The sequence below is a fragment of the Loxodonta africana genome, chromosome 11 (assembly GCF_030014295.1).
Source record: "Loxodonta africana isolate mLoxAfr1 chromosome 11, mLoxAfr1.hap2, whole genome shotgun sequence".
NCBI classification, from domain to species: domain Eukaryota; kingdom Metazoa; phylum Chordata; class Mammalia; order Proboscidea; family Elephantidae; genus Loxodonta; species Loxodonta africana.
Window position 1 is genome coordinate 13,071,210 of NC_087352.1, and position 70,773 is coordinate 13,141,982.

A 70,773-nucleotide genomic window follows, 5' to 3' on the forward strand; every position below is an offset into this window, starting at 1 on the left:
GTGAGACGAAGTATTGCCATCCTTCCTTCTAAGGAGCACTCTGACTGTACTTCCTCCAAGACAGATTTGTTGGTTCTTCTGGCAGTCAGTGGTGTGTTAAATAGTATACAGTAGGCATGGTTATTAGAAGGTGATCACTTGCCCAAGGTTACACAGCAGGGAAATGAATGAGCTGGACTCAAATCCAGGACTCAAATCCATTACTGCAGCCCTACCCCAACCCGGGCATCTAAAAAACAAACAAAAAAGCCCTTGAGTTGATTCTGATCATAGTGACCCTGTAGGATAGAGGAGAACTGCCTCATAGGGCTTCCAAGGAGCTACTGGTGGATTTGAACTGCTGAGGTTTCGGTTAGCAGCAGACCTCTTAACTACTGCGCCACAGGGCTCTCCCCACCCCCAAACTATTAACCCACTAAGCTGACTCTGGAGCTGATAGAGCCAGTACTGTAGGAACTTAGAACACAGGAATCAGGTACCTGTTGCAGTTGATGCCAACTTATAGCAACCCTATCAGTGTAGAGTTGTCCCACAGGGTTTCTAAGGCTATAATCTTTACAGAAACAGACTGCCACATCTTTCTCCCGAGGAGGAGTGGCTGATGAGTTCAAACTGCCACCCTCTCTGTTAACAGCGGAGCACTTAACTACCTTGCCACCAGGGCTGCTTCCAGGAATCAGGTGGGACAGATTAAATCCTGGATCTACCACTCCCTTGCTGTCTGACCTTGGGCAAGCATGTTGATCACTGTGAACCTCTGTGTCCTCATCTGTAAAATGTAGACGATATCATTATCTACCTTCTGGGATGTTTGCTGGGCTGGTGGGGGGTGGTGGGAGTAGTGGGGCCAGCTGAGAGGTCAGGAAAGTTTGGGATGGGACAAATTGTGCTTCCTGGAGGGGAATCAGAGGGGAGCTTTAAATGACTTAATGCTATTTGCCTTGAGTAGCAGCTTGGGGCTTGGAGGATGGACTGGATGGTGTGTATGTAGTGTGGGGGTGGGGGAGTGGGATCTGGAGATGTTGCCCCAGGGTAGACTATTCAGGGCCTCTTAGGTCATAAGAAAAAGTTTGGAGGGCACTGGAGAGCCATGGAAGGCTGCTGGTGGTGGGGTGACATACATCGTGTTTTAAAAAGATCTTACTCTCTGCCACGTGGATGGCAAACTGGAGGAGGAAGGCTGAATGCAAGCAGCAGACAAGGCTGAAGATGTGATCCAGGAGAGAAGATGCAGAGACAGACAAGAATCATTTTGAAGAGTCAACAGGAGATGGTGCAACAAACTTATGAGCCTTGCTCAGGGTTTGGGATCTAGGGCACCCTCAGTTAATAAAACATTGACCCTCAAGGTTGAACTTTATTTTGAGAAATCGCCCATTTTTTAGAGGGTAACTGAGGCTCTAGGGAAGAAGAAAGGATTTATTCAAGGTTACACAGGTAATTGGCAATAGGGATGACACCCAGCTCGGCTCCACGCTGGGCATGGTGCTGCCTAGCAGAGCAGCCACACCCGCCCATGGCATTTGCAACCCACCCACCAACCCAAGGGGACCCCCCAAATAACTTTTAGGTCGGAACGTAGTAACTTTGGAGGCAGGGGCCACACCGGGCCTTTTCTGCCCACGTGCCCCGTTAGCTTTTCCTGTTGGATCTTTCTAGGAAGGGCGCTGTCTCGGGACCCTCTGGTCACCTTGTCCTCCGCGCGCTCTATGGCGAGACGGCCCTGCGCAGGCGCGCGATGTGCGCCTTCGGGGCCCGCGCTTTACGACACTTGTGCGGCAGCGGCGGCGGCAACTCGGCGCTCCTTCGCGACGCTTCGGCCGGGTGCCGCTGGCTGCCGTTGCCAAGGTGGGGGTCGCTTTGCGGCATGGCGATGGCGGAGGGCGAGCGGACTGAGTGTGCTGAGCCCCCCCGGGACGAACCCCCGGCTGATGGCGCTCTGAAGCGGGCAGAGGAGCTCAAGACGCAAGCCAACGACTACTTCAAAGGTGCGCCTGCCTTGGAGGGGGCGAGTAAGGGTAGAGAGCGGCCCAGGGCTCGGGGTGCCGGGCCCGCGCGGAACCATGGCAACGCGGAGCGGCAGCCTGGGCGCGGGGCAGGCACTACCAAGTGGTCAGGCGTGGGGAGGCCCAGGATGGGCGCTACAAAGGGGGCAACACAGGGGACCTCTGAGAGAAGGGGATAGTACCAAGAAGTGGCGTGCGGGTGCTACTAAGTGAGGAGACTGAGAAGGGTGGGACCAAGGTGGGGCGGGGAGGGGGTCGGGAACGAAGACGCTACTAAATGGTGAGATTTAGGGAGGTGCTACTTGGTGATGAGGCCTGAAGAGGGCGCTACGAAGTGGTGACATGTGGCGGGGGAGTGATGGCACCATCAAGAGCCCTGGAGTGGGCGCCACCAAGTGGGAGGTGGGGGGAGACAGTCCCAATAGATTAGGGAAGTGTGGGGGTGGGGAAACAGTCATTAGATGTGGGGCAGAGAAGTAGGAGGTTTGGGGGGACCTGAGGGAAAGGGAGATATCTGGGGACCTGGGAGTAAAAATGGGGGAACCTTAAGAAGAGTGACTTAGGATCTTGGGAAGGATGTATGGGGGAACCCATTCATTCATTAACTCAAATATTTATCGAGCACCTGCTAAGTGCCAAGGATTGTGCAGGACTAGGGCTATACCAGCAAATGAGACAGACATCTTTGCCCTTATATATAAGTTGTAATTTGGTAGAAGAACCAAACATTGAGTAAACACAAATAAGCAGAATAGTTGTTCGTTGTGATGAGTGCTTTGAAAGAAAACCAACAGGGTGCTGATGTAGAAAATAAGGGTTGAGGGATGCTTTAGATAAGGGTGGTCAGGGAAGGCCTCACCGAGGAGGCAGCATTTAAGTTGAAACTCAGAGAAGGACAGTTGGGGAGGATTGTTCCAGGTAGATGGAGCAGCATGTGCAAAGGCCCTGAGGTGGCAAAGAAAAGGATGCTGGCATGGTTGGAGCTTCAGTAAGCTAGGGGGGAGGTTGATACAAGATGAGGTTAAGACAAAGGCCAGAACATGCAGGGTCTCGTAAGTCATTGCAAAGACTAGTCTGGATGTTGTTCACTTGTCCAGGAAGAGATGCTGAGTAGGTAGATGGGCCAGTCTGGACCTCAGAGATGAGGTTTGCGCTGGAGAGGAATTTGGGTGTGATCGCCTATGGTTGGAATAAGGCACACTGGGAATGAATGAGGTCACCTAGGAAGAGTTTCTAAAGAGAAGGGGCCTAGGATGGAACTCGTTATTTAGTGTGTAGGAGAAGGACCCCGAGGAGGGGTAGCCAGTGAAGTGAAAGGAAAACCAGGAAAGTTGAAAGAAGAGAATGCTTCTGGAAGGAGGAGAAAGTGCCCTGAGTCAGATGCTGCCAAAGCAAGGGCTGAGCGTTGACCCTCGAATTTGGCTCTACAGACACTGGCAGTGACCTTGACAAGCGTGTTTCTGGGGCATGGCGGGGGTGGTAGCCAGCTAGGAGGGTGCTGAAGAGTGAATGGGAGAGGAAGAAGTGGAGAGAGCAAATGCTGACACGTGTTTCGAGTATTTTCCTTTTGGTAGGTAGTAGAGAAATAGCGAATAGCAGGAAGGGAAAGTGGGGTCAAAGGCGGCTCCTTTTTTAAGGATGGAAGAGACTAGTCAGTAACCAGTCGCCATCGAGCTGATTCCCACTCACAGCAACCTCGTGTGTCAGAGTAGAACTGTGCTCCACAGGGTTTTCAATAGCAGATTTTTCAGAAGTAGATCACCAGGCCTTTGTTCTGAGGCACCTCTGGGTGGACTTGAACTCCCAACCTTTTGGTTAGTAGTTGAGCGTGTTAACCATTTGTGCCACCCAGGGGCTCCTGGGAGAGACTAGAGTGTGATCTAAGAGGAAAAATTGATTCTGCAGGAGAGGGGGAGACTTGCAGCAACAAAGCCCTGGATAGGTTTTGCAGGAGTGGGGTAGACCTAGAGCCTTAGTGGAGAGTTGGCCTCCAGTGGGAGCAGAAGTGGATTCCAAGTTTGGGGACATTTGGTCAGGCTGGAGCAGTGAGTAGGAGGTGAGACTGGTGAACGATGAGGCCGGAGGTTGAACTTTGGAGACCAGGTTGACAGTGTGGATGTTGTCTGAGGGCAGTGTGGTGCCATGGAGGGTTTTAAGCAGAGGAGTGACATGGTCTGAGCATTCAAAAAAGATCCCCAGGCTGGTGCACAGAGAGTGGACACAAGGACAAGAATAGACACCAGGAGACCAGGGAAACACTACCCTGGTAGACAGATGAGAGGTGGGGGTGCTATGGACTGAGACAGAAATTGACTCAAGAAGTGTTTCAGAGAGAAGATGAGAAGGGAAGGGGTATTCCAGGCAGAAGGAGCAGGGTGGCAGGGGCTCAAGGTGAGTGGAGCCTGGCACCAAGAAGGTGATGGTCACTGGAATGTAGGAGGCGGGCGTAGTTTATGATGAGGCTTCAGGGAGGAGGCTGAGCTTTCTGCTGAGGCCCCAGGGGAGCCATGGCTGGTGTCTGAGCAGGGGGGCACAGGGTCAGGTTTGTGCTTTAGAAAGACCCCCTACACTGCCATGTGGAGGGGGCAAGACCAGGGAGGAAGCCAGGGGACCGGGGAGGAGGCTGGGGTGTGAGGAGGAGGTCAGGAGACTGGGGTGGAGGCCACAGGACCAGGGAGGAGGCCAGGATGCTGGGTAGGAGGCTGGGGTGTAAGGAGGAGGCCAGAAGACTGGGGTGGAGGCCACGGGACTGGGGAGGAGGCCAGGTTGCCAGAGAGAAGGCTGGTGCAGGAACGTGGGCAGGAAAGGACAGAGGCCAGACCAGGGCACAGCCGCGAGCATGGAAGTGAATGAATGGATTTGAGAGATGTCGAGGGCTCTGATTTGACTGGACATGGTGACTGCTGGGCTTTGGGGGTTAAGGGATTGGGAGGCAAGCAGGGTGAGACCCAGTCTCCAGCTGGGTAATGAGGTGAAAGGTGGGGCTGTCCCTGGAGTGGGGCATGGGAGGAGGAGCAGGGAAGGGGCTTGATGCTGAGTTAGCGAAGAATTTTGGGAAGCAGTGCGCCGTCAGGAGGGACATCTTGTCCCCCAGGATCTGGGAGCCAAGCTTCGGGAGCCCTAGGGCTGTGTGGGCAGCCAGCGGTGCCTAGCATTGAGCTGGCACGGACGATGATGCTCGTCCAGGCCCAGCTCCCCGGCATCTGGCAGGCAGTGGCAGGCACAGGGCCCCAACCTCTGGGGCTGCTTGAATAACAGAAAGAATAATTACTGCTTGCCTTAATTGAGCCCCTGCAGCAGCCAGGTACACAGCTTTGTTTAATCCACCCTGAGGCGCTGGGAGGGGCTGGAACAGCCCTGTTTGTTTTACAGAGGAAGCCTAGGTGCAGAGAAGTGAAACCACTTGCTCAAGGTCAGAGTGTGTGAACAGCAGGGCCCGGATATCCCTCTTCTCACCACTTCTCACCACTTCTCACCACGTGCTCGCCTCCAGTATTCAGAGTCCTTACCCAGAGCCGTCCTGGCCCGGCAGGGAAGGGAGGAAAGGAGGGGTTGCAGGGGCTCAGAGGTGCCCCCTTCATGGCTGGGTCCCCTCTGTGAGCTTAGGCCCATTCTAGAGGCCCTGGGGGACAGAGCCTGGGCCATGACTCAGGTTGGTGTGGCTGATCTCTCTTCCCTTCCTTCTGGGCCTCAATGCCCGCCTCTGTAAAATGGGGTAGGCAGTGCTTAGCCTCAAGGAGGTCCCCGGGTCTGAGAGCTTATAGAAAGGAGGCATAACCTCTTAGAGAAGTGCCTAGGCTGCCTGAGTTCAAACCCTGTTTCATCCTCTTACCCGTTGTGACCCCTAGGACTTAACCTCTCTGTGCCTCAGTCTCTTAAGATGGGGAATGTCAGGAGGATCGCATGTGTTAATATTTGTAAAGCATGCAGAACAGGACCGGGATATAGTGTAACTTTCACGAGGTGCAGGCATGTGATTGATGTGAGGTCCTCTAGTTTCTGTCCCTCCCTTCTCTTCTTCCTTTCATGTAATCGTTTATTCCCGCGTTTTACAAGTTTTTGCTGATTGCTTCCACTGCTGAGGCTACTTTTCAGAGAGAGTCCACGGAACCCTCAACCTCCTGAGGAGAAACAGGCCCGGGGAGGGGAGGCTTCCTGCCTGAGGTCTCCTCAGCAGAGCTGGGTGTCAGGCTCCCTGCCCCATGCCGAAGAGCACCCAAATACCACTTTACCCATCCAGCCCGCTGGCCAGCCGGCCTCTGGAATGCTGCCAGAAAGCCGGACGGAGTCCTCGAAGGCTCTGGCATTCCAGGGAGGGAGGTCAGAGCCGGGCTCTCACCTTTGCTTTTCTCTGGGAAGTCCTGGGCCCTGCCCTCATGGGGGGCACACCCATCACTGTGACAGCCCAGAGTGGGCAGGGCTGGGATGGGGGAGCCCAGGGACTGGGGCAGGCCGGAAGGAGCACCTCACCCAGCCTGGAGGTCAGGGAGGGCTTCCTGGAGGAGGGGACATCTGAGCCATTTGAAGGATTGCCAGACGTTAGCCTGGCATAGAGGATTGTTATATTCTTCCTGGTCATGTCTCAGGGCCTGGCTGCTTCTCCCTTCTCTGGTGTCGATCACCGTGTCTCTCTCTCTCTCTCTCTTTCTTTCCTGCATTCATTCATTTAAGAACCACTCACAGAGCCCAGGACTCTCTTCTTCCATTCTCTACACCTGACTGACCCCTCACCATCTCAGTCTTGGGTCTGGTGTCCCCCTCTGGGCTGCCCCAGCCCTGCCCACCCTGGGTCATCACTCCTGGGGACAGATCTGTCTCCCCTACTGGACCGGGAGCTCCAGGAGGGCAGGACCCTTCCCAGACAGGAAGTTTGCCCAGTGAGTGAACTAATGAGCAAGTGCTGGGCTTTTGTGAGTCAGAACTCTCCTGAGAGTGCCAGGGAGCTTGGATCAGGGAAGGACATGGTTCCATCTATGCTGCCAGCCACTCCAGGCTCCCTATCACCTCTGGGCCTCTGCACATGATTTCCTCAGCCCGGAACCCTGCCGCCCACTGACCCCATCCTCTGATCCTTCAAGACTTGGCTCCAACGATCCTCCTGTGTTCGGGGAGCCTTCCATGATAGGCCCTATTCCTTGTTGTCCCCCCTCCTCCCCTGGCTGAGTCAGGGACCCCCCCAGACTCTCGCAGACACCACTGTCCCCAGCATCGGGCCCTGAGTGGAAGGCCAGTGAGTATGTGGCGAAGAATGAATGAATGAATGCATGTCACCTAGAGAAGAGGTAGAAGGGGTTGATCAGTGGGAGGAGGCCTGGCCTTTCAGCCCCTGCCAGCCCCAGTCTCTCTAACCCCAGCCCAGCTGAGTGCTTATGGATGTGGGGAGGCCAGGACAAAGCAGAGGCGATTGCATCGGGACTCTGGGAGGGGCAATGGACTTGAGAGGCAGCCCCTCCTGGGGCTCACAGTCCAGTGGGGGAAACAGACCCATCCTGAGACACCAAGATCAAACAGTAGGCAGGACTGGGACAGGGACCTCAGGGGGATGGAAAGCCTAGAGGGGGCACTGACCGCACCTGGAGGGCCCATGGGGCCTTCCTGGAGGAGGGGACAATGCCCAAGCAGAATCAGGTTGGAAGGCAGCCCCAGGAGTAAGGGAAGGAGGGTGCCGTGTGTGCAGCTGAGGCAGGGATACCCATGCCTGGATCACATAGAGTCACGAGCAGTGGCTCACAACGAGGATGGAGAGAAACAGGTCTGCTGCACGGAGTGGGAAATGTGGCCTTTGAAAGGAAGGGGCGCCTGCTGGCAGTCTCCTCTCTCATCACCTCCAGAGTCTGCCTCCCTCCTATTACCCCAAGCGTGTCCCTTCCGCCCCCACCACATCCGCCCAGACTCCTCTGTGCCCCACAAAGCCCACTTTCTTTCTGAGATGTGAGGAGGGAAAGAGAGTACCTCCATCTGGAGTTACAGTGGAGGGCGGTGCCTTCATCCTCTGCATCATTTTCATGTGCATACTTCTGAGCACCCGCTGAGGGCTTGGCTCCAGTACACCGGCTTCCTGCAGGTGTGAGCTGGTCTTTGACCCCAGCCTCAATCCCGGGATGCTGCCTGAGCGTCTGCTTGGGGCCAGCTGTGTGCTGGACCAACAGGGCCCCTCCCCTTGTGGGCTTCTCTTCACACTGGGGAGACAAATAATAAGCAAACAAGCAAAATCATGGTTTCTGCAATGGTGATACGTCCTCGGGAGAAAAATTAATAAGGGTGAGGGCAGAGATAACCCATTTCAACTGGTAGGAGAAGGACTCCATGAAACAGAAGTCCAGGGAGGGCATGGTTGTTTTCCGTGGACGCCAGTGAGTAAGGGGCAGAGCCGGGGATGGAGCCCAGGCCACCACCTGCGCGTCTACTCCTGCCTCTGGACAGAATCCCCACTGCCTCTGCCTCACTGCCTGCCCTGGGTCAGAATTCCTACTGCCCCTTCCCCTGGGTCGGAATCCTCACCACTCCTGCCTCTGTGCCTCCCCTGGGTCAGAATCCTCACCACTCCTGCCTCTGTGCCTCCCCTGGGTCAGAATCCTCACCACTCCTGCCTCTGTGCCTCCCCTGGGTCAGAATCCTCACCACTCCTGCCTCTGTGCCTCCCCTGGGTCAGAATCCTCCCTGCTCCTGCATCTGTCCCCAGGTTAGAATCTCCACTGCCCCTGCCTCTGCCCCTGCTCCTGACCCTGGTCAGAATCCTCACTGCCCCTGCTCCTGACCCTGGTCAGAATCCTCACTGCCCCTGCACCTGCATCTGGGTGGAATTCCCACCTGCCACTTGCCGTGTGGCCTTGAGCACAGGCTTTCCCTCTGTGAGCCTCAGTCTCCAGTGTGGAGAATGGGCTGATGCAGCCTCCTCAGGATTGCTGTGAGGGTTCGGTGAAGGGACTCAGGTGCTGAGAGCCCTACATGGCTCCTGGTATATCACAGTGCTCCAACTTGGACAAGCTCTGAGGGGGCTACCCAAGCCTTGGTTCTCCTGCCTGTTGGGTGGGTCCCAGCCTGGCTCTGCCACCTGCAGATCGAGTGTTTGCCGTTAAGCAAGACCTGAGTCTCGTTTGTAAAACGAGCGATTCCAGGGGTCGGGTTGTTGAGTGCAGGGTACCACGTGGCTTATTTCAAATGCAGTCTGACCTTTTCCCCTCAGCCACATGGCACATCCTGTCATTCAAAATCCTCTGCACTTAGGTATCAATTCCAGACCCCACCATGGTGCCAGGGCCTCTGGGGTCTGCCTGGTCAGCCTTTCTGCCCTCACCTCCCACCCTCCCCCAGCCACACCGGGTGGGCTCCCACCTCAGGGCCTTTGCACCTCCTGTTCCTCCTGTCAGCAACTCTGTTCCTTCCTTCTTGTGTGTCACTTCCTTCCTTGTGTGTCACTTCCTTCGGGCTCTGCTGTGTGATCCCTTCTCCTTGAGTCTAAGTAGGCCCCTCCTCTTTCTCACTTCCTATCCTCCACTTGCTCCCCTCTTCGGGCTTGTTGGCTTGTTTTAGAGGCTGGAAGGCCAAGGGGCTCAGGGCAGGAGCTCCCGACTCAGATGTGCCTGGTTCACATCTCAGCTCTGGCAACTTAACCCCCTCAGGGCCCAGGGAGGACTCGGTGAGACCCTCCTGAAGCCCTGAAAGGAGTGTTGCCCAGCTGGGGGCCTTAGATAGCTATTGATGGGTAGAGGGCAGGGTGGCAGATGTGGGGGAGTGACTTCAAGGCCTAGGATTTGGGTCCAGTCCTGAGCTCAGTTGGGGCAGTTGAGACAGGCAAAAGTGACAGACTGAAGTGTCATTTCTGAGCTCGGCTGTGGACCTCAGTTTCCCCATCTGTAGATGGGGAGTGCAGGCCAACACCCAGTTAGGGCCTGTGTTGGTGATGGCAGCCCTTCATCATGCTCTCTCTTCCTCCTCCTCAGCCAAGGACTATGAGAACGCCATCAAGTTCTACAGCCAGGCCATTGAGCTGAACCCCAGCAATGCCATCTACTATGGCAACCGCAGCCTGGCCTACCTGCGCACCGAGTGCTATGGCTACGCACTGGCTGATGCCACACGGGCCATTGAACTTGACAAGAAGTACATCAAGGGCTACTACCGCCGGGCCGCCAGCAACATGGCACTGGGCAAGTTTCGAGCTGCCCTGCGTGACTATGAGACGGTGAGTTGAGGGGAGGGGCAGGTGCCAGTGGGAGTGGGGATGCAAGGGAATGGTGGGGAGGTTGGGGAAGGGCAGTCTCTGAGCATGTGGGCTGGAGGGGGAGAGTGAGGAGGCCATTCGCGCTTTCACTCACCGCCCATTCATCCAGCTAGCGCCCTCAGGAGGCCACGTGGCCTGGAGCAGAGCGCCCGGGTCAACCCCTGGATGGCCCTCTTTTTCTGTGTGGCTCTGGACAAGTTGCCCAGCCTCTCCATGCCTCCTTTCCACAGCTGTGCCATGCAGGCAACAGTAGAACCTGCCTCTCAGGGTTGCTGGGAGGGATGAACAAGTATTCTGCCTTTAAAGTGCTCAGAACAGTGTCTGGGACTGGGTCATGTTTCTGTAAGGCTCGGCCATTATGGTTATTGTCGTTCTCGGTGAACAAGTGCGGCACGGTCCTTCGGTGGCACTCACACTTCAGGGGCAGGCAGAGAAGCTCGTCATTGGCACACACTTTGAAAAAAACAGCAACGTGGTGATGCGCTGTGGAGGGTAGCACGCGGGGGCACTGCAGTGTGGTGATGAGGGAGGGGACCTCGAGCTCAGCAAGAGCCCACCCGCTGCCTCGCTCCGCCACTGCCACCATTGTTGCTTTGATGACATCAGTTATGAGAGGGAGCATGTACAGAGTGCCACCCTTGTGCCAGGCATGTTCTTAGCCCTTCAAGTAAACTGGCTGGCTGAGTTGTCGCAGCAACCCCATGAGGCGGGCACAACCTCGTGAAGCAGACATAGCCCTGTGCCCATGAGGCAGGCATAACCCTGTGAGGTGAGCACGGCCCCGTGAGGCAGGCATGACCTCATGAGGTGGATATGACCTTATGAGGTGGGCACAGCCTTGTGAGGCAGGCACAACCCCGTGAGGCAAGTACGGCCCAATTAATTGGGTAAATACAACCCCATGAGGTGGGTATGACCCCATGAAGTGGGTGCTATTATCACCTCCATTATATAGATGTGAAAACTGAGGTACAGGGAGGTGAAGTCACCTGGCTGAGGACACCCAGCAAGTGCCTGGCAGAGCTGGGATTTGAGCCTGGGCAGCCTGCCCCAGGAGGCTGTATTCCTTCCCTTAGAAAGGAGGGTTTCTGTTTGCTGTGTTCACTGGCAGGTGCAGGAGCTCCATCAGTGTTTGCTGAGTAAGTTGTCTGCTGCCCTCCCTCAGGCCCTCCCTCCCCCCCATTTCATTTAGCATGAGCTCTGAGCAGTCGCTAGTGTGTCTGCGGGGGTGGGGGCCCAAGAGGGGCTGATGAGGCCTGGGCTGCAGTTGGAGGAGCCAGGTCAGACTGCCTGGGCTCTTGCTGCTGTGGCCTGGGGTGGGCCTCAGGCTGGTGCAGGGGGAGGCCTGTGCCAGGGAGGGTGGAGGTGTGGAGAGGTACTTGGAGACCCAGGGGCAAGATGGGGGGGGGCTGAGGTGACATCTGGGAGGATGGGGAAGGGAACAGAGCTGGGTCCTTAGGAGCTCAGGCTCCCATGCAGTTTCTCGGCCCCCCTTGGCATCCTCATCTGGGAAATGGTGATGGGGCAGTGGCTGCCACCTGGTATGGTCCTGAGGCTCTGATGAAGTGTGGGTGAAGGTCATGGGGCTGGAGGGCTCGGTAAAGAGTAGGTAATGAGTAACCTCGAAGGACGGTTCTGGACTGGAAGGACAGGGGCAGCAGAGTGGGAGCAGGGCCTTGGGGAAATGGAGGGCAGAAGGCAGAGGAACCCCAGGACGGCTGTAGGCAGGGTCTTCTCAGCCAGCTTGCAGAAAAGTTTCCCCAGGTAAGGCGCTGGCATTCCTTTCATGGCCCTGGGCCTGAGCCTGCAGCTTCGGAGGGGCACGGTATGAGGCTGGTCGTCCATCGCAGCCATCTTTTGGACGCACAGATGAGATTCCACAGCACTTTGCCAGGTGGACTCCTCCCCCTCACCCTACCCATTTACATTGTCATAAGTCATTGTCCTGTGGGTACCCTCCCAGCAGCACTGGGGAGTCCCCCCATGTGAGTCTGCGATCCTCACCTGGGTGTCTGTCCAGCCCATAACCCAGCCTGGCCACCGTCAGCAGCCATTGTATATCTATATGCCTGCCAACTACCAATTCTTCTCCGTTCTGACACATTTTATCTGGCTCCGTGGGCCAGGGCGAGGGGCCAGGTCCTAGGGTGGCTCCCCAGCAGGGTCTCTGCCTCCTGCCTCCATACACCATCTGCTGCTCTGGGGTTGGGGCCGTCTCATGGCAGATGCTGGAATTTCACGGGGGACATGCCCGACTCCTGTCCCCTGTGTCCAGGAGCTTGGCCTGTGGAGATAGAGCCAAGATAGGACCTTGGTTGAAGCAGATGAGCCCAGGGTGCTGCCTCTTAGCAGCCTAGACCGGGGTGAAGGCCTTCCCTCTCAGCCTTGGCATCCTCATGGTGCTCACTGTGTGGCCGGGTCTCCTGTTAGCCCTTTACCACATATTCATTCAACCTGTTTCACAGAGGAGAAACTGAGGTCTGGAGAGAGAAGACCCTCCTCAAGGTCACCCAGCTGGGACGGCAGAGCAGGGACTTGAACCCAGGCCGTCTGGCTCCAGAGTCCATGCTTTTAATCCCTAGTGGCCTGTGGGGAAAATTTAGTGGGTTGAGCCCAGCACTTTGATCTGCACTGAATAGACCATCTCTGAAAAACAAGGTTGTTGCGGAAAGTTCAGGCAGGACATTTGGTGGCAAAACCTGCCCTGAACAAATCACACATGGTGTGACTGTTGGGAGCCTTCGCAGCAGCAGTGGGAGTGTGTGTAACTCCCAGTTGCGGCCCCGGGCCTGCGGGCAGTGTTGTGGAACAGACAGTGCGTGCACTGCAGCGCCTGCTGAAATCCTGCAATTTCCCTCTTCCCAACGTGTCCGGCTGCTGCTCCACCAGTGCTTCAGGTGGACGTTGGGGATCTGTTACTGTGACGTCCACAGGCTTCCATTTGAACATTGTTATTGCCGTGAGCACACCCAGCTGTCTTTGTTCTTAGTTGCCGTCCAGTCGGCTCTGCCTCATGGAGATCCCACGTATGATAGAACGAAACGTTGTCCGATCCTGCGCCATCTTCATGATTGTTAGTGTGTTTGAGCCCAGTAGCCCTTTAAAAAAAAACAGAAAACACTTTCTATTTTGAGATCATTGTCAATTCACGTGCAGTTGTAAGAAATCATACAGAGAACCCATGGACTCTCCACCCAGTTCCCCCAGTGGTCACAGCTGGCATTCATTGTTATTGGGTACCCTCATATGACTACATGTGACAGAGTAGAGCGTCTCCATAGGTTTTTCTAGGCCGTATTCTTTACGGAAGGAGCCCTACTGGTGCAGTGGTTGAGCACTCGATTGCTAACCAGAAGGTTGGTGGTTTGAACCCATCAGCTGCTCCTCAGGAGAAGGACCTGGTGATCTGCTTCCATAAAGATTACAGCCTAGAAAACCCTGTGGGGTAGTTCTGCCGTGTCACATGGGGTCACTATGAGTCAGAATCGACTAAACGGCACCCAGCAACACCAACAATCTTTATGGGAGCAGATCACCAGGCCTCCCCCGCGCCCCCATCAGGAGCCACTGGGTGAGTCATAACCATGTGCAATATCCCAGGCAAGATGCTGGCACTGATAGAATTCAGATACCACTTTATAAAGACCAGTCCAGTGTTAAGGCTTGGTCAAGCTCCTGGAAGACTCAGCCAGGCCCTCCAAAATGGCATGAATATCCCCTCTCCCAGTCAGGCTTGGTAAGGACTGATCATAGCAGCAGCTGTAGGCCCTGTGGCAGGCCTGGTGCCGCATTCGCACACCAGCCCTTCATGGGGGTGCTGGCACCATTCCCGCTTTCTGGAAGCTGAGGGAGGGTGGAGAGCTGGGGCCACCTGCCCCAAAAGGCCTGGATTCACACCCACATAGCCTGGCCTCAGAGCTTGCTCTCGCAACCACTGCCCCATGTTGGGCCACAGAGCTGTTTCCTGTGGTCCCTGCGAGGAGATGAGGTGACGGAAGGGGAGCACACCCTAGCCTGCCTGGAGGAGTCAGGAGCCCTGGCTTTGGGGCGGGTTGACCAGGGAGAAAATGGAATCCTAGCTACTTCTTGGGTCATTGACGTCACTTCTCTGGGCCTCAGTGTCCTCATTTGTCAAATGGGAGTTTCTATATCACTACCTCATAGGGTGGATGGAGGATAAAGTGACCAAGTCAGTTGCTTACAAACAGTGTCGTAAAGGTAAATGCTCAAAAATCTAGCTGTGGCCTATTTTGTTGCTGCCATTGCCGTTCCTACCCCTGCAGTGTCATAGTTGGCCTTGTCTCCCACCCCAGCCTTCAGGTTACCCGAGAATGGGGCTGCCTCCAAGGAGATGTTAGTCCATTCACCCCTGGGGACGCAACATGGCTGAGCCCCCCTGCTCTCCAGGGGGACAGACCATCCCCAGCAGTCCTCAGGACTGGGGAGAGAGAGCCTAGAGGGCACACCTGAGTCATTTGGGGGGTGGGGTAGGGGCTTTCTGGAGGAGGGGCTGGCAGAGCTGAGACCCGGAGGAGGAGCTGGAGGTAGAAATAAGATGTTCTGGGCCTGGGGCAGCCTGTACAGAGGCCTGGGGGTGAGGGAGCTGACAAGTTTGGGGAACGTGAGTTCTGTCTGGCTGGACCGGACAGGGTAAACAGAAAGAGCGGCGGGTGTGGCCTGGTGGCCTGGGCCAAGTGGCAATTTGGACTTTATCCCCTAGTCCAGACTTGCCTCCCTGTTGGGAAGGACTCCAGGGGATGTCTGAGGCTCCTGCCTCCCCTGCCACCTCACCCCACCCTGGGTGCAGCTGCCTGGTGGGCTGGGTCTGGGCCTGCCCAGCCGGGCAGGAGGCTGGCCTGCAGCCACTCCACTTCCTCCGAGCTCCTGTTCCCAGAATGGGTGAGCTTTACCCCCTGCCTGGGTGCACCCACTGGGGTCAGCAGGTGTCTGCACAGGCTTCTGGCTTGCTCTGCCAGGCTTTCCACTAGAGACTCCCCCTACCCCTGGAGGGCCAGTCTTGGCATCCTCTCTGCCTGCTGGTACAGGAGCTGTGGGGCAGGTTGCAACAGGTACAGATAACTGAACCGAGGCTCAGAGAGGTGAGGTCACTTGTCCAAGGTCACACAGCAAATGGCAGAGCAGGGATCTGAATCCAGCCCAGTCTCAGAGGATCAGAGTTTGCAGGAAGCCCGATGGAAAGTGGGCAGAGGGAAGAGGAAGAACTCCTTCCTGAGAATGCACTTTGTCCCTGCCAGGATTTTTGTGTGTGATCTGGTTTGATTGGCACAGCAACCCCACGGAAGAGGTGGTGGTGCAGGGCAGCCAACACTGGGGTGGCCTCACTGCCATGCACATCACAAGTGCTCACTCATTTAACCCTCACAGCAACCCTCAGAGGGAGATACTGTCATAACTCCGGTTTTACAGAGGAGGAGACTGAGATGCAGAGAGGCGAACTCACTTGCCCTAGGTTACTCAACTACTAATTGGCGGAGCTGGGGTTTGAACCAGGTGGCCTGGCTCTGTGGCCCACAGTCTTCACTTCTCTTCAGAGGAAATGGAGGGAAGTCGTTTGTCCTGGGGTTCTCCGAGAGCTGGACGTTGAGTGAGGGTTGGGCCACCAGTCAGTGCTGGCTGCAGCCTGCCGAGCCCTACTGTGTGAATGCCAGGTCCTGCATTCTTTACCTGATCCTCCTAGCAGCGCTGGTGGGTGGGGCCGCTTACTGCTCCCATTTTATAGAAGGAGGAGGGTGGTGGTGGTTCAGTGGTAGAATTCTTGCCTTCCACGCCGGAGGTCCGGTTAGATTCCCAGCCAGTGCATCTCATGTGCAGCCACTACCCCTATGTCAGTGGAAGCTGGCGTGTTGCTGTGATGCTGAACAGGTTTTCAGCGGAGCTTCTAGACTAAGACTAGGAAGAAAGGCCTGGTGACCTCCTTTGGAAAATCAGCTGGTGAAATCCCTGTGGATCACAGCGGTCCGGTCAGCAACCAGTCACGGGATGGTGCAGAACTGGGCAGCGTTTTGTTCTGTTGTGCATGGGGTCGCCATGAGTCAGGGCTGACTGGACGGCAGCTACCAACAACACAGTAGATGAGGAAGCTGGGGCTCAGAGACTCCAGGTCAGCCAGCAAGTCCTGGGCCGACTGGATGAGTCTGAGCTGTTCATTGTGACTTTAGACCTGGCCCACTCTTTCCTCCGAGACTCCCACCTCCCTTGGTAATAACAGTGATAATGGTGAACAATAGTAATGTCAGGAAGGTGGGCTCCTGTTGACCACGCCTGAGCACACGCTCATTCTGACACCTGTTCTGGGTCCCAGAAGGCACCCAAAGCAGAGCCATGGTGCTCAGACGGTGGTTTTTATTCTAACGGTAGTCTGGGCTCTGAGTCATTAAGAAGCACTTGTGTGGACTGACTCATTTAGTCATCACAGCAGCTCTGTGTGGGCAGCTCTGTTGTCACGCCCAGTTTTGGGGTGCAGAAACGGAGGCTTGGAGATTAAACGTGCCCAGGGCTACAGCACTGGCACGTGGTGCCGGGGTGGCCTGGCCTCTGTGTCCCTACTCCTGGGCCGCCGCCTCCCTGCTCCTGACTGCTCCGTGCCACAGGTGGGCTGGCCCCTGGGCCCCTGGAACTGGAGATGGAGAGGGAGGGGAGATTGGGCCTGAGCACTGATGTCTCTCCACCCCACCCCCCCGCCACCTACCTGCCCAGGTGGTGAAGGTGAAGCCCCATGACAAAGATGCTAAAATGAAATACCAGGAGTGCAACAAGATCGTGAAGCAGAAGGCTTTCGAGCGGGCCATTGCGGGTGATGAGCACAAGCGCTCCGTCGTGGACTCGCTGGACATCGAGAGCATGAGTGAGTCAAGCCTGGGTGTCCTGCCATGCCCAGCACTCTGGCCCAGAACCTGCCGCCCCTGACCTGGGCCTCTCTGCTCCCCATGCACACTGGGTGGGGCATGCTCAGGGTGGCTCCTTCAGGTGCATTCCTGGGAGCTGCACGGGCCAGAGCTGGGCTCGAGTGCCCCTGATTGGGTGAGAGCCCTAACCCTGTCACCGCTCTGACCCCCCCTCAGGCCCAACCTCCCTACTGGCCTCTGTGCCCAGGCCTCCTGCAGCTGATTCACCCCTGGACGACCCTCAGTGGGTTATCCGGTCATTCGTTCTGCAAATAATTACTGAGCACCCACTGCATGCCAAGCACTGTTCCAGGCACTGGGGATGCAGCTGTGAGCCAAACAGCCCCTGCCCTCGTGGTGCTGATGTTCTAGTGGGGAGTGATCGAGTCAGCCAAGGAGTAAATAGTGCTACAGAATCAGACAGGGTGAGGGGAGAGGGGCGATGGAAGGGGAGGATACACTAGAAAGGGAGGGTCTCTCTGAGTCAGACCAGGAAAGGAGGGGCCACGAGAGGACCTAACTGGAGAGTGGACTCCTCACTCGCTCCGTCCCTCTCCTGACCTGTGTGTGTCCAGGACTGTCTGCCCAGTCCCTGGAAGCCGGTCCTGCCCTTCCCACCCTCACAATGGCTGTGGCCACTGACTCTTGTTCCCCCATTTACACACCAGCCATCGAGGACGAGTACAGTGGGCCCAAGCTCGAGGACGGCAGAGTGACAATCACCTTCATGAAAGAGCTCATGCAGTGGTACAAGGATCAGAAGAAACTGCACCGGAAGTGTGCCTACCAGGTAACATCAGCTAATAGGTACCGAACAGGTACTGCAAACGCCTGTAACCCCAGGACAGCATTGCAATGCTGGCAGAGCCTAGACTCAGCCCCAAGGGCAGATGCCCTCTGAGGCCGTGGGCACTGAGCCTCAGTTTCCCTGATAGCAAAATGGAAGAGAAAGGTGGCAACAATAGCTAACATTTGTTGAGTGTGTGGTGTGCCGGGCACCATGCAGAGGGGCTACTGCATGATCGCATCCAGTGCCCGCAGCAGTTTGATGAGGTGGCGGGTACTGCCATTTCACAGGTGCCGGGACGGAGAGCCAGAAGGGTTGGTTAACTTGACCAGGGTCAAAGGTGAGGAAACAGCAGTTCTGCAGGTTGTTTGGGACTTGGTGGCTGATACTTCCCCTGTGGCCCCCGTGAGGTGAGCTGGTTGAGACTTGGGTTCTAGTGTCCTGTCTGGATGAGACGCTCTGCTCTCTGCTGTCACATCTCAGAGCGGTGAGGAAACTGATGGGGTCCACCACCTCCTGTGAGTTGGCTGACAGGCAGGAGGCATCAAGGAGCATGGCAGGTGGTGGGGAGGATTTAGGGAGCAGTGGGGTCTGCTTTTATGAAGGAGCCAGATGGCCTGCCTTCAAATCTCAGCTCTTCTACTCACTACCTGTGCAACCATGGGCACGTGGCTTCACCTCTCTGTGCCTGGATTTTCTCCTCTGTATGCTGAGGATGCTCATAGTACCTCCACCTAGAGCTGTTGTGAGGATTGACTAGATTTAATCCATGTCAAGTACTTAGAACAGTATTTGGCATGTAGTTAGCACCCTTGACTGATGAGCTGTTATGGCGACCACATTGATGAGAAGACAGAGGAGGAGGAATATCCAGATTTCCTGGTTGTTTTTTAATTGAAGTATAATTCACATACTTTTATATACCCTTGTAACCACTGCCCAAAGAGAGTTACAGAACATTTCCGTCTTCCAGAAAATTCCCTCGTGTCCCTTTCCAGTCAGTCTCCACCCCAGAGGCAGCCATTGGTCTGATTTATTTGACCACCATATATTAATTTTGCCTGTTCTTCAGCTTCACATAAATGTTGTACAAGATTACATTCTTTTGTGTCTGGCTTCTTTCACTCAACATAATGTTTGAGAGATTCATGCATGTATGTTGCATGTATCAGGAGTTCATCCCTTTTCACTCCTGAGTAGTATTCCCTTGTGTGAATAGATCACGATTTATTTATGCAGTCCCTTGCCGATGGACATTTGGATTATTTTCAATTTTTAGCTTTTATAATAAAGCTGCTACAAACTTTTTTGTACAAGTCTTTTTGTGAACATTTCTCATGGGTCCATAAATACTTAGGCGTGAAATTGGTGGGTCATAGAGTAGATTTATGTTTATGAGAAATACAAACCAGCTCTCCAAAGTGGTTGTACCATCTTACAGTTCCAACAGCAGCGTATTAGAGTTCCAGTTGCTCCATATCCTTGCCAACATTTGTTGTTGTCAGTTTTCTATTTCAGTCATTTCAGTGGATATGAGATGGTATCTCACTGTGATTTTTTTTTTTAATAATTTTTGTTGTGCTTTAAGTGAAAGTTTACAAATCAAGTCAGTCTCTCACATATAAACTTATATACACCTTACTACGTACTCCCATTTACTCGCCCCCTAATGAGTCAGCCTGCTCCCTCATTCCAGTCTCTCCTTTTGTGACCGTTTTGCCAGTTTCTAACCCTCTCTACCCTCCTATCTCCCCTCCAGACAGGAGATGCCAACACAGTCTCAAGTGTCCACCTGATACAAGTAGCTCACTCCTCATCAGCATCTCTCTCCAACCCATTGTCCAGTCCCTTCCATGTCTGATAAGTTGTCTTCGGGGATGGTTCCTATCCTGGGTCAACAGAAGGTTTGGGGACCATGACCGCCGGGATTCTTCTAGTCTCAGTCAGACCATTAAGTCTGGTCTCTGTATGAGAATTTGGGGTCTGCATCCCACTGTTCTTCTCCCTTGGGGGATCTCTGTTGTGCTCCCTGTCAGGGCAGTCATCTATTGTGGTCGGGCACCAACTAGTTCTTCTGGTTTCAGGATGATGTAAGTCTCTAGTTCATGTGGCCCTTTCTGTCTTTTGGGCTCATACTTATCTTGTGACCTTGGTGTTCTTCATTCTCCTTTGATCCAGGTGGGTTGAGACAAATTGATGCATCTTAGATGGCCGCTCGTTAGCATTTAAGACCCCAGATGCCACACTTCAAAGTGGGATGCAGAATGTTTTTTAATAGAATTTATTTTGCCAATTGACTTAGATGTCCCCTGAAGCCATAGTCCCCAAACCCCCGCCCTTGCTCCGCTGACCTTCGAAGCATTCAGTTTATCCCAGAAACTGCTTTGCTTTTGTCCAGTCCAGTTGAGCTGACCTTCTGTGTATTGAGTATGGTCCTTCCCTTCACCTAAAGTGGTTCTTATCTACTAACTAATCAGCAAATAACCCTCTCCCACCCTCCCTCCCTACCCCCCTCGTAACCACAAAAGAATATGTTCTTCTCAGTTTAAACTATTTCTCAAGATCTTATAATAGTGATCTTATACAATATTTGTCCTTTTGCATCTGACTAATTTCACTCAGCATAATGCCTTCCAGGTTCCTCCATGTTATGAAATGTTTCACAAATTCCTCACTGTTCTTTATCGATGCGTAGTATTCCATTGTGTGAATATACCATAATTTATTTATCCATTCATCCGTTGATGGACACCTTGGTTGCTTCCATCTTTTTGCTATTGTAAACAGTGCTGCCATAAACATGGGTGTGCATATATCTCTTCATGTAAAGGCTCTTATTTCTCTAGGATATATTCCAAGGAGTGGGATTTCTGGGTTGTATGGTAGTTCTATATCTAACTTTTTAAGGAAGCGCCAGATAGATTTCCAAAGTGGTTGTACCATTTTACATTCCCACCAGCAGTGTATAAGAGTTCCAGTCTCTCCACAGCCTCTCCAACATTTATTATTTTGTGTTTTTTGGATTAATGCCAGCCTTGTTGGAGTGAGATGGAATTTCATTGTGGTTTTAATTTGCATTTCTCTAATGGCTAATGATCGAGAGCATTTTCTCATGTATCTGTTAGCCGCCTGAATATCTTCTTTAGTGAAGTGCGTGTTCATATCCTTTGCCCAATTTTTAATTGGGTTGTTTGTCTTTTTGTGGTTGAGTTTTAACAGAATCATATAGATTTTAGAGATCAGGCGCTGGTCGGAGATGTCATAGCTGAAAATTTTTTCCTAGTCTGTAGGTGGTCTTTTTACTCTTTTGGTGAAGTCTTTAGATGAGCATAGGTGTTTGATTTTTAGGAGCTCCCAGTTATCTAGTTTCTCTTCATCATTTTTAGTAATGTTTTGTATTCTGTTTATGCCTTGTGTTAGGGCTTCTAACATTGTCCCTATTTTATCTTCCATGATCTTTATCGTTTTAGTCTTTATGTTTAGGTCTTTGACCCACTTGGAGTTAGTTTTTGTGCATGGTGTGAGGTATGGGTCCTGTTTCATTTTTTTGCGAAAGGATATCCAGTTATGCCAGCACCATTTGTTAAAAAGACTCTCTTTTCCCCATTTAACTGACACTGGGCCTTTGTCAAATATCGGCTGCCCATATGTGGATGGATTTATATCTGGGTTCTCAATTCTGTTCCATTGGTCTATGTGTCTGTTGTACCAGTACCAGGCTGTTTTGACTACTGTGGCTGTATAATATGTTCTAAAATCAGGTAGAGTGAGGCCTGCCACTTTCTTCTTCTTTTTCAGTAATGCTTTACTTATCTGGGGCTTCTTTCCCTTCCATATGAAGTTGGTGATTTGTATCTCCATCACATTAAAAAATGTCGTTGGAATTTGGATCAGAAGTGCATTGTATATATAGATGGCTTTTGGTAGGATAGACATTTTTGCTTTGTTAAGCCTTTCTATCCAAGAGCAAGGTATGTTTTTCTACTTTATGTAGTTCCCTCTTAGTTTCTTGCAGTGGTACTTTGTAGTTTTCTTTGTATAGGTCTTTTACATCTTTGGTAAGATTTATTACAAAGTATTTATCTTCTTGGGGGCTACTGTGAATGGTATTGATTTGGTGATTTCCTCTTTGATGTTCTTTTTGTTGATGTAGAGGAATCCAAGTGATTTTTGTATGTTTATCTTATAACCTGAGACTCTGCCAAACTCTTCTATTAGTTTCAGTAGTTTTCTGGAGGATTCCTTAGGGTTTTCTGTGTATACGATCATGTCATCTGCAAATAGAGATAATTTTACTTCTTCCTTGCCAATCCGGATGCCCTTTATTTCTTTGTCTAGCCTAATTGCTCTGGCTAGGACCTCTAGCACAATGTTGAATAAGAGCGGTGATAAAGGGCATCCTTGTCTGGTTCCCCTTCTCAAGGGAAATGCTTTCAGGCTCTCTCCATTTAGAATGATGTTGGCTGTTGGCTTTGTATAGATGCCCTTTATTATGATGAGGAATTTTCCTTCAATTCCTATTTTGCTGAGAGTTTTTACCATAAATGGGTGTTGGACTTTGTCAAATGTCTTTTCTGCATCAATTGATAAGATCATGTGGTTTTTGTCTTTTGTTTTATTTATATGGTGGATTACATTAAAGGTTTCTCTAATATTGAACCAACCTTGCATACCTGGTATAAATCCCACTTGGTCGTGGTCAATTATTTTTTTGATATGTTGTTGAATTCTGTTGGCTAGAACTTTGTTGAGGATTTTTGCATCTATGTTCATGAGGAATATAGGTGTGTAATTCTTTTTTTGTGGTGTCTTTACCTGGTTTTGTTATCAGGGCTATGCTGGCTTCATAGAATGAGTTAGGTAGTATTCCGTCATTTTCTATGCTTTGAAATACCTTTAGTAGTAGTGGTGTTAACTCTTCTCTGAAAGTTTGGTAGAATTCTGCACTGAAGCTGTCCGGGCCAGGGCCTTTTTTTGGGGGGAGTGTTTTGATTACCGTTTCAATCTCTTTTTTTGTTATGGGTCTATTTAGTTGTTCTACTTCTGATTGTGTTAGTTTAGGTAGGTAGTGTTTTTCTAGGAATTCATCCATTTCTTCTAGGTTTGCAAATTTGTTAGAGTACAATTTTTCATAATAATCTGATATGATTCTTTTAATTTCATTTGGGTCTGTTGTGATATGGCCCATCTCGTTTCTTATTCGGGTTGTTTCCTTTCCTGTATTTCTTTAGTCAGTCTGGCCAGTGGTTTATCAATTTTGTTAATTTTTTCAAAGAACCAGCTTTTGGCTTTGTTAATTCTTTCAATTGTTTTTCTGCTCTCTAATTCATTTGGTTCAGCTCTAATTTTTATTATTCTCTTCTGGTGCTTGATGGATTCTTTTGTTGCTCGCTTTCTATTTGTTCAAGTTGTAGGGACAGTGCTCTGATTTTGGCTCTTTCTTCTTTTTGTATGTGTGCATTTATCGATATAAATTGACATCTGAGCACTGCTTTTGCTGTGTCCCAGAGGTTTTGATAGGAAGTGTTTTCATTCTCGTTGCATTCTATGAATTTCTTTATTCCCTCCTTAATGTCTTCTATAACCTAGTCTTTTTTGAGCAGGGTATTGTTCAGTTTCCAAGTATTTGATTTCTTTTCCCTGATTTTTCTGTTATTGATCTCTACATTTATGGTTTTGTGGTCTGAGAAGATGCTTTGTAATATTTCGATGTTGTGGATTCTGCAAAGGTTTGCTTTATGACCTAATATGTGATCTATTCTAAAGAATGTTCCATGTGTACTAGAAAAAAAAGTATACTTTGCAGCTGTTGGGTGGAGTGTTCTGTATAAGTCTATGAGGTCAAGTTGGGTGATCGTAGCACTTAGGTCTTCCGTGTCTCTATTGAGCTTCTTACTGGAAGTCCTATCCTTCTCCAAAAGTGGTGTGTTGAAGTCTCCTACTATAATTGTGGAGGTGTCTATCTCACTTTTCAGTTCTGTTGAAGTTTGTTTTATGTATCTTGCAGCCCTGTCATTGGGTGCATAAATATTTAATATGATTATATCTTCTTGGTAAATTGTTCCTTTAATCATTATGTAGTGTCCTTCTTTAACCTTTGTGGTAGATTTAACTTTAAAGTCTATTTTGTCAGAAATTAATATTGTCAGTCCTGCTCTTTTTTGATTGTTGTTTGCTTGATATATTTTTTTCCATCCTTTGAGTTTTAGTTTGTTTGTGTCTCTAAGCCTAAGGTGTGTCTCTTATAGGCAGTATATAGACGGACCTTGTTTCTTTATCCAGTCTGAGACACTCTGTCTCTTTATTGGTGCATTTAGTCAGTTTACATTCAGCGTAATTATAGAAAAGTATGAGTTTAGTGCTGTCGTTTTGATGCCTTTTTGTGTGTGTTGTTGACAATTTCATTTTTCCACTTACTTTTTTGTGCTGAGACGTTTTTCTTTGTAAATTGTGTGTTCCTCATTTTCATAGTAGTTCAATTTATGTTCGCTGAGTCATTATGTTTTTCTTGGTTTTTATTTTGAATTATGGAATTGTTAGACCTCTTTGTGGCTACCTTAATATTTACCCCTATTTTTCTAAGTAAAAACCTAACTTGTATCGTCCTATATCGCCTTGTTTTCCTCTCCATATGGAAGATCTATGCCTCCTGTATTTAGTCCCTCTTTTTGATCATTGTGATCTTTTACATAATGACTTCAATGATTCCCTGTTTTGAGCGTTTTTTTCTTTTTAAAATTAATCTTAATTTGTTTTTGTGATTTCCCTATTTGACTTGATATCAGGATGTTCTGTTCTATGACCTTGTGTTGTGTTGGTATCTGATATTATTGATTTTCTGACCAAACAATTTCCTTTAGTAATTCTTGTAGCTTTGGTTTGGTTTTTGCAAATTCTCTAAGCTTGTGTTTATCTGTAAATGTTTTAAAAATATGGAACGCTTCACGAATTTGCGTGTCATCCTTCCGCAGGGGCCATGCTAATCTTCTCTGTATTGTTCCAATTTTAGTATATGTGCTGCCGAAGAGAGCACTGATTTTTTTTTTTTTAATGATTGTGATTTTAATTTACATTTCCCTAATTACTAATAATGTTGAACTTTTTCACATGCTTGTTGACCATTCATGTATCTTTTGTGAAGTGTTCAAGTCTTTTGCTCATTTTTTAATTGGGTTATTTGTCTTTTTATTGTTGATTTGTAGGATTCTTTATGTGTTCTAGATGTGATCCTTTGTCGGGTATAAGTGTTTGCAAATATTTTCCTAGTCTCTGGTGTGTCTGTTCATTTTCATAATGGTGGTGTTTGATGAGTACATTGTTGAATAAAAGTAGTTCTGCTTACTCAGTATGATTCAATTTACTGCTATTTCTAGCTCTGTTTTGTGACTATGCAGTGAGCACTGGAAAATAATATATATTTTGCAGTTCATAGGTTCTGTATAGGGTTCTATAAATGTCAGTTAGGTCAGGTTGGTTGATACCACTGTTAAAAATCTTTTATATCCTTAGTATTTTTTTCTAATTGTTCAATCAGTTATTGAGAGAGGATTGTTAAAGTCTCCAACTATGCTTTTGGGTTTGCCTGTTTCTCGCTGTAGGTCTGTCAATTTTTGCTTCATATATTTTGAACCTCTTTTATTAGGTATACACACATCCAGGATCGTTATGCTTTTTTGATGAATGACCCTTTGTTCCGTATGAAATGTCCCCCTTTATCTCTGGCAGTACAATGGATTGAAGTCTACTTATATATGTAGGTCAGAAATGGAACACAAAGATAGATATCCTAGGCATTAGTGAACTGGAATGGACTGGTATTGGGCATTTTAAATCAGACAGTCATATGGTCTGCTATGCCGGGAATGACAGCTTGAAGAGGAATAGCTTCACATTCATTGTCAAAAAGAACATTTCAAGATCTGTCCTGAAGTACAGTGCTGTCAGTGTAGGATAATATCCACATGCCTACAAGGAAGATCGGATAATATGAATATTATTGAAATTTACCCACCAGCAACTAATGCCAAAGATGAAGAAGTTGAAGATTTTTACTAACTTCTGCCTTCTGAAATTGATCAGACATGCACCCAAGATGCTTTGATAATTACTGGTGATTGGAATGCAAAAGTTGGAAGCGAAGTATCAGTGGTTGGAAAATATGGCCTTGGTGGTAGAAATGACTCTGGAGATTGCAGGATAGAATTTTGCAAGACCAACGACTTATTCATTGCAAATACATTTTTTCAAAAACATAAACATGACCATACACGTGGACCTTGCAGGATGGAATACGCAGGAGTCAAACTGACTACATCCGTAGAAAGAGACTGTGGAAAAGCTCTGTATCAGTCAAGTCAGAGCAAGGCCAGGGGGCAACTGTGGAACAGACCATCAGTTGCTCATATGCAAGTTAAGTTGAAGCTGAAGAACATTAGAACAAGTCCACAAGAACCAGAGTCTGACCTTGAGAATATCCCACCTGAATTTAGAGACCATCTCAAGGGTAGATTTGATGTATTGAACACTAATGAGCGAAGACCAGGCTAGTTGTGGAATGACATCAAGGACATCATACATGAAGAAAGTAGAAGGTCATTAAAAAGACAGGAAAGAAAGAAAAGACCCAAAATGGATGTCAGAAGAGACTCTGAAACTTGCTCTGGAACATAGAGTAGCTAAACTGAACAGAAGAAATGTTGAAGTAAAAGAGCTGAACAGAAGATGCCAAAAGGCAACTCGAGAAGACAAAGTAGTATAATGACATGTGCAAAGGCCTGGAGTTAGAAAACCACAAGGGAAGAACATGTTCGGCATTTTTCAAGCTGAAAGAACTGAAGAAAAATTCAAGCCTCAAGTTGGAACATTGAAGAAATCTATGGGCAAAATATTGAACAACGCAGGGAGCATCAAAAGAAGATGGAAGAAGTACAGAGTCGTGGCACCAAAAAGATTTGGTCAATGTTCAGCCATTGCAGGAGGTAGCGTATGATCGAGAACCAAAGATACTGAAGGAAGGAGTCCAAGCTGCACTGAAGGCACTAGCGAAAAAAACAGCTGCAGGAATTGACAGAATACCAGTTGAGATGTTTCAACAAATGGATGCAGTGCTGGAAGTGCTCACTCGTCTGTGCCAAGAAATTTGGAAGAGAGCTACCTGGGCAACTAACTGGAAGAGATCTGTATTTGTGCTCGTTCCAAAGAAAGGTGATCCAGCAGAATGTGGAAATTATTGAACAATATCATTAATACCATACGCAAGTAAAATTTTGCTGAAGGTAATTAAAAAATGCAAACACTGGCAAATATTCATGACATTGTCAAGGCCATCTTCAATATGTAAAAAATGATACTATGCACGTTTTCAGAGATATATTCTGATTTCCCCCAGTTGTCCCTAAAACATCCTTTTTAGCTGTTTGTTTCTTTTAATCCAGAATCCATGGAAATAAATCAAATATTGCATGTTGTTCTTTTGTCTTCTTAGTCTCTTAATCTAGAACAGCCTTACAGACTTTTTTAGGAGTCTTTGATGATACTGGCATTTACAAGTGTCTGGGCAATTGTTACATAAAATGCGCTATAATCTAGATCCATCTGTGTGTTTCCTCATGATGTTGATTATTTTAGAGAAGCTAAGAGTCTAGGAGCCCTGGTGGTGCAAACAGTTAAGCGCTTGGCTGCTAACCTAAAGGTTGATGGTTCAAACCTGCCCAGTGGCTCCTTGTTCCGGAGAAAAGACCTGGTGATCTGCTCCCATAAAGATAGTTGTTGTTAGGTACTGTCATGTCGATTCTGACTGATAGCAATCCTGTGTACAACAGAACAAAACACTGCCTGGTCCTGCGCTGTGCTCACAGTCCTAAAGATTACAGCCTAGGAAACCCTATTGGCAGCTCCATTCTGTCATATGGGGCCACTATGAGCCGCAGTCAACTCGATGGCACACAGCGGATTTTCGTGTGAAGCAATCCCGATGTTTAAGTGTTGCATTAGGTCGCTCAGAATACAGCTTAGGGGCCACCAACCTCTCTGGTCCCCCATGCCCCACCCTCTCCCTGCCCCCAGCCCAGGGGCATCTCTTGGGCATTTGGGTGGGTGATGGGCCCTCCATCCAGCCCCACTCATAGCCCGCCCTGCCTTCCAGATTCTGGTACAGGTCAAAGAAGTCCTCTCAAAGCTGAGCACGCTCGTGGAGACTACACTCAAAGAGGTGCGTGCCGCGGGGTGGTTTGTGGGAACAGCAGGTAGGGGGGCAGGTAGGGGCTCCCTGGCTGGGGCAGGGCCACGGAGCCCAGGACCTCACCGATTCACCTGTCTTGGTCTGCTCTCCCCCCCACCCTTTCCCTGCCCTGGGACATCTCTCCCCACCCCCCACTGTGTCTTTCCTCCTGATGTCGCTCCTTCCTGGCCTCTTGGTCTCTGTCCTGCCCTCATCACATCTCTGTCCCCCACTGTGTCTCTCACATGGTCTTTCTTGGTCTGCCGTGACCTCTTGGCCTCTCTGCTCTCCTCTGCCTCCTCCCCATGTCTGTCTCTGGGCCCCTCCCTCTCCCGTGGCCTCTTTTCTTCCAGACAGAGAAGATTACAGTGTGCGGGGACACCCACGGCCAGTTCTATGACCTTCTCAACATATTTGAACTCAACGGTTTACCCTCTGAGACCAACCCCTACGTATCCTTTCTCAGAAGAGCAGACCCTTTTTCTGTCTTACCCCCACACACACACTTGGATTTAGGGTGCAGGAGGGAGAGGGACCCTGCCAGAGAAAAAGCCATGAGCGTGTGAAAGGAAACGCCTTGAGTGGCTGCCCAGGCACCACGGTGTGGGTGGGCAGCAGGCTGGCCTTGTGGACCAGTCCCCATATGCTGTGTGGCCTTGGGTAGGCGGCTCAGTCTTTCTGGGCCTTTTCTTTGTCTGTAAAATGGGGCTGTTAGACCACTTACACACAGCACCTGGCACTGCCCTACCTGGGTTCCGTCCTGGCTTTGCTATGTACCACCTGTTCACCAGTTCCTTTGCTGCTTGGTGCCTTGGTTTCCCCGTTTATAAAATGTTGATAATAGGGCCTGCCTCGCGGGGTTATTGTGAGGATTACGTGAGTCAGTACATGTGAGGACTAAGGACAGGCCACAGGTGGTGCTGTGTAAGTATTTGCTAATGTGATATTTGCTTGATAAATGGTCACTGTGGGGCCACTAGGCCAAGACAGGGCTGGGTAGGAGGACCCATACCCCATCTCCACTGTGGCTTTGGGCCCGTATTCATGGTGAGCTGACCACCCAGTGCTTCCCCCAGGCCAGATTAGGACCTCAGCACTGTCCTCAGAGGCCCTCCACATGGCGAGGAAGGGACTGAGGCCTGGCCCCTCCCCCGTGCCCTCGTGCCATTCCCAGCTCTTCAGGAGGTGCTGACAGGAAGTTGGGGCATGGCAAGGCAGCCGCCTCTGTGTTTTCCTTAGCGGGGCAGATATTTAATGGTGACTTTGTGGACCGCGGCTCCTTCTCCGTAGAAGTGATCCTCACCCTTTTCGGCTTTAAGCTCCTGTACCCAGATCACTTCCACCTACTTCGAGGTGAGCGGGAGGTGGCGGGCTCTGGGGGGCCATGTGGGGCCGAGCGGGGCACTTGCTTCCCCTCGGAGCCTCTGTTTTTCCTTCTGGCAAGTGCGGGCGGGGATCTGTGGGCCCACCGAGCCTGGGCACAGGCCGCCATGTGAGGCGGGGCAGGCCGTGCGCTATGGGACGGTATCACTGGGGGAGCAGCGCTCACCCGCACACGGCAGGGATAGACATGTGGATTATGGCCCCTTCCCAGCAGGTGGCAGTCAGGGGTCTCGAAGGGACGCCTTTTGTCTAAACTGTACAAGGGTATGGAACAGTAACTGAGGAAACAGTTACAGAAGGTACTGTCATCCTTGGGGCTGTTCCCTTCCTCCCATACCCTCACCAGGGCCCTGAGGCTCCAGGGCCGTTACGCCCACTTCCTAGAGGAGGAAGGAAAATGAAACCAGTTGCTGTTGAGTTGATTCCGACTCGTGGTGCCCCCATGTGTAGCAGAGTAGAACTGTGCTCTCTAGGGTTTCCAGTGGCTGAGTGTTTGGAAGCTTGCCAGGCCTTTCTTCCAGGGCACCTCTGGGTGGACTCCACCCTTTAGGTTTCTTGAGCCACTAAGCCGGCTCTGTGACCAGCCGTCCAGCCATGGGGACACAGTGGGAACACAACACACCTCACCGGGTGCACACGTCCTATTTCTGTGAAGGGTGTGAGCTGGTGCATGAATGTCCCTGGGGGCCTTGGGTCCCAGGCCTGACTAAGGGATGCTGAAGGTGCCCTGGGGGCCTGGAGGCTAAAGTCCGCTTCTGTCCCGCTGTCGGCCAGGCAATCATGAGACAGACAACATGAACCAGATCTACGGCTTCGAGGGCGAGGTGAAGGCCAAGTACACAGCCCAGATGTACGAGCTGTTCAGCGAGGTGTTCGAATGGCTCCCGCTGGCCCAGTGTATCAATGGCAAAGTGCTGGTGAGGATGGCAGTGGGCCCCACCCCACCGCCACCTGCGCAGTGGCCAGGGATGGCACCCCCTGGGGAAGGGGGTTGGGGGCTGGGGTGCAGATGGCTCCTCCCCTCACAGTGCCCCCACCCCCAGATCATGCATGGGGGCTTGTTCAGTGAAGATGGCATCACCCTGGATGATATTCGGAAGATTGAGCGAAATCGGCAGCCCCCAGACTCAGGTGAGTGGGTGGGGCCGGGTGGGCAGCCCTGCCCTTCATGGGGCCCACGTTCTCAGAGCAGAGGACCTCGTGGGCTCAGACCTCAGCTGTGATCCCACCTGGCCACAGGTTCAGTTGCACCCATGAGCTCTGTCCCTCATCTGTTCCTGGGGTCGGTGCACCTCCCTGGAGGGATGTCAGTAACCATGGTCATCTGTTCGCTCTTGAGCCCAGCTGCTGACACACTGGCATAGTCCCGTGCACACACACAACTGTGAGAAGTCTATGGAGGACACACACACTGACACTCAGTCACTCACACATAGTGTGAGCAGGCTGTGCTTAGGACTGTGTGAGATGGGTGGTTGGGGAGGTGATGTTTGAGCTGCACCGAGCCTGGGAAGGGCTCCGGATGTGCAGAGGATTGACACAGCAGAGCACTTGCAGGTGGGAGGAGTAGGCGGCAGTTGGCACAGAGGTTTTCAGGGAGAGCAGGTGGCAGTTCAGGGGAGTTGATGTTGGATGTTGGTTAACAGGCCAGGTCACAATGAGCCTTCTGGGCCCAGTGAGGAGTTTGGTCTTTATTCTTAAAGTGATGGGAGCCACAGGAAGCTTTGAGCAGGAGAGAGACCTGGTCTGAGTTGTGATGTGAAAAACACCTTCTGGCTGTGGGGTGATGATGGCTTGAAGGGGATGGTGGGGGGGACCCTTGGGGAGGCTGCTGCCTTCACTGCGGCCAGTTCAGGACCCCAGCTAGTGGGTCTGGAGTGCATTCTGCACAGGTGTCCCCTGCCTACCCTGACCCAGGCTGGGTGGTGGGCAGGGTCTTGGGGTGGCCTATGAATACCCACCCCAGGGAAAGGGTTGGCAGGCATCCCTGGAATGTCCCTGATGTGCTCTGACACCCCTTCCACTCCCCGCAGGTCCCATGTGTGACCTGCTCTGGTCAGACCCGCAGCCGCAGGTGAGTGCCTGGGAGGGTGGGCCGGGCCAGTAGGTGTGGGCTGTGGGCAGCAGGCAGGGCAGGGCTGACAGATAGCCACTCTGAGCTCCTGTCTACCCCACCTGTCCCAGAACGGACGCTCCGTCAGCAAGCGAGGTGTGAGCTGCCAGTTCGGGCCTGACGTCACCAAGGCCTTCCTGGAGGAGAACCACCTGGACTACATCATCCGCAGCCACGAGGTCAAGGCCGAGGGCTATGAGGTGGCACACGGTGGCCGCTGCGTCACCGTCTTCTCTGCCCCCAACTACTGGTGCGTCCCCGCCTCCCACGGCCTCTCCTCCCCAGCCCCAGCCCACAGGCCTTTTCTTTGTTTTTTTAATGAAAAATTTCAAAGATACAGATAAAATAGTTTAATGAACCCCATTATTGCCATCTCCACCTGCCCTGGTTATCACCTCAGGGCCAATCTGTCGGCTCCCACCACTCCCACCCCAAACTATGGCTTATTTCAGAGCAAAGCCCAGGCAGCTTCTCATTTGTCCATGGACACCTCATTGTGCTTCATAAAGAACAGAACTTCTTTCTTAACATAACCATGACCCCCTTACCCCACCTTTAAAACGTGGGCAGTAACCCCTTTCCACCATCTGACTCCAGCCAGAGCTCCGTTTCTTCATTCTGCTTTTGTATAAAGCGTCTTTCCTTGGTTGATTTCTTCAAGGCAGAACCCAAACCAGGGGCACATTTTTCAGTCTCTGAATCTGTAAGCTCCCTGCACCTCTTTTTCTCCCCACTGGCATTGATTTGTTGAAGGAACCAGGTCATTTATCCTGCAGGGGGTCCTGCGCTCTGGACTCAGCTTACATAGCCCCATAGTGCCCTTTGCCACATTCCCCTGTCCCCTGTACTTCCTGGGCACTGGCTGTTAGAGCTGGAGGCACGATCCCATCTGAGTCTAGGTTTTGGCGAGAGTCCTGCTTCAAGGGTGTGTGTGCCCCCTGCTCTGTAGTGCACCTGGCCTGCCGCACCCTCCCTCACCTCCTTCCCCTGTCTGCTTCTCTCACCTCTTCCTTTTATCCCTTCCTCCTGCCTGTGCCCTCTGGGCCCATTCTCTTTCGTCTGAATTTTTCTCTCCCCCAGTCATCTTTTCTCCCGTCTCGGTCTCTCTGTCCATCTACGTCCTCTTCTGTCTCCATCATTTTGGCTGTCTCAAGATCTCTGTCTCTGTTTCCGTCATTGTCTGTTGTGGTCTCCATCTCTGTGTCTTCCCTCTCCCTTCTGGCTCTCCACTCTCCATCATCAGCCTCCTCAGGGCTCCTCCCCTCGACTGCCCCTCTTCCTCTCTGCTTGGCCCTTCCTTCTCCTCCTGTCCTGCAGCCCCACCCAGCCCCTGACCACACTGCCCACTCTGGCCCTGTCTCTGCAGTGACCAGATGGGGAATAAAGCTTCGTACATCCACCTCCGGGGCTCTGACCTGCGGCCCCAGTTCCACCAGTTCACAGCAGTGGTGAGTTCCTGCCCTCAGGTCCCTGTACGTCTCTGCCCGGACCTAGGAGGAAGAGGCTGAGAGGCCTGGTCAAGGGGGGTGGGCACAGCAGCTTTGGGGGCGGGGGGTGGGTTTCCTGCATCTGGGTGCTCAGAGATCCCCCTGAAGTCAGCCTGTTTCTGTGTCTTTCTGTCTGCCCTGCCTACCCTGCTCCACAGCCTCATCCCAACGTCAAGCCCATGGCCTATGCCAACACGCTGCTGCAGTTAGGAATGATGTGAGGAGTCCAGAGAGGGAGGCCTGCATCCCAGGGCCCTCCGCTTCCCACGGACCCCGGACCAGGCCGGGGGACAGAGCAGGCCCGGCCCCAAGGGCAACGTTGGACCCCCTTTTACTTTGTAAAGTTTGTATTTATTCCCCCTTTAGGTTTGCAGAGGGGGTGGGGGGCAGAGCAGAGGGCTGGCCAGAGGATCAGCTCCCTGGACAAAGAGGAAGGAGGTGGAGAGGCCGGGGTCGGGGGGGGCACAGCCCGGGCATTCTGGGGGGAAGCCAGCCTCGGGGTGGATGGGGGCCACGAGGCTTCCCTGCCCCTCTCGTTTGCATGGTTCCTCCCCCCGCTAAAGCAATAGGGCCCCTGCCATAGGAAGACCCCCCGGAAGGAGGGTCATCAGGGAGGCCTCACCTGCAGCCCCCTTCCTGGTAGCCCCAGGGTGGGGCTAGGCTGGGGCCCACCCCCTTCTCCAGCTATTTTATGTCTGTAATTAAATATGTTAAAATAAAGTCATTATTGTAAGTCAGCCTGTCTCCGGATAGTGGAGTGGCCGGGGTTCCCATTTCCTCCGGAGATCCAGGGGGACAGGGAACCAGCAGTGCCCCCGTCCTTTTTCTCTTGGAGCCCCAGGATAGAGGAAGTGGAACTGGCCAGGTTTTTGGGGAGAAAGAGGCTGAGGGGTCTGGTCAAGGGTGGGAGGTGGACACAGCAGCTGAGGGGTCCTGTATCTGGGTGCTCAGAGATCCCCCCCAAAGCCAGCCCATTTCTGTGTTTGTGGTTGTGGTAGGCCCCAGAGAGAGAGTTCTGATGCCACCTAGGGTAGGAAATCCCCTGTCAGCAGGTGGTTGTGTGTGTGGGGAGACTGAGGCCCAGAATGGGCCAGCAGGGCCAGGCAGGAGTGGGAGCTGGAAGACCCTCCTCACCGAGTCCTCTGCCCGTTCTGTCCAGTGAGTATCCCACTCAGCCCCTGCTCAGTGCCGCCCCTGCCCTCAGCAGCCCAAGTTCATTGGCGCACCGAGGGCATTGCCAGGACTGGGGGGACTTCTCTGGGCACAACAAACGGTTAAGTGCTCGATGACTAGCCAAAAGGTTGGTGGTTTGAAACCAGCCAGAGGCGCCATGAAAGACAGGCCTGGCAGTCTGCTTCTCAAAGGTCACAGCCTTGAGAACCCAGCAGAGCAGTTCTGTTCTGCACATATAGGGCCATCGTGAGTCAGAATAGACGCGACAGCAGCTAACAGGAACAGCAACCCCTCTCAGGAAGGCCCAGTTTTGGTTCTTTACATTAAGCAATGAGGCCGAAACTTGCAGTTGGCAACGAAGACCAGATGGTCCTTTCTCTCATCCCTTTTATTCCCTTTCAAAAGTGACAATACATCCCATTCAGGCTGTTCCACCTGGCTTTGGCTCCCTGGTGAGATTTCTATTCTCAATTCTGAGCTCTTCTGGGCCCACCTTTTTCTGAGGAAATGTAGACCTGGGGATTGTCTCTGGGCAAATAACACCCCAGGGTGTGGAGTGTGGTGAGTACTTTGGCCCCTTTGGTGCCTCCCCTGGGGCAGAAATGAGGCAACCACAGTCCTGGTCTGGTGGCATTCAGGGAGGGTGAGCAGGGAAGCTACCCTTTTCTCCAGAAGCAAGTGAGCATGGCGGTGAGTATGATTGCCTCGCTGGGGGAAGGTGCCCAGGGGTTTCTGACTGTCTTAAGGAAAATAGGCTTGAGTCCCAATTTGCCAGTTCCATTTATTTCCCACAAGAGACGAATAATCAACTGCATAATGACTGTTACGAGGGATGCTTCAGGTCTACAGATGGGATAATAATATCCTCAGGCATATTGAGTTTTACAGCTATCTTTTGCTAGTACAGCTTGGGAGTCCCCAAGACCACCCTTAGGTTCCGTGATTTTCTGGAAGGATTCACAGAGCTTGAAAAAGTTGTAATGTTCACAATTACGGTTTATTACAGCTGAATGATTCAGACTAAAATCAGCAAAGGGAAGAAGTGCAAAGAGCTTCCACTTATTCTCCCGATGTAGTTGTATGGACAGCATTTAATTCTCACAGCAGCGATGTGTGCCAACACCCTCGGAGTAATGCCAATCATGGAAGCTCACCCGAGCCTTGGTGTCCAGGGTTTTGATTGGAGGTTGGTCACGTAGACGTGCTGACCACCCACGTGGCAAACCTTAGTCTCCAGCCTCTCCGAGGTCAAGTTGATACCCTGTAGCTCAAAGGCTTTACTTCAACGCACATTGTTAGTATAGATTGTTTGGTGTGGCCCAAGGCCCCAAGTAAACAAAGGCAGGACATTCCAAAGACTGGAAAAGGTCCAAACCACTCCAGAACTCACTGGCTTAAAAAAAAATGTCTTACTGTCTTTCTCAGTTCCGTGGGTTGACAGGGCCTGGCTGTGCGGTTCTCATTTGAGGTCTTAGGTGTTTGCAGTTAGATGGCAGCTGGGACTAGTTATCTGAAGGTTCGACTGGTTGGACATCCAAAATGGCCCACTCTCATGACTGGCAGTTGATGCAGGCTGTTGGCTGGGAACCGTTGACTGGAGCGCCTTCACATTGCCCTTCCATGTGGCTTGGGCTTCTCACAGCATGGTGGCTGTGTTCCAAGAGTGTGCATTCCCAGCTGCCTGTGACCCAGCCTCTGAAGTCCCACAGCATCACTTCCTCCGTATTCTGTTGGTCAGGCAATTACTGAGGCCAACCCTGATTCAAGGGGTTGGAGAAACAGACTCCACCCCTTGATGGAAGTGGCAAGGTCACAGTGCAGAGGAGCGTGTGGGACGGGAGACATCGTGGCAGTCATCTTTGGAAGGCACAGCCTGACATGCTAAACCTCACCAAGACCATGTGACAACCCTTTTGGGGGAAATTTTTTTTTTTTTTTAGTTTTTGATAAAAAATAAAAGTCATTGGTTGAGCCCTAAATTAAGCCCAGAGAGGTGATCTTTCCTACAGAAAAGGTCCCATGCTGGAATTTAATTTGGCACTTGCTTGGCCCTACATGTTAAGGATGACTCAATTCTGGATTGCAAACTGGCATTCCACATAAAATCCTGATTGATTTCACTTTTTTTTTTTTTTAACTTTATTTGAAAAAAATTTTTTAAACTTCATAAAAAGTTGCAAGAGTAATATGAAGAACACCTGTATGCCCCTTATCTAGATTCACCTACTATGAAACATTTGCCCTGTTTGCTGGCATGTACTCCCCATTCTGTACAAATAGAAATACCATATGATCCAGCAATCACATTCCTAGGAATACATCCTAGAGAAATGAGATGTCAGATGAATAGACATATGCACACCCATGTTCATTGCAGAATTGTTCCCAATAGCAAAAAGATGGAAACAACCTAGATGCCCATCAATAGATGAATGGGTATAAACAAACTGTGGTACACACAGTGGAGTATGACGCAATGATAACAATGATGAATCTGTGAAGCATCTTACAACAGGGATGAGTCTGAGGGGCATTGTGCTGAGTGAGATGTCAATCACAAAAGCACAAATACTGTATGAGACTAAATACTCATGAAAAGGTTTACACAGAACAAATCTTTGATGGTCACAAGGGAGGATAGAGGTGGGGATGGAAAAACACTAACTAGACGATAGATAAGTGGTCACTTTGGTGAAGGGTAAGACAGTACTCAGTGCTGGGGAAGCCAGCACAACTTGTCCAAGGCAAGGTCATGGAAGCTTCATAGATACATCCAAACTCCGTGAGGGACCGAATTACTGGGCTGAGGGTTGTGGGGACCATGGTCTCAGGGAACATCTAGCTCAATTGGCATAAGATAGTTTATAAAGAAAATGTTCTACATTCTACTTTGGTCAGTAGTGTCTGAGGTCTTAAAAGTTTGTGAGCGGCCATCTAAGATACTCCACCAGCCTCCCCCGTTGGGAGCAAGAGAGAAAGCAGAAAACCAAAGACACAAGGGAAAGATTAGTCCAAAGGCCTAGTGGACTACAACTACCACAGCCTCCACCAGAATGTGTCCAGCACAACTAGATGGTGCCCGATTACCACCACTGACTGCTCTACAGGGATCACAATAAAGAGTCTGGGCAGAACTGCAGAAGAATGTAGAGCAAAATTTTAACTCACAAAAAAAGACCAGACTTACTGGCCTGACAGAGACTTGAGAAACCCTGAGAGTATGGCCCCCAGACACCCTTTTATTTCAGTAATGAAGTCACTCCTGAGGTTTACCCTTCAGCCAAAGATTAGACAGACCCATAAAACAAAACGAGACTAAAGAGGCACACCAGCCCAGGGGCAAGGACAAGAAGGCAGGGAGAGGGGGAAGCTGGTGATTGGGAACCCAAGGTTGAGAAGGGAGAGTGTTGACATGTGGGGTCGGTAACCAATGTCACAAAACAATGTGTATTGATTCTTTAATGAGAAGCTAGTTTATTCTGTAAACTTTCATCTAAAGTACAATAACAAAAATAAAAAACTACAGTGAGGTACTATCATATCCCAACATTACTGGCACTAGTAAAAAAAAAAAAAATAGACAATAACGAATGCTGGAGAGGTTTCAGGGGGAAACGAAAAAAGAAAAATTCAGTTTAGGAGGGCTCTGTTTCTTGGTTCCTTGGAGATCTCTATCTTCCCCCATCCCTGCTTGGTTGCTTACTCAATCTGCTCTTTACATCTCAAAAGAGATTGACTTAAGACACACACTACACTAATACTGTCTCAATATAACCAAGAAATCCCATTCCCAAATGGGATTATAATCACATGTGAACAAACCAAAAAACCAAACCTGTTGCCATTAAGTTGATTCTGACTCAGCAACCCTATAGGACAGGGTAGAACTGCCTCATAGGGTTTCCAAGAAGCTGCTGGTGGATTTGAACTGTTGACCTTTTGGTTAGCAGTTGAGCTCTTAACCACTGCACCACCAGGGACCCACCACAGGTGTAGAGGTTAGAATTTAAAACACATATTTTTAGGGGACATAATTCAATCCGTAACAGGCACCTGCAAAAGAAACTGAAGGAGAGGCTGAGAACTGGAAGGGAGGGTATCAGAAGACCCTGGCCCCCATCAGCAATGATGAGTGAACTCAGGACAAGTGCCTTCTGGATGGAGCTGACTCAGGCAGCTGGGACCCAGAGTCTCCCACCCTTGGTCCCTTTTAAGCTGTTTTCTTTCCTCTGCCCTCCCACCTGTCAGTAGCCTTGATTAGGTCATAGGCCCAACCTCTGGCCACCCTGGGCAGGCAAAGGGATTACCTGTTACTCAGGAGCACAGAGGGAAGGTGCCTGCCCTCACCTATCAGGGGATGTCAGGTGCTTGGCAGCCAGAGTGACAGATACCACTGCCCCTCACCCCACACACTCCAGCACATGACAGATGGGGAAACTCAGCCTGTGGAGCTCTTTTGAGGTGTGAGTCCCTCTGCTTAGACCCCTCACCCCTGTGAAACCAGTCTTAGGTAAAAACCAGATTCCTCCATGACTGGCAAATCCTTGTCTCCCAGCCTTTTACTTCTGTCTCCTCTGCTTTACCTCTGTCCCTCAGTTCACTGAGACCCCACTCCCTCCTTGCTGTTTCTGGAACCCTCCAGGCCCTTGTCAGCATCAGAGCCTTCACACTTGTTCTGTCATTAGCCGCCCTGGATCAGATCATTGTGATCCACAGGTTTGCACTGGCTGATTTTCAGGAGATTGCCAGGCCTTTCTTCCTAGTCTGTCTTAGTTTGGAAGCTCCACTGAAATCTATTCAGCATCCTAGCAACACGTAAGCCTCCACTGACAGACAAGTGGTAGCTGTGCATGAGGTACATTGGGCTGGAATCAAACCCAGGTCTCCCGCGTGGAAGGCGAGAGTTCTACCACTGAGCCACAACTGCTCTCTTTGCACTTGTTCTACCTGCTTCCGTCTCACTGTCTCACCTACTTAGCCATCTCCCTCGCGGCCTTAGATCTGTGCTGAGAGGGTTGCTCAGGTCCTGCCATCTCACGTGAGGACCCTGCCTCGAGCACTGCTCAGCACTTTTGCCACTTCCAACATATTTAGAGTTTGCTGGCCATCTTCACTGTCTGTGTCCCCACCAGAATGCCAGCTCTCAGGGCAGGGATTGTGTCTGCCCTGTTCCCAGCTCTGTGCTAGGATTCTGCCAGCATTCCTCTGCACTGGCACGGCCCGGCCTGCAGGAGGCGCTCAAGAGACACTTGTTCCGGAGTAGAGGGAGGGCAGAGGCCAAGTGGGTGAGAAAAAACGCTGTTCTCCACCTCCTGTCATTGTCCCAAATTCAACTAATAATAATAGTCTTGAACCCTTCTTTTATGCCTGGCACCGTGCTAAGAATTTAAAGCTGTGATTTCATTTGATCACCCACAATGCCACACAGCCTTCATGTTCCAGATGGGGAAGCTGAGGCACAGAGAGGTGGTGCCACTTACCCTGAGGGTACACAGACAGCGAGCCATGGAGCCAGAATTTGCACCCTAGGTTTTCCTAAATCCAGAGCTGTTAACCACAAGGCTATAGGCCCATGGGGTGAGGCGGGTCCCCTGGGGGAATTGGGACACCAGGAGGGGTGGGATGGGTGCTGGTCTCAGGATGAGGGAAACGCAGAGTCAAGGGTCCAGGGAGCCTCATGCTTTGCAGCTGTACTTTAAACACAGGCGGTCATGGAGAAATTGGAACCCTCCTACGTTGCTGGTAGGAATGTAAAATGGTGCAGCCACTGTGGAAAACAATTTGGTGGTTCCTCAGAAACATATAGAATTAACTCATATCCAGTTAAGTTCACTTCTGGGTATCTATCCAAAAGAATCAAAAACAGGAACTAAAACAAAAACTGTACACCAATGTTCACAGCAGCAGTATTCACCATAGCCAAAGGTGGAAGCAACCCAATTGTCCATCAACAGATGAGTGGATAAGCAAATATTGTGCATCCATACAATAGACTATTATTCAGCCATAAAAAAGATCTATAGTCATATCTGTCTACATCAGTGTTTATGTCTATATACATCTATATCCCTATCTACAGCTGTATCCTTATCTATATCTCTACATCTACATTTAGATCTACATCCATATCTGTGTCTGTATTAGTTTCCTGTGGCTGCTGTAACAAATTACCACAAGTTTGGTGGCTTAAAACCACAAAAATTTATTCTTTCACAATTCTGGAAGCCAGAAGTCTGAAATCAAGGTGTTAGCAGGGCCATGCTCCCTCTGAAGGCTGTAGGTGAGAATTCTTCCGTCTTAGGCTGGGTTTTGAGGAGCAAAACCAGTGAAGCATACACACACTCACACGTACATATATATACATAGAAAGAGAGATTTATGTCAAGGAAATGGCTCGTGTAATTGTAGAGGCTGGCAAGTCCCAAGTCCATGGGTCAGGTGTCAAACTAGAGGGTTCTTCGGACTCATGTAGCTTCAGAGACTGACTAATCCAAGATTGGCAGGCAATACGGCAGGCTGCAGGCTCAAGTCCCAAGAACTGGAAGTCAGATGATGAGCTGGATGCAGAATCTAGAGTGAGCAAAAGTCAGCAAGTTTTGCCAGAACATCCATATATATTGAATGCAGGCCATAACCCCAAAGAAATTCCCATTACAACTGATTGGCTGATCACATCAGACCGCATGATGGAGGTGATTACATTATGTCACAAAATGGAGGATAACCACATCATTACATAACTGCCAAGCTACATCATTATTTAACTGCCAAATCACTGAGATTCATGGTCCAGCCAAGTTGACACACAACCTTAACCATCACACCTTCCTTGCCTCTTCCAGATTCTGGTAACTCCAGGCTTTCTTTGGCTTGTGGCTGCATCACTCCAGTCTCTGCCTCCATCTTCACATGGCCTTCTCAGTGTGTCTGTGTGTCTTCTTTACTGTCATTTATAAGGACACTCTCATTGGATTTAGGGCCCACCTAGATAATCCGGGATGATCTCATCTCAAGATCCTTCACTTTATTACATCTACAAAGACCCTAAAGCAACACCTATATACATGTCACTATGTCTGCATCTACATCTATGTTGTTGTTAGGTACCATAGAGTCAATTTCGACTCATAGTGGCCCTATATAATGGAGTAAAACTGCCCGCATGGGGTTTTCTTAGCTGTAATCTTCATCGGAGCAGATCGCCAGGGTCTTCTACAGAATGACTGGGTGGATTCAAACCTCCAGCTTTTCGGTTATCAGTCAAATGCTTAACCATTGTGCCACCAGGTATATATATATCTATGTTATTGTTGTTAGATGCTGTTGAACTCGTTCTGACTCATAACCACCCCATATGTAGGTAGTCCCCAACTTATAATGGGGTTCTGCTCCAACAACTCCTTTGTAAGTCAGTTCTGAAGTAAGTTGAATACCTCATTTTTTATTTTTCATTATTACTGCCATAGCCTGCTATATGGCAGTGTTTTGAACATTAAATCACAACATTGAACATTTGCAAGTGAACATCTGAGAATGATAACATCAGCAAGTTACATGCTGCAACACTTTGTGTAGTATATATAACGATAAGCTGTACAAAAAAAAAAAAAGGTGGTTGTAAGTGCGGTTCTTTGTAGCTCAAATACGTTGTAGGTCGGGGACTATCTGTACAACAGGACAAAACGCTGCCCAGTCCTGCACCATCCTCACAATAGTAGGCATGTTTGAGCCCATTGTCGCGGTCACTGTGTTGATCCATCTGGTTGAGGGTCTTCCTCTTTTTCAATGACCCTCTACCAAGCCTGATGTTATTCTCCAAGGATTTGTGCCTCCTGATAATATCTACATCCTTATATATATACAAATCTGCAGATGTATCCATATCTTTACATCTATATCCATCTACACCTGTATTTATAGCCTTATTTATATCCATCTTTTTTTTAATATACATTTCCCCCTCATGTGTCTCAGTTTGTTGTACCGTGGGGGCTTGTGTGTTGCTGGGAGCTATACCACTGATATTCAAATGCCAGCAGCATCCCCCATGGCGGACGGGTTTCAGCTGAGCCTCCAGACTAAGATAGACTAAGGAGAAGGACCCGGTGGTCTACTTCTGAAAATAATTAGCCAGTGAAAACCTTATGAATGAAAGCAGAAAATTGATATAGTGCCAGAAGATGAGCCCCTCAGGTTGGAAGACACTCAAAATATGACTGGGGAAGAGCTGCCTCCCCAAAGTAGAGTTGACCTTAATGACATGGATGGAGTCAAGCTTTCAGGACCTTCATTTGCTGATGTGGCATAACTCAAAATGAGAAGAAACAGCTGCAAACATCCATTAATAATCAGAATCTGCAATGTAGGAAGTATGAATCTAGGAAAATTGGAAACTGTCAAAAATGAATGGAATACATAGATATTGATATCCTAGGCATTAGCGAGCTGAGATGGACTGGTATTGGCCATTTTGAATCAGACAATCATATAGTGTACTCTGCCGGGAATGACAACTCGAAAAGGAAGGACGTCATATTCATTGTCAAAAAGAACATTACAAGATCTATCCTGAAGTACAATGCTGTCAGTGATAGGATAATATCCACACACCTACAAGAAAGACCACGTAATATGACTATTACTCAAATTTACACACCAACCACTAAGGCCAAAAGATGAAGAAATTGAAGTTTTTTTACCAACTTCTGCAGTCTGCAATTGATTGAACTTGCAGTCAGGATGCACTGATAATTGCTGGTGATTAGAATGCAAAAGTTGGAAACAAAGAAGAAGGATTGGTAAGTTGGAAAATATGGCCTTGGTTACAGAAATGTTGCTGGAGATGGCATGATAGAATTTTGTAAGATCAACAATTTCTTCATTGCAAATACCTTTTCTCAACAACATAAATGGAGACTACACACGTGGATCTTGCCAGATGGAACACACAGGAATCAAATCAACCACATCAGTGGAAAGAGATGATGGAAAAGCATAATATCATTAGAACAAGGCCAGAGGTCGACTGCCGGTCAGACCATCAATTACTCATATGCAAGCTCAAATTGAAACTGAGGAAAATTAGAACAAGTCCATGAGAGCCGAAGTATGACCTTGAGTATATCCCACGTGAATTTAAAGACCGTCTGAAGAATAGATTTGATGCGTGGAACACTAATGACTGAAGACCAGACAAGTTGTGAATGACATCAAGGACATCATTCATGAAAAAAGCAAGAGGTCATTAAAAACATGGGAGAGAAAGAAAAGACCTAAATGGATGTCAGAAGAGACTCTGAAACTTGCTCTTGAACATTGAGTACTAAAGCAAAAGGAAAAAATGATGATGTAAAGGAGTTGAACAGAAGATTTCAAAGGGCAGCTTGAGAAGACAAAGTATTATAATGACATGTGCAAAGACCTGAAGATGGAAAACCAAAGGGGAAAAACATGCTCAGCATTTCTCAAGCTGAAAGAACTGAAGAAAAAATTCAAGCCTCGAGTTGCAATACTGAAGAGTTCTACAGGGAAAATATTAAACGGCACAGGAAACATCAAAAGGAGAGGAAATAAGTACACGTTCAACATTTCAGGAGGTAGCATATGATCAAGAACCAATGGTACTGAAGGAAGAAGTCCAGGCCGCACTGAGGGCATTGGTGATGAACAAGGCTCCAGGAGTTGACAGAATACCAATTAAGATGTTTCAACAAACGGACGCAGTGCTGGAAGGGCTCACTTATCTATGCCAAGATATATGGAAGACAGCTACCTGGCCAGCCGACTGGAAGAGATCCGTATTTATGCCTATTCCCAAGAAAGGGGATCCAACTGAATGTGGAAATTATTGACCAATATCATTAATACCACATGCAAGCAAAATGTTGCTGAAGATCTTTCAAAAGTGGCTGCAGCAGTATATTGACAGGGAACTGCCAGAAATTTAAGCTGGGTTTAGAAGAGGACATGGAACCAGAGATATCATTGCTGATGTCAGACGGATCCTGGCTGAAAGCAGAGAATACCAGAAGGATGTTTATCTGTGTTTTATTGACTATGCTAAGGCATCCGGTTGTGTGGATCATACCAAATTATGGATAACATTTCAGAGAATGGAAATTCCAGAACACTTAATTGTGCTCATGAGGAATCTGTACATAGATCAAGAGGCAGTTGTTCGGATAGAACAAAGGAATACTGCATGGTTTAAAATCAGGAAAGGTGTGCATCAGGGTTGTATCCTTTCACCATACCTATTCAGTCTGTATGCTGAGCAAATAATCCAAGAAGCTGGACTATATGAAGAAGAATGGGGCATCAAGATTGGAGGAAGACTCATTAACAACCTGCATTATGCAGATGACACAACCTTGCTTGCTGAAAGTGAAGAGGACTTGAAGCACTTACTGATGAAGATCAAAGACCACAGCCTTCAGTATGGTTTACACCTCAACATAAAGGAAACAAAAATCCTCACAACTGGACCAATGAGCAACATCATGATAAATGGAGAGGAGATTGAAGTTGTCAAGGATTTCATTTTGCTTGGATCCCGAATCAACAGCCATGGAAGCAGCAGTCAAGAAATCAAAATACGCATTGCATTGGGCAAATCTGCTGCAGAAGACCTCTTTAAAGTGTTGAAAAACAAGGATGTCACCTTGAGGACTAAGCTGTGCCTGACCCAAGCCATGGTGTTTTCAATTGCCTCATATGCATGTGAAAGCTGGGCAATGAATGAGGAAGACCAAAGAAGAATTGACACCTTTGAATTGTGGCATTGGGGAATAATATTGAATATACTACGGACTGCGAAAAGAACGAACAGATCTGTCTCGGAAGTACAACCAGAGTGCTCCTTGGAGGCAAACATGGTGAGACTGCATCTCATATACTTTGGGCATGTTTTCAGGAGGGATCAGTCCCTGGAGAAAGAAGTCATGCTTAGTAGAGTAGAAGGTCAGTAAAGAAGAGGAAGACCCCCAACAAGGTGGATTGACGCAGTGGTTGCAACAGTGGGTTCAAGCACAGCAACAATTGTGAGGATGGTGTAGGACCAGGCAGTGTTTCGTTCTGTTGTTCGTAGAGTCTCTATGAGTTGGAACCAACTAGATGGCACCTCACAACATGCATCTAAAGCCATATCAATATCTATACCTATACCTATATCCATATCCGTCCAGTGCCACCCAGTGCCGTCTACGTCCATATCTCTATTCAAATCCTTGTCTACATCTACATCTAATCCTTATCTATGTCTATAAAACAGATTATAAGTATACAACCAACTAAGAATAGGGGTTATCTGATTTCTGGTTGAAGAATTCTAGCTGATTTTTTATTTTCTCCTTGTGATTTTATATATATCTAAATTCTTACAATGAGCATGTATTTTTCTAACTACTTTTGTTGGTTGTTATGTTGCAATACATAACTTCAGCAGGAATTCTCCATATACCTCCCAACCCAGAGAGGAACCCTGCTATCATTTTGGTTAGCTGTCAGATTTTTTCCCCTGTGCCCATATGTGTGTATATATATATACATATAAATTAACAACAGAAATATGCAGAATCCAAAAAATAAGCCTCTTGACTTTATTTTTAAGTTTCGGGAAAACTGTCTGAAATCACTTTATTAATAGTTCAGCTGCAGCAGGAAGAGGAACTAATGACAAAGTTTGTGTTTTAACAACCAAGAGTTACAGTTAGCTTTTCGTAGCTATGAGAATCGAAGACCCAAATTCACGAACTTAGCACACTCTTGCTGAGTTATTTTAATACTTTGTCTACAAGACCCCATGGGCCTAGTGGGTAGCATAAATCATTTTTTAACCAACCCAAAAATCAAACCCGTTGCCGTCAAGTGAGTCATTCCAACTCATTGCGGCCCCATGTGTTACAGAGTAGAACTACTCCATAGGGTTTTCTTGGCTGTGATCTTTATGTAGCAGGTTGCCAGCGTTTTCTTCCGTGGTGCCTCTGGGTGGGTTCAAACCTCAAACCTTCAGGTAGTAGCCAAGCACAGTGACCTCAATCATTTTTAAGAACCCCCCAAAACGTTTGAATCAGGAAAAAAAAAATATTGGCTCTGAATACAGAAAGAAACCAGCAAAATCAAAATTTGCTAACAATTAAATGTCTGAAGAAGGTCAAATAGATTGTTAAATTTTCCTACCATGTCTTTTATTTGAAAATAATTTGTAGCTTAGCTTTGTCTGGATTCCAAAAATTCTTGGGCAGGAGGATGAATACAGAGAAAAGAGGCAATCTTAAAGAGCCACCTCTAGCTGCAGCCGTTTTGGAAAAGAGTCTTGGTAGTTCCTCAAAAAGTTAAACATAGAGTAACCATTTGACCTAGCAATTCCATTCCTCGGTGTATATGAGATGAAAACATATGTCCACACAAAAACAAAAAACAAACATTCATAGAAGCATTGTTCATAATGGCCCAAAAGTGGTTATCCATTCACTAGTCATTGCTGTTGTTCGTTGCCTTGAAGTTGATTCTAACTCATGGTGACCCCATGTGTGCAGAGCAGAACTGCTCCATAGGGTTTTCAATGGCTGTGACCTTTCAGAAGCAGATCGCCAGGCCTGTCTTCCAAGACACCTCTGAGTGGGTTCAAACCGCCCTCCTCTGGGCTAGTAGTTGAGTTCTTAGCTGTTTTCGACACCCAGGGACTCCCCTCACTAGTTAATAACCCATAGCCATCTAGTCAATTTTGGCTCATAGTAACCGTATTGGTCAGAGTAGAACTACCCCATAGGTTTCCAAGGAGCAGCTGGCAGAATTGAACTGCCGACATTTTGGTTAGCAGCCAACAGGTGGAAAAAGGATACAACATTTTCCTAAGATGAAATATGATGCGTCTTGACTAGAGCTGATCGATATAAATGATCATACTGAACACATTATCCTGTAACTTTCTTTTTCTCTACTATGCAAAGGCATTCAACTGTGTGCATCCTAACAAACTATGGATAACGTTGCAAAGAATGGGAATTCCAGAACACTTAATTGTGCTCATGAGGAACCTTTACATAGATCAAGAGGAGGTTGTTCAGACAGAACAAGGTGATACTGATTGGCTTAAAGTCAGGAAAGGTGTGTGTCAGGGTTGTATTCTTTCACCATACCTATTCAATCTGTATGCTGAACAAATAATCTGAGAAGCTGGACTTATGAAGAAGAATGGGGCATCAGGATTGGAGGAAGACTCATTAACAACCTGCATTATGCAGATGACACAACTTTGCTTGCTGAAAGTGAAGAGGACTTGAAGCACTTACTAATGAAGATCAAAGACCACAGCCTTCAGTATGGATTGCACCTCAACATAAAGAAAACAAAAATCCTCACAACTGGACCAATGAGCAACATCATGACAAACGGAGAAAAGATTGAAGTTGTGAAGGATTTCATTTTACTTGGGGATCCACAATCAACAGCCATGGAAGCAGCAGTCAAGAAATCAAAAGATCATTGCATTGGGCAAATCTGCCGCAAAGGACCTCTTCAAAGTGTTGAAGAGCAAAGATGTCACCCTGAAGACTAAGGTGCACCTGACCCAAGCCATGGTATTTTCAATCGCATCATATCCATGTGAAAGCTGGACAATGAATAAGGAAGACCGAAGAAGAGTTGACACCTTTGAATTGTGGTGTTGGCGAAGAATATTGAATATACCATGGACTGCCAAAAGAAGGAACAAATCTGACTTGGAAGAAGTACAGCCAGGATGCTCCTTATAAGCAAGGATGGTGAGACTGCGTCTTACATACTTTGGACATGTTGTCAGGAGGGATCAGTCCCTGGAGAAGGACATCATGCTTGCCAGAGTACAGGGTCAGTGGAAAAGAGGAAGACCTTCAACGAGGTGGATTGACACAGTGGCTGCAACAATGGGCTCAAGCATAACAACGATTGTAAGGATGGCGCGGGACCGGGCAGTGTTTCGTTCTGTTGTGCATGGGGTCGCTATGAGTCGGAACCGACTCAACGGCACCTAACAACAACAACAACATTTGCCAGATTAGTACTTTGGGACCCAGCTGAAGCTATTTAATAGTCACTAAAACAGTGAACAGGCAATAACTCAACATCTGTAATTAAGCAACTGTTTGTGTAATTAAAGGGCCTGGGGTGGTGCAATGGCTAATGTGATCGGCTGCTACTCGAAAGGCTGTCAGTTTGAGCCCACCCAGAGGCACCTCAGAAGAAAGGTCTGGTGAGCCACTGCTGGCGAATCAGCCACTGAACACCCTGTGGAGCACAGTTCTGCTCTGACACACGTGGGTGGGGCAGCAACTGGATGCTGATTTGTACAGTTAACTTCGGTCTCTGAAAATGTCAGCTGGAACCAGGCCTATCTTGATTACAACTGTAACCACCAACCGTGGACGCTCTTCTTGGTGAATGGATGGATGGATGACGAGTGGATGGAACGATGGATGGGTGGACGGACGAATGAGTGACGGATGGATGGTAGTGATGGTGTTGCCAGCAGGCCTCCTAGTGTAGCTGTGAAGAGTCTGGGGTTTAAGTCTGAGAGAACCTGTGCTCACATCCTGTTTCCCAGTTGTGTGGACTCGGCACATGACTCCCCCGCCACACACACATACCCACAAGCCTCAAGTGTCTCATCTGGAAAATCAGGATACTCTTGGCATTATCCAGCTTTCTGAAGTCCTTGAGTGGCACTTGACGGGTGGCACAAACAGTTAAGCGCTCCACTACTAGACAAAAAGTTGGCGGTTTGAACCCACCCAGAGATGCCTCAGAAGAAAGGCCTGGTGATCCACTTCCAAAAGGTCACAGCTTGAAAGCCCTATGGAGCGGTTCTACTGTGCACACATGGGGTCACCATGAGTTGGAGTTGACGCGGCAGCAACTGACGACAACATCCAGCTTTCTAAGGTTTCCGGTCTCACAGGCGTCAAGTGATACTCACTGTTGCTATATTTTGTAAATCTCTAATTCTAATCATTTTGAGCTTCTTGTCATGTGCATATGAGCTGTTCCCTCATGTGTCCCCTCTTCTAAATTGTTGTTGTTAGGTGCCGTCGAGTCGGTTCCGACTCATAGCGACCCCATGCACAACAGAACGAAACACTGCCCGGTCCCGCGCCATCCTTACAATCGTTGTTATGCTTGAGCCCATTGTTGCAGCCACTGTGTCAGTCCATCTCACTGAGGGTCTTCTGCTTTTTCACTGACCCTGTACTTTACCAAGCATGACGTCCCTCTCCAGGGATTGGTCCCTCCTGATAACATGTCCAAATTATGTGAAATGAAGTCTCGACATCCTTGCTTCCAGGGAGTGTTCTGGCTGTACTTCATCCAAGACAGATTTGTTTGTTCTTCTGGCAGTCCATAGTAGATTTAATATTCTTCGCCAACACCGTAATTCAAAGGCAGCAATTCTTCTTTGGTCTTCCTCATTCATTGTCCAGCTTTTCATGCATATGAGGTGATGGAAAATACCATGGCTTGGGTCAGGTGCACCTTAGACCTTGAAGTGACATCTTTGCTTTTTAACACTTTAAAGAGGTCTTTTGTAGCAGATTTGCCCAATGCAGTGTGTATTTTGATTTCTTGGCTGCTGCTTCCATGGCTGTTGATTGTGGATCCAAGTAAAATCAAATCCTCGTCAACATCAATCTTTTCTCCACTTGTCATGATGTTGCTTATCGGTCCAGTTGCGAGGACTTTTGTTTTCTTTATGTTGAGGTACAATCCATACTGAAGGCTGTGGTCTTTGATCTTAATTGGTAAGTGCTTCAAGTCCTCTTCACTTTCAGCAAGCAAGGTTGTGTCACCTGCATATTGCAGATCGTTAATGAGTCTTCCTCCAATCCTGATGCCACGTTCTCCTTCATGTAGTCCAGCTTCTTGGATTATTTACTCAGCATACAGGTTGAATAAGTATGGTGAAAGGATACAAGCCGGAGGTACACCTTTCCTGACTTTAAACCGATCAGTATCCCCTTTTTCTGTTTGAACGACTGCCTCTTGGTCTATGTAAAGTTTCCTCATGAGCACAATTTAGTGTTCTGGAATTCCCATCCTTCTCAATGTTATCCATAATTTGTTATGATCTACACAGTAGAACGCCTTTACACAGTCAATAAATCACAGGTAAATGTCTTTCTGGTGTTCTCTTCCTTCAGCCAAGGTCCGTCTGACACCAGCGATGATATCTCTCATTTCACATACTCTTCTGAATCTGGCGTGAATTTCTGGTAACTCCCTGTCAATGTACTGCTGCAACCGCTTTTGAGTGATCTTCAGCAAACTTTTACTTGTGTGTGATATCAGTGATATTGTTCGATAATTTCTGCATTCTGTTGGATCACCTTTCTTTGTAGTAGGCATAAATATGAATCTCTTCCAGTCAGTTGGCGAGGTGGCTGTCTTCCAAATCTCTTGTCATAGACGAGTGAGCACTCCCAGCCTTGCAAATGTTTGTTGAAACATCTCAATTGGTATTCCATCAATTCCTGGAGCCTTGTTTTTCCCCAACGTCTTCAGTGCAGCTTGGACCTCTTCCTTCAGTACCATCAGCTCTTGATCATATGTTACCTCCTGAAATGGTTGAATTGTGACCAATTCTTTTTGGTACAGTGACTCTGTGTATTCCTTCTGTCTTATTTTAATGCTTCCTGAATCATTTAATATTTTGTCCATAGAATCCTTCAATATTGCAACTCAGGGGTTGAATTTTTTTCTTCAGTTCTTTCAGCTTAAGAAATGCCAACCGTGTTTTTCCTTTTTGGTTTTCTAACTCCAGGTCTTTGCACATGTCGTTATCATACTTTGTCTTCTTGAGCTCCGTTTTGAAATCTGTTCTGCTTTCACTTCATTTCTTCTGTTTGCTTTAGCTGCTCAACTTTGAAGAGCAAGTTTCCGAGTCTCTTCTGACATCCATTTTGGTCTTTTCTTTCTTTCCTGTCTTTTTATTGGCCTCTTGCTTTCTTCATGCATGGTGTCCTTGATGTGATTCTGCAGCTTGTCTGGTCTTTGGACATCAGTGTTCAGTGCATCAAATCTATTTTTGAGATTGTCTCTAAATCCAGGTGGGACATACTCAAGGCTGTACCTTGGCTCTTGTAGACTTGTTCTAATTTTCTTCAGCTTCGACTTGACCTTGCATAGGAGCAATTTATGGTCTGTTCCACAGTCCACCCTTGGCCTTATTCTGACTGATGTTATTGAGCTTTACCATTGTCTCTTTCCACAGATGTAGTCGTTTTTGATTCCTGTGTATCCCATCTGGTGTGGTTCACGTGTATAGTCACCAGTTATGTTGTTGAAAAATGGTATTTGCAATGAAGAAGTTGTCCTTGTAGGTGTATGGATATTATCCTATTTTTGACATTGTTGTAGTTCAGGATAGAACTTGAAATGTTCCTTCTGATGGTGAATGTGACGCCTTTTCTCTTCAATTTGTCATTCCTGGCATAGTAGACCATATGATTCTCTGATTCAAAATGGCTAGTACCAGTCCTTTTCAGCTCACTAATGCCTAGGATATCACTGTTTATGTGTCCCATTTCATTTTTGACAACTTCCGATTTTCTTAGATTCATACTTTATGCATTCCCCATTCTATCAATGGCTGTTTGCAGTTGTTTCTTCTCATTTTGAGTCGTGCCTCATCAGCAAATAAAGGTCCTGAAAACTTGGCTCCATCTACGTCATTAAGGTCCACTCTACTTGGAGGAGGCAGCTCTTCCCCAGTCATCTTTTGAGCGCCTTCCAACATGAGGGGCTCATCTTCTCGCACTATATCAGACAATGTTCTGCTGGTATTCATAAGGACGTGGTGGTCTACATCTCAAAAATATTAGCCAGTGAAAACCTTAGGAATAGCAGCAGAACATTGTCTGCTATAGTGCGAGAAGATGAGCCCCTCAGGTTGGGCCCCACGTGTCTGTCAGTTTGTCGTACTGTGGGGGCCTGTGTGTTGCTGTGACGGTGGAAGCTATGCCACTGGTATTCAAATACCAGCAGGGTCACCCACGGTGGCATGCCATTAGCAGGCAATAAATGTTAGCTTTTTCTATTTATTTATTTGGTTAGCTAGAAGGAACTCATTCTACATACATTATGCTACCAATGGCTTTTTAAAGCTCTCACTTAATATTACCCGGCCTTTTTTCCAGGCAGGTCCATAAAGGGCCTAGATTGTTCTCTTCTAACGGTCCCTGTCACATCCCCTTTCCCGGTCTGCATCCTTTGGGGTTTGTGTGTGTGTGTTTGTCTGGTTTTGGTGGTAAAATTCATGTAACATAAAGTCCACCGTTTTAACCATTTTAGAGTGTACTATTCAGTGGCATTTAGTACTTTCACAATGACATGCAAAGCTCACCACTCTCTAGCTCCAGAACATTTTTCTTTACCTCAAAGGGAAACCTCAGACCCTTTAAGCAGTCACTCCCCATCCCCCTGCCCCTAATCTCTCGGCAACCACTAATCTACTTCCTGTCTCTATGGATTTGCCTGTCCTGGACATTTCATACAACATGTGGTCTTTTGTGTCTGCTTTCTTTCACTCAGCATCATGTTTTCTAGGTTCATTCATGTTGTAGCATGTACCAGTACTTCATTCCTTTCTATGGCTGTACAATGTTCCAATGTATGGGTATGGATTCTTTCTAAAATACGAACTTTCAAAATCTAGAGGATCCCTGAGATTCCTTGAATTTTTGACCCAAATCTGCAAATCACTGCCCTTTCTTCCTCCTAATATAGGCTCTTGTTCCCCCCTCCCAAGCCCCCACCTTTTAGTTCCGTCCTCTTCCTCTCAGGACTGAGTCTCTTTTCTTTATCCTGACATTCGAGGGTTCTACATCATCCCGTGACCGCAGCCCCCTGCACAGTACATGGTGCTGTGGAGTCAGACACACCCAAGGGCAAATCACAATTCCCCTACTTCCATGCTCTGTGACCCTGGACAGGTTCTTCAGCCTCCATGAGCCTCAGTTTCCTCATCTGTATAATGGGGTTAATAATAGGGCTCACAGCACAGGACTGCTGTGAGAATTACAGAGGTTATCATCTGAGGGTAGGAAAATCTGCCGTAAAGCATGTAGGCTCTGGAGGGGGTGGGGAGCTTTCCTGGACAGAGCCCGCTTTCCAATCATTGCCTCCATCTTCATCAAGGGGCACATTATGGAATCACCACTGTCTCTCACAGGGACCTTGGTAAAGAACAGAACAAAGACCTGTGAAGTCATAGAGGCTGGGGCTGGAATCTTTCCCACAACTTGGATGCTGTGTGATTTGAGAAAATTGAACAACCTCTCTGAGCCTTGCTTTTCTCATTCACTTTCTCTAGGTTTCATCTAGCTATTGATTTAGAGATCAGGGATACGGACGAGCAGTTAGCCCAGGGTCTGGCATGCGGTAGGGCTGAAATTACCAGTTGATATTATTATTGGTGACCCTGGATGGCACAAACCTGTTGTTTGAACCCACCCAGAGTCGCTTTGGAAGACAGTCCTGGCGATCTGCTTCTGAAGGGCCACAGACTTGAAAATCCTATAGAACAGTTCTACTATGCATACATGGGATCTTCACGAGGCAGAATCAACTCCATGGCAACTAACAACAACATTATTATTATTGTTATTTCTTTCTCAAGGCTAGAGGTGGCCGTGACACTGACCTGAAGATTTGTTGTGTCAGATTGCCCTCTGGTGGGTATGAGAAACCACAGCCCAGGGAAAAGGGATATGGAGTCAAAGTTTAAAACCCAGAAATCATTCATTCAAAACACAAGCTGAGAGGCCCTTCTGCCTGTCTGTGATGGTTAAGGTTGTGTGTCAACTTGGCTGGGCCATGATTCCCAGTGGTTTGGCAGTTATGATATTGTTGTTGTTGATAGGCGTCGTCAAGTCGGTTCCGACTCATAGTGACCCCAGTTGGAGCATTCAAGGAGGAAGGAAACACTGCCGGGTCCCGCGCCATCCTCTCAATTGTTGCTACGCTTGAGCCCATTGTTACAGCCACTATGTCAATCCATCTCGTTGAGGGTCTTCCTCTTTTTCGCCGACCTTTATTTTACCAAGTATGATGCCCTTCTCCAGGGACTGATCCCTCCTTACAATATGTCCAAAGTATGTAAGACGTAGTCTTGCCATCCTTGCTTCTAAGGTTGTACTTCTTCCAAGACAGATTCGTTTGTTCTTTTGGCAGTCCATGGTATAGTCAATATTCTTCACCAACACTGCAATTCAAAGGCGTCAATTCTTCTTTGGTTTTCCTTATTAATTGTCCAGCTTTTGCATGCAGTGGATTTGAACTGTTGTGTTGACCTTTTGGTTAGCAGTTGTAGCTCTTAACCACTATGCCACCAGGGTTTCCAGTTACGATATAGTTTGCTATAATGATGTAATCACCTCAGTGATGAGACCTGATATAATATGATCGCCTCCATGATGGGATCTGCTGTGAGTAGCCAATCAGTTGAAAGAGAATTTTCTTGGGGGGTGGGGCCTGCACCCAATATAGGTGGACTCTCTGGCAAGGCTTGGGGACTTTTGCTTGCACTGGATCCTGCAGCTGGCTCCTGTTTGTATGACCTCTGGTTCTTGGGACTTAACTAGCGGCTTACCTGCGGTCTTGCCTGCTCATTGTGGGATTTGTCGGTCTCCACAGCCTGTGAGCCAGTGAACTGACCTGCCGGTCTTGGGTTCACCAGCACCTGCAGCTATGTGGATCAGGAGAAACCTCCAGTCTGACGCATGGACTTTCTAGCCTTTATGGCCATGTGAGCCATTTCCTTTATATGAATCCATATATATATGGATATATACACACATTATATATATATATGTGTATATGCTTTACTGGTTTTGCTTTTCTAGAGAACTCAGCCTAAGACAGTGCCCATCCACATGCTGGGTCCCATGCTAGGTCTCAAAAGGTCTAGCTGTGCCCTCCGGGGCTCACAGTTCCAAGTGGGGGAAATAAACACTTCCTCAGGCAGTAAAGATCCAGAGTCCTCAGGGCTGGGAGGGGGCATCCAGGGCCCTGGGGCAGCCTAGGGGGATGTTTGACCCCACCTGGGCACTTCAGTCTGGGCCAGGAGGGGGGCAGGGCCAGATGTCTTGGGACCTCCTGGGTGGTGGTGAGGAGCTGGGCTTTGTCCTGAGGGCATTGGGGAACCATGGCAGGTTCTGAGCAGGGTGGGGATGAGGCAAGGGGAAAGGAGGCACCTGCACAGGAGTGGGGGTGTGGGTGGGGGTGGTGTCAAGGTGAGGCCCAGGGCTCCAGTGAGAGGGATGGCCCACCCCCCTCCCAATCTAAGGGAAGATGAGGTGGTCTCCAGTCTGATAGAGGCTCTTTCCACACCCCACTCTCCTCACACTTGGAGTTCCCATCTGCGCCCCTCAGCCCAGAGGGTCCAGACTTCTCAAGGCCACAGTAAGTTCTGCCCCTTGGGACAGGCCTGAGTTGGCTAAGAATGGGTAGAAAAGAATATTTGGCATCAACTTTGGAAGGGCAAGTGGGTGTGGGGTGGGCTGGGTCTGCGTGTGTCTGTGAGTCTAGGGGGGTGGGAATCTGTAGTGTGTACCTGTGTTGGTGGGGTCTCTGGGTCTCTGTGGATGCGGTATATGTGGGTCTGGGGGTCTGTGTGTGTGTTTACCTGGAGTGTGTCTCAGGGCCTGTGTGTGATGGGGTGTGTGGACAGGTAAGAGGGCTTCAGTGGGTGTGGTGTGTGTGGGTATGCAAAGATGTGTGAGTCTGGGCGTGTTGGTGTGTGTGTGAGTGTGTGAGACCAGGTGTAATTGAGGGTGTGTGCAAGAGTGTGTGTTGTGCGTCGCTTTCTGTGAGTCTGTGCATGCGTGTGTATGGGATGTTTCTGTGATTGTGACACAGGTGACACGAGCCTAGTCCACACCTTGAAACTAGCAAAGCTCTGCATGTATGGGAGGAGTGGCCAAGGGAAGTCTGAGCATCCCAAGCACAGTCCCCAGTTTTGGATGTCACCACTCAGTATTGGAGACCCACAAATACAGTGGCATCAACTTCTCATGTACCCAGAAACAAATAATTACAAAACAAACATAAAAATAAATCATATGTGAAGAAGGGAAACCACAAAGCCAAAGAGTGGGTCAAAGTAAAAATAATCATTTAAATGGAATACATTTGGTTCATCAAAATCCTCCTTCCTCTCTGAGCTCCGTCCCCTACCCCTTTTCACTTTGTCACCAATGGATGGAAGCCGGCTGCTTTTCCGGGTTCTGACACTGGGGAACAAGAGGAAGGCAGGTTTTCATCCTATTTTCCAGATGAGGAAACTGAGGTTCAGAGAGGCAGGGAAGAGCCAGAGCTCGAACCAGGATCCGTCTGACTTCAGGGCCTTTCCCATAACTGCGCGCCACTCCCGGGTCGCGAAAGACGCAAATCTCCTGCCTGAGGCTGCGATGCTCCTGTTCCCATGCGGTCTGTCCCGTACCTCCCCTTCCCCTCCCCGCCACTGGTTGAATATGTCCGGGCTCGGCCCTCTCAGGCGAGAACGGGGGCGCCCTGAGACTATGGTATGGGACTAGGTTCTAGAATAAGCCTGGAGGGAAGAGTGGGGGCTCTGGGCGCATAGACGACCCCTTCCGCCCAGCCCCTTGGGCCCCCAGGACCCGGGACGTGGCGTCTGCTCGAGCGACCCGCGGCATCCGGTGCCCACCAGAGAGCGCTCCAGGACCACTGATGAAAGACGCATGGATGTCGGCGCTTCGAGACAGCTTAGGGTGCGCATGACTGATTCACCTCTGACGTGGGGAGCTGACATTCAGCACTAACAACAATGACGCTCATTATTTACATAGCTCTGAGGATAGTCCAGGCTCTGTTTGAAGGGCTCAAATTGTTTTATCACAGTTTAGACGCTCTTGTTAGGTGTGTGGGGCGGTTCCTACTCATAGTAACCCCATGTACAACAGAACGAAACACTGCCTGGTCCTGCGCCATCCCCAAAATCATTGCTAGGTCTGAGCCCATTGTTATAGCCGCTGTGTCAGTCCGTCTCATCAAGGGTCTTCCTCTTTTTTGCCAACCCTCTACCATGCGTGATGTACTTCTCCAGAAACTGGTTCCTCCTGATAACATGTCCAAAGTGCTTGAGTCCAAGTCTCGCCATTCTCGCTTGCGAGGAGCATTCTGGCTGTACTTCCTCCAAGACAGGTTTGTTCATTCTTCTGGCAGTCCATTCAATACTGTTTGCCAACACCATAATTCAAAGGCATCAATTCTTCTTCAGTCTTCCTTATTAATTGCCCATCTTTTGCACACATATGAGGTGATTGAAAACACCATGCCTTGGGTCAGGCACACCTTAGTCTTCAAGGTGACATCTTTGCTTTTAACACTTTAAAGAGGTTCTTTGCAGCAGATTTGCCCAAGGCAATATGTCCTTCAATTTCTTGACTGCTGCTTCCATGGGTGTTGATTGTAGATCCAAGCTCACATTTTACAAATGAGGTAGACCTAGGCTCAGACAGGTTAAGTGACTTGCCTAGGGCCATACAGCGGTGGAATCTGAAGCCAGGTGGCCTGAAGGGATACAAACCCCATCTGATTGACTCCACACTCTGTTACAGGACCCACCTCTTTGATGTCCCTCAAACTCCAGGCAGGGGAAGGTGGGGTGTGGGTAGCAAAAGTTGGAAGAATGGCCAGGGTCAACTGTGACAGATGACAAAGGGCCTGGGGCAATGGGCCAGGGAGGAGGGTGCACCATCCTGGGGCTCTCAGTAGCCTCCCCCTACCCTCCACCTCACCTTGTCAGGATCAGGCATGGGGTGAGCTGGGAGTGACCAGCTCTGATTAAAAACCTTTGTTGGACTCGCTGGAAAAGCTGAGAGAACTTGGTCCCAGTGAGTTAAGTAACCCAAGGTCGTAAAGAGCGGGGAGGGGGAAGTGAACCCAGGCAACCCCGCTCCAAATACCCACCTTTCACACCATGTCGTCACCTCCTGTCACCACTAACCTGGCATTTGCACCTGTCCCTCTCCTGGGAACCAAGGTAGGCTTTGAAGCCACACCCCCGGTTTTCTGGGGCCTCAGCGCTGGCAGCCTGGTGAGTTTGAAATCACAGCCCCGGAGGCATCAACGAGCTGGATTTGGGAATCAACTAGGTCCCGCAGGCCCATCTAAAACCTCCTTGCGTTAAAAATAGTGAACATCCTTGCTTCCATCTCCGGGTTATTTAAGTGCCCATCCCGCAGTAAGCCCTCCTCCAATGCTCCCACTGGGGTCAGGAGGACGGACAAGCTTGCATCTATTTAGAGAGGGACGGAGATTCCGGTCTATTTTCTACCATGCGCCGCCAGAGGGCGCACTGTGATACATTGCCCCAAAGATCCAGACCAGACCGGATCCAGTACTGCGGAGTCCATTCCGACTCATAGCGACCCTACAGGACAGAGTAGAACTGCCCCACAGAGTTTCCAAGGAGGGCCTGGTGGATTCGAAATGGCAGCCTCCTGGTTAGCAGCCTTAGATGGCCGCTATAAATTCTTCTTTCTCTATATGCACCTGGAACTTCTCCCATGAAGAGACTGAGTCTATTTTTCTTTCCCTTGGGTATGGACTGGATTTAAGACTTAGTTAGACTTGGCTTAACCAAGAAGTCAAGACCAATCCAGTCATTCTCCTTCACAAACCTCTGTGTCACTAAAGTGCAAAGCCCAGTTCTCTACAATGGTCTAGACAAGTCTGTCCAAGGTGGTAGCCGCTGACCTCGTAGGGCGATTTAAATTTACGTGTAATTAAATTAAATTAAATTTAAAATCCATTTCCTCAGTCACACTAGCCACATTTCAAGTGCTCAAGAGCAACTAGTGGCCAATGGCTACTGTACTGGATAGAGCAGGTGTACAGCATTTTCATCACCCCAGAAAGTTCTATCGGACTGAGCTGACCTGCATGCTTTGCTCCCATCTGACTTCTCTGCCTCTTTTCTTACCCCTCTTCCCATGTCTCATGTGGCTTTATCTACCCAGGTCTGCTTGCTGTTCAGGCACCACTGCAGGCGTGTTCCTGCCCCAGGGCCTTTGCACTTGCTGTTCCCTCTGCTTGGACAGCCCCCTTCCACCCAGGATATTTGTAAGGCTCAGTCCTTCACTTCATGTGAGACTTTCTTCAAATGTCACCTTCACAGTGAGAACTACCCTGACTACCCTATTAAATAAATGACCCCTCCCCACCTACATTCTCACTTTATTTTTCAGAGGGCCAATTGCCCCCTGACACACTATGTATTTTACTTAAAACCAAACTTGTTGCTGTCAAATTTCACTTTAACCACTGCACCACCAGGGCTACTTAAAGCCAACCCGCTGTCGTCGAGTCGATTCCAATTCATAGCAACCCCACAGGACACAGTAGAACTGCCCCATAGGGTTTCAAAGAGCAGCTGGTGGATTTGAACTGCCAACCTTTTGGTTAGCAGCCGTAGCTCACTGTAGCTTTTAACCACTGCACTGGTTACCATCAAATCAACTCCTATTTATGGCGACACCGTGTGTGACAGAGTAAACCTGTGCTCCACAGGTTTTTACATAATTTTATTAATTTTGTTGTTGTTGAGGCTATACACAGCAAAACATACGCCAAATCGACAGTTTCTCCGTGTACTGTTTAGTGATACCGATTACATTCTTTGAGTTGTACAACCACTCTCACCTTCCTTTTGTTCCTCCTCCATTCACATAAACCCACTGCGTCCTAAGCTTCCTATCTAATCTTTCGAGTTGCTGTTGTCAACTTGATCCCATATAGTTCTTAAAAGAGCTTAACTCCATAGCGTTTTTAATGGCTGATGTTTTGGATATAGATTGCTTGGCCTTTCTTCTGAGGCACCTCTGGGTGGATTCAAACTTCCAACCTTTTGGTTATTAGCCAAACGTGTTAAGAGTTTGCACCACATACCTGCAGGTAATTCTGGCCAGGAGTCTGTCCCAGGACAGGCAGGGCAGTCAGAGAAACCATTAGACAACAATAAGGAAGGACGCGTGTAATGTGTGTGTTCGTGTGTGTTCACTGCGGCTGGCCTGAATCTGTGTGTCTCTGTGGGGGTGAATCGACGTGGGCGTATATGTGTGGGTGTCTGTGTGTCTTCGTCTATGTGGGTGTGTGTTTTTATTTGGATTTGTGGAGAGGAGAGTAGTTTTGGGGGAACAGGATGAAAAAATGCCCATTTCCCAGATAAGGAAACTGAGTAAAGAAGCTGGAGCCCAGGTCTGTTTTTCTCCAAGGCTCCTAGCATTGCCGCCCTCCCCTTGGTCCTCATCCCACAGCCCAACCCCCCCCCCACCCTACCTCAACCTCTTACTCCCCCCATGCAGAGGCTGAACCGCTCACGCGGGAACAGGGGCGCCCCAAGACTCCCTGGAATATGGCCAGGTAGCAGAACACCTTGGAGGAAGAGTGGGGGTTCCCAGGGCAGCGGAAGACCCTCCTCCCCACACCCTTTGACCCCAGAAGGGTTGTCACCGCTCGCGAGCCGCGGAGTCCCCGATCCCCACCAGAGGGCGCTCCAGGACCCTTGGTAAACGAAGCACGGACGACGGCTTTGATCTAGCGCTTTAAGGCTCCAAAGCGCCACGGGACTGGGAAGGCCAGACTGTGGAAAGTGGGGTTTGCTGTGGGGCTGCGGATCTCCAGTGAGGTCCAGGGACCAGCATCATCAGCATCACCTAGGAATCTTCTAGAAATGCAGATTCTCCAGCCCACCCCAGACCTACAGAATCAGAAACTGTGTGGGTGGGGCCTGGGCAATCTTGTGTTTTAAAAAGCTCTCCAGGTAAGTCTCAGAGACAGGACATCAGAGATGAGGTGGGGTCTGCTTACCCCTAGTGTAGCAGTTCTTAACCCAGCTGCATATTGGGGCCTCGCTGGATGCTGCTGGGGGTGGGAAGACTGCCTATGGTTGTGTCCACTCCAAAGTCGGACAAACTGAGATTCAGTTTGGGGAAAGTCTCAGGGCTATTCACAAGGGGTGAGTGTGCTTATGTGGCCGACAGTGTCTAGCAGTGTGTGTGTACGTGTCCTGTGAGTGGATATCCTGTTGCCGTCTAGTAGATCCTGACTCATAGCGACCCTGTAGGAGAGTAAAACTGCCCCATAGGGTTTCCATGGCTGTAATCTTTATGGAAGCAGGCTGCCACATCTTTCTCCAGAGCAGCAGCTGGTGGGTTCTAACCTGACCTTTTGGTTAGCAGGCGAGTACTTAACTCTTGCGCTACCTGGGCTCCTTGTGAGTGGGTATAAATGTTGGAATGTGTAAGTACAGGGGTGTCTGAATGGGCGAGACTGTGATGTGTGGGTATGGAAGTTTGCCATGCGGAGGTAAAAGCTAGCCTGAGTATGTGTGCCTGTGGAAGTGAGCATTACACGTGTGTCCATGTATTTGTGTGTGTGGGGCAACATAACATGCCCATGCTTATGAGTACGTCTGCCAGTGTGTGCCAAATAAGGGTGATGCCTGTATCTGTGTGTGTGTGTGTGCTGTGGCTGCATTTGTGTGCCTGTATCTGGGCTTGCTTGTGTGTCTGTATGTGCATGTAAGCACATGCTTGTGTTGGGTCATGCTTCTATGTTGTGTGCATGTGCGTGTGTGTTGCAGTGAGGAAGTGTGAGCTGGACCCTCGTAGGGCACTGTCCCAGGCTTGTCATGGGCAGCTGACGTTCGTGACATCCACGCAGCTTCATGCTAATCTGTCTTGCCCCCATTGTTTGGGGTCCACACTCCTCTCCCTCCCCAGGCCCCCATGAGTCATCCCGGGAAGGGCAGAGACGCTCAGTCAGCTGGCTTCTAGCAGACTTTATTGAACAAAAAAGGCACAGTATCATTCCTCATCAAGCCCTGCCTCTTCTCCCATCTCTCAGTCTCTCCCGTGGTCTCTGCTGCTCCCATCTCCTCTCACCTTCCAGGTCTGCAGAGACCAGGCCCCCTTGGTTCCACCGTTTTCCAAGGTGGGCACGGAGAAGGACAGCCTCCCCCTTCCTAACCTCCTCAGTGGCTTCAGAGCTATCTCCCCACCTGGCTTGGCTGCACCTGCGTCCTCCCCACCCCATGCCTCCGCTCAGTCCACCTCTCTAGGTGGGGCCCATGCCTCGCCCCTTCTTGCAAAGCCCACTGGCCTCTTTTGCTGCCTGGTTGCCAGCTGTGGGCCACACAGGCCCAGGGTCCACCACCAAGCACAAAGCAGCTCTAGACAGCAACACACCATGTCAGGCAGTGAGCCACATTATCAGTAGCCATTTCCTTTTAGAAAACAGACAGGGAAAAAGAAAAAGGGGGAAAAAACCCAACCAAACAGTTGCCGTTGAATTGACTCCAACTCCTGGCAACCCTATGTGTGCCAGGGCATTCAGTGGCTGATTTTGCGGAAGCAGACTCCCAGGCCTGTCTTCCGAGGCACCTCTGGGTGGGTTTGAATCGCCAACATTTTGGTTAGTAGTCGAGTGTTTAACCCTTTGCGCCACCCAGGGGCTCCTGGAAATAAAGAAAGGGATATAATTCTTTTAGGTATCAAGGGGGAAAAAAAATCCAGGCAAGGCCTGCAGCCACAATCAGGAGGGCAGAGCTGGCCTTCTGCTTCCCTCCTCCACCTTCTTTTCCCCAGTGAGGCTCTTTTGTGGCCATTTGCTCTTTTTCGCTGGTTGAGCAGGGTGGGCATAAGGTCATACAGAGATCCCTCCCAGCCTCACGGGGCCTCACCTCCCCAATTTCTCCCTGATGGTAAGTATCAGTCATAGCACATGACATCATACCCCCATTATCAACGTCAGCATGCCACCCCATGCCCCAATTTTGAGCCTGTTCTTATGGCAATGTCTCTTCCACACGGCCAGTGAATGGCAAGTGTGCAAGCTGCCCTGGGTAAAGCCCATAAGAGCTGGATCAAAATAGATTCCTGGGCCACACTAGCAAATTCATATCTGTGGTGTGAAGGGTTCAGGAATGTGCATTTTGAACACATTCCCCAGGTGATTTGTATGCACACTTATGGCCCCCAACCTCACAGCCAAGGACAGGTTGAAGGGCATAAACCATGGGCCCTACACCCTTCAAACCAGCAGAGCCCAGGGGACCAAAGTAACCATGGTCATTATCATTGAGGATGGGAGTGAGGGGGACAGTGAGGGCACATGACCAAATAGCCCTCGAGCATTCTTCAGTTGTCAAGTCCAAAGCCAAAATCTAAGTTTTTTTTTTTTAATGTTTTCACTTGCAGGTCAGCTTGAGCCCTCTTTTGAAGTTCAAAGAGACAGCAAATGTCAATCACCCAGCAAAAGGGGAGAAGCCATGAATTTCGCCCCGTCTCGCTCCCCTTTTTAAAATGAGCACCTAGGGAATTAAAAGTACCTGGCTGCAACCCCGCTGTATCGATTTTTCTCATTACATTCCTTGAGTTGCTATAAGGAGTGGGTATAAAAAAATGAATACACGAGAGAGAAAATTTTAACAGAAAAAGGAAGAAGGTTGTCAGGTAGAAATATAGAGGCGTTGTCTCGCCCCCTCTCTCTCTGTCCCTTGGATTTTCAGGTGCAGAAGCAGAGAGTGAAACCATCTCAGTCCAGGTCTGGGAGGGGTAAGGACATGCCCAAGTGGCTGATAATGCAGAATGTGGCAAGGGGTGCTCCACAGGGCCCCCGCCCTCGCCCTCACAGCTGGTCTTCTTGATCTCCCTGCTCCGCTTCTGCTCTGCCCTCGGCCCTCAGCACTCTGAGGCTCCTGGCCTCGCCTGCCCTGGGGACTCTCTTGGGGAGGGTTGGCAGCCTGGGTGTGTGCCAGAAGGCTCTCCGTGACTTGCGAAACCATGAAAAACGTCCAGGGGTCTGGAACCTCACTGTCTTGACCTGTTTCCGGGCTCTGGCTCCTGGGGTTGCCCCTGGGGCCCCCTGGATATCTGGGGCCTCCGCCGCCTGGTCAGCTGCAGCCTCTGCAACCTGGTCAGCTGCAACCTCTGCCACCTGGTCAGCTGCTGCCTCTACCCTCTGGTCAGGTGCGACCTCTGCCCTCTGGTCAGCTGCAGCCTCTGCCACCTGGTCAGCTTCAACCTCTGCCCTCTGGTCACCCAGGACCCCTGCCCCCTGGTCACCTGGGACCTCTGCCCCCTGGTCACCTGGGACCTCTGCCCCCTGGCCAACTGGGATCTCTACCCTCTGGTCAGCTATGGCCTCTGCCACCTGGTCAGCTGGGACCTCTGCTCTCCGGTCAACTGGGACCTCTATCCTCTGGTCACCCAGCACCTCTGCCCCCTGAGCTATGGATGCTACCTCCTCCCTCCGGCGTCGCCTCAACGAACCCCAGCTGATCTTGGGCCGCCACCGTCGTGGGAGGGTCCCGGCTTGCCGTCCATCTCCTGTGTTTCCCGCGTTCTCCCCCCGGCTGGCGCAGCCTGGCCCTGACGCCCTGTCACTCTCCACCCTGGACACGGGCTGCTGGGTATCGGCCACGCCCGGCAAAGACCTGGGCGCCCAGCTCTTCACTCTGCGCTTCAGCTTCCCCCAGGACACCTGGCTGGCATACTCGCGCCACCTGTCGGCCTTGGAGAGCTGGGGCGGGTCGTCCTCGGCCACTGGCACGGGCAGCGCCACCCGGCGGCGGGCAGGGGCCGCGCTAGGTTTCTTCTCCCCGCGCCGCAGGAAGGCCTCCACCAGCTCCTCGTCGTCCCCGCTCTCCTGGTCGCTTCCCAGGAACTTGCTGCCCAGGTAACTGACCGGCATTTTTCGAACCCTCCGGGCCCGGCCCGAGCCGTGGCCGCCCTTGTCCCTGGAGGTCTCAAAGTCGCTGAATTCGCTGTCACTGGCGTTGCTGCTGTCATACGTGCCAACGACCAGACGGGGCGGAGGCGTCACCATCTGCTGAATTCTCCTCCGCACTCGGGGCTCCTTGGGCTTTTTGAGGGGCTGGGGCGGGTGCGGGGTGCTCTTCTCGATGATGCGGGCCACATCCTCCAGGGTGCGGCCCTCTTCCTCCAGGAACTGGGTCAGCCGCTCACGAAATTCCGCCTCCTTGGTGGCGGGCTTGGAGATGACCCTCCAGACACCGCCCGCCAGCCGGACCTCCCGGGGGATGAGCAGATAGTCGACATCCTCCCCAATCTGCAGCATCCCCACCGTAGAGTCTTCCTCCCTGCGGAATACCTTGCCGATCTTCTTAAAGGTCCCCACGGGCTTCAAGGCTTCCACGAGGACATCCAAGTCCACATCCTTGCAGACGTCGGGGACGCTCCATAGGATTAGGCAGTCCGGCGACGGCAGGAAGCCCCAGGGGAACCAGCCCCCCACGTGGCTTTTCTCGAGGGTCTTTAAGATCTCCAGGGTGAAATCCGGGATGTGGGGCTAAGGACCCCAACGTCACGCAGTCTGTAGCCTTAGGTGGGGAGTGCCAACAATGCTGCCCGGAAGGTCTCACCTCCCCAGCCAGGGACGAGCCACCCCCTCCCACTTTGTCTGCCACCAGGCCGGCCTTGGCCAAGTCTGCTCCCCCCAAAAAAGGCTGGTGGAAATGAAGTCCCACGACGCTTACGTGAGCTGGCGAGGAATCTGTCCCGAGGCTTCAAGCCCGCGCAAAGCTGGAAAGCTGCTCCAAGTTGGAGTGCACGGTGGTTCGTCTTGCCCCAGGCACCAAAGGGGCGGCTGGAACTTGCGAGACCGCTTCCCAGACAAAGACGGCTCAGCCGGGGCTATTCAATATGGCCGAGGCGCTGGGAGACTGCGGCCCGGCCCCCCCGGAGGGTCTCCCGCCCCCAGGCAGGCTGCCACCCCTCCAAGACTGACCTTGACGCGGCGCGCGCCCAGTGCGGTGGAGCGCACAGGCAGGAAGTTCCTCCTCGCGCTCCCCGGGGTGAGGCCCACCTTCTCCCTTCTCAGTTTACACTCCCCGACTCGGGAAGACTGACAGGGGGGCTGTCCACTCCCTTTAAGGAGGCCTCTCTCCCCTCCCCCACAGGGGTGTGGCCGCGCCCCAGGCCTAGTTGGGGCCACCCGCTTCCAAGTGAAAAGAGCGCGGAGGCCCACGTCAGCACCTTTCCCGAATGGCAGCCAGTTCCCAAACCTGCCATCGTAGATATACCCGTTCTGGCCAAGTCCCCCACCCTCAGCCCCCTAGGTGGGTGTGCTAATGGGACAGCCCTTTTGAAGGTCACTGACGCGATGTATTAACATTTTAAATGCACGCGACTCGTGGTACCAGCAATTCCTACCCCATACCCATTCATGCATGTGGGTAAAAAAACTGGTGGTTGTCGTTTAGCTGCCCTAGAATGGGCCAGATTCGTGGTGACCTCATTCACAAATGAAATGCTCCCTGGTCTGCACCATCCCCGTGATGGACTGCAGATCAGACTGCTGTGGTCCGCAGGGTTTTCGTTGGCTGATTTTCAGAAGAAGATGGACCGGCCTTTCTTCCTAGTCCGTTGTAGTCTGAATGCTTAAACCTGATCAGCATCATAGCGACATGCAAGTCTCCACTGACAGATGGGTGGTGGTGGTATTGCTGGTTATCATTGAGTCGGTTCTGACTCATGGCAAACCCATGTGTGCAGAGTAGAACTGTGCTCCATAGGATTTTCAAGGCTGTGGCCTTTTGGAAGCAGACCTCCAGGCTTGTCTTGCCTCTGGGTGGGTTTGAACCACCAACCTTTAGGTTAACAGTCCAGCACAAACCATTTGTGCCACCCAGGGACCATTTTTCCTATATACTATTGTTGTTAGGTGCCTTTGAGTTGGTTCCGACTCATATAGACTTTATATATAACGGAATGAAACCGTGCCAGGTTCTACTCCATCCTCACAATCATTGCTGTGTTTGAGACCTACATACTATATACAGTGAAACCTATGAGAGCTGAAACTTGACGAGACTGCCTTGTTTTTCTGTTTTTTTTTTTTTTTTTTATCTCTGGTTTTCCTTCTCTGACAGGTTTCCACCTTACCCAGGTGCCATCTTTTACAAGTTTTACTTTACTATATACTAGGCACCATTTTGTGGGAGAAAGATGTGGCAGTCTGCTTGCATAAAGGTTTACAGCCTGGGAAACCCTATGAGGCAGTTCTACTCTGTCCTATAGGGTCACTGTGAGTCGGAATCGACTCGATGGCAGTGGGTTTGGTTTGGTTTTTTAGATACCACTTTAAGTGCTTTCTGTGAATTAATTCATTAGATCCTCACTGTAACAACGAGACAGGTAATACAATTATCATTCCCATTTTACAGCTAAGGAAACTGAGGCCCAAAGAAGTAAAATCACCTTTTTGAGGTTACACAAACAGGAAGTGACTGAGGCTAGATTTGAACCCAAAACAGTCTGACTCTGTGTGTGTAGAACAAATAGTCGAGACATGCACTTGTGCTAGTCACAGGTATAAAACTAAAAAACCAAACCCATTGCCATCAAGTCGATTCTGACTCATAGGGACCCTATAAGACAGTAGAACTGCCCCCATAGGGTTTCGAACGAGGGGCTGGTGAATTTGAACTGCAGACCTTTTAGTTAGCAGCCGTAGCACTTAACCACTGCACCACCAGGGAGCACAGCCTAAAGTGGCTGTTACCGGGGAGAGGGCCTGGGAGCCCCTGAGGAGGGAGAGGCATGTACCCTTCACTCGACACCCTTTAGGATTGCTTGGATTTTTGGCAACCAAGAATATTAACTAAAAGAAATGAGATAAAAGTGAAGGTTCTCAGGCTTCACCACAGACATAGTGGGTCAGGATCCCTGGGGCTTAGGGTCAGAAAAAGGCTACCGGCTCAGCAACAATAGCCCAACAACATCATTAGGAAGATAATAACAGTTAACTTGCATTGGCATTGAGCATTTCCCTGGGTCCAGGCATCATGAATGGGCTGAATGGACCTATTGTGAATCCTTAGAGCTAAACAGCAAGGTGGGTGCCCTCACTAGCATCTTCTGGTTGATGGGGAAACTAACTGGAGGGCCTGATATTTGAACCAGATCTTAGGTACTTGAGTAATAGACCCAGGCAGGCTCTATAGAAAACAGGGGTCAGGAGTCAGGACATAGCTGAATCCCTCCTCCCCAATTAAAGTGCTGGGTGGTTTAACCCAAGAGTCACCGCATGTTAAAAAAAAAAAAAAAGCATGTTAGCTACCCTTTTTTCTTGTTGAATCCCTGCAAGTGCCTCCTCACTGCCTCCCAGCGTTCTCCTTGCTGCCTACAATCCACCCTCAATTCAGCAGTGTTGTTGTTGCTAGTCGCCAACGAGTTGATTTCAACTCATGGCTACGCCATGTGTGCAGGATAGAACTAACTGCTCCATAGGGTTTTCAAGGCTGTGACCTTTCGGAAGATCACCCAGCCTGTCCCCTGAGGGGTGACAGGGTGGTTTCAAACCGCCAACTTTTTTGGCTAGTAGTTGAGTGTTTAACTGTTTGCGCCACTCAGGGACTCTCCAGCAGCTGGTTGTTGTTAGGTGCCATGGAGTCGTTCCGAATCATAGTGACCCTACGTACAACAGAATGAAACACTGCCCAGTCCTGCACCATCCTCACAATTGTTGCTATGTTTGAGCCCATTGTTGTAGCCACTGCATCAATCTGTCCCCTCGAGGGTCTTTGTCTTTTTCACTGACCCTCTACCAAGCATGATGTTCCTCTCCAGGGACTCGTGCCTCCTGATAACATGTCCAAAGTACGTGAGATGAAGTCTTGCCATCCTTGCTTCTAAGAAGCATTCTGGCTGTACTTCTTCCGAGACAGGTTTGTTCATTCTTCTGGCAACCAACCAACCCAACCCATTGCCGCTAAGTCGAATCCGACTCACAGTGACCCTATAGGACAGAGTAGAACTCCCCCGTAGGATTTCCAAGGAGCTCCTGGTGGATTGGAACTGCCAACCTCATGGTTAATTCTTCTGGCCAGACCCAGTGCCATGGAGTCAATTCCGACTCATAGCGATCCTATAGGACAGGGTAGAACTGCCCCATAGAGTTTCCAAGGAGCGCCTGGTGGATTCGAACTGCCGACCTACTACGCCACCAGGGTTTCCTATTCTGGCAGTCCATGGTATATTCAATATTCTTCATCAACACCGTAATTGGAAGGTGTCAATTCTTTGGTCTTCCTTATGCATTGCCCAGCTTTCGCATGCGTATGAAGTGACTGAAAATACCGTGGCTTAGGTCAGGCACCTTGGTGGCATGGTGGTTAAAGTGATCAACTGCTAAGTGAAAGGCCAGCAGTTTCAAACCACCAGAGGTTCCAAGGGAGAAAGATGTGGCAGTCTGCTTCCATAGAGATTTACAGCCTTGGAAAACCTATGGGGTTGTTATGAGTCAGAATCGACTCGATGGCAGTGGGTTTGGTTTTTTGGTGGGTCAGGTGCACCTTAGAGCAATACATGGTTTGATTTCTTGACTGCTGTTTCCATAGGCATTGATTGTGGAGCCGGGTAAAATGAAATCCTTGCCAACTTCAATATTTTCTCCATTTGTCTGCAGCTGGAGGGATCTTTCAAAAAATAACTCGGCACTGTCTCTATCTTTTTAAAATCCTCCATTTCACTCAGAATAGAACCCAAGTCCTCACCATGGCCCACAAAGCCCTACAAATCCCTCACACTCCTTCCTTCTCTGTCCTCCCCTCCTCCCCTCTTCCCCTCTCTCACTCCATTCCAGCCCAACCAGTCTGTTCCTGCTGCAGGGCCTTGGTACTTGCTGTCCCCTGACCTTCTCTTGTCAACCTCTCTCTCCTTATTCAGGCCTCTGCTCAAAGGTCACCTCTCTGAGAGGCCCTTCTGAATCCTTCCCATTTTACAGGAGTGACCCTCCCATCCCAGGAATTCTTAACCTTCTCAGTGCCACGGACCCATTGAAGCACAGACTGTTCCCTACAGTTATGAAAATATTCAAGAAATAACAAATTCATGAAATGGTGCTTGTTATTACCACATCACATAAAGATTTATTTTTTTTTTCTAGGTTTTGAGGAAGTGCTTCGAGGTTTCGCAGCAACTAAAAGAGCCACACGAAGACAGCTGTGATTTCCAGCAGTGACAAAGTTGCAGGCTCTTCTAACCCTACTGGGGCTCGTTGCTTATGTTCATAATGGAAGGGAATGGTCTGTCTCAAAGGTCTGTGAATATAAAGCCGTGATTTTATTTTTCCCATTCAGATTCACAGACCCAAGAGGTCCAGGCACTCCAAGTGAAGACCCCCTCCTACATCCTATTCTCCTACTTTATTTCCTAGCACAACACAGTCAGAAATGATTTTCTTTATTTTTGCTTTACTTTTGTGTCTGACTCTCTCCCACCACACCCTAGAATGCAAACTCATTTGTTCTCTACTGTATGTATCTCCAGTACCTAGAACAGGGCTTGGCCTGTAGCAACCCAGCTACCACTGAGTTGATTCCTGGAGACCCCGTGTGCGTCAGAGTAGAACTGTGCTCCATAGGGTTCCCAATGGCTGATTTTTCAAGAGTACATTGC

General features: G+C 49.5%; 2 protein-coding genes and 1 non-coding gene across 3 annotated transcripts; 1 reads left to right on the plus strand and 2 right to left on the minus strand.

Moving 5' to 3' along the window:
• Window positions 1-1,805: 1,805 nt before the first annotated feature.
• Window positions 1,806-33,882, plus strand: PPP5C (protein phosphatase 5 catalytic subunit). Its single transcript, XM_064293856.1, has 13 exons — window positions 1,806-1,988; window positions 9,950-10,191; window positions 16,948-17,095; window positions 17,804-17,925; window positions 28,067-28,132; window positions 28,495-28,593; window positions 29,389-29,494; window positions 30,299-30,441; window positions 30,568-30,655; window positions 31,558-31,598; window positions 31,709-31,887; window positions 33,004-33,085; window positions 33,283-33,882. Exons 1-13 carry the CDS (start codon window positions 1,868-1,870, stop codon window positions 33,343-33,345), a joined length of 1,500 nt encoding a protein of 499 aa, XP_064149926.1. The 5' UTR covers window positions 1,806-1,867; the 3' UTR covers window positions 33,346-33,882.
• Window positions 24,849-24,955, minus strand: LOC111749649 (U6 spliceosomal RNA). The gene has a single exon (XR_002784850.1). It is a non-coding gene; the product is annotated as a U6 spliceosomal RNA (small nuclear RNA).
• A 27,656-nt stretch (window positions 33,883-61,538) lies between the features above and the next one.
• Window positions 61,539-66,397, minus strand: CCDC8 (coiled-coil domain containing 8). The gene has a single exon (XM_003406472.4). The coding sequence runs from the start codon at window positions 65,429-65,431 to the stop codon at window positions 63,980-63,982; it is 1,452 nt and encodes a 483-aa protein (XP_003406520.2). The 5' UTR covers window positions 65,432-66,397; the 3' UTR covers window positions 61,539-63,979.
• Window positions 66,398-70,773: the final 4,376 nt, after the last annotated feature.

Coding starts and splice junctions, on each gene's coding strand:
- PPP5C (XM_064293856.1), top strand. CDS start 1,868: ATGGCGATGGCGGAGGGCGAGCGGACTGAGTGTGCTGAGCCCCCCCGG. Junction 30,656..31,557: donor TCGGCAGCCCCCAGACTCAG/GTGAGTGGGTGG, acceptor CACTCCCCGCAG/GTCCCATGTGTGACCTGCTC. Junction 31,888..33,003: donor TTCTCTGCCCCCAACTACTG/GTGCGTCCCCGC, acceptor CTGTCTCTGCAG/TGACCAGATGGGGAATAAAG.
- CCDC8 (XM_003406472.4), bottom strand. CDS start 65,431: ATGCTGCAGATTGGGGAGGATGTCGACTATCTGCTCATCCCCCGGGAG.